Source organism: Nicotiana tomentosiformis, chromosome 2, assembly GCF_000390325.3.
Source record: "Nicotiana tomentosiformis chromosome 2, ASM39032v3, whole genome shotgun sequence".
Classification (NCBI taxonomy): Eukaryota; Viridiplantae; Streptophyta; class Magnoliopsida; order Solanales; family Solanaceae; genus Nicotiana; species Nicotiana tomentosiformis.
Window position 1 is genome coordinate 69,981,702 of NC_090813.1, and position 72,089 is coordinate 70,053,790.

The following is a 72,089-nucleotide window of genomic DNA, read 5'->3' on the forward strand; positions in this document are numbered from 1 at the left end:
ACGAGGCTTTGTATGGGCGTAAGTGCAGATCTCCTATAGGGTGGTTTGATGTTGGAGAATCTGGGTTATATGGGCCATACCTAGTTCAGCAGGCCGTAGAGAAAGTAAAGCTCATCCGGGAGCGACTGTTGACAGCTCAGAGTCGCCAGAAGTCATATTCTGACATGCGGCGACGAGACTTAGAGTTCAGGATTAATGACTGGGTATTCTTAAAGGTATCACCTATGAAGGGCGTGATGAGGTTTGGCAAGAAAGGCAAGCTTAGCCCACGGTATATTGGGCCTTATAGGATCATTCGGAGAGTGGGCCAAGTAGCTTATGAGTTAGAGTTGCCCTCAGAATTGGAGTCTGTCCATCCGGTTTTTCACGTATCTATGCTACGGAAGTGCATTGGCGATCCTACCCGAGTGGTGCCCACGGATGATGTACAGATTACAGAGGACTTGTCATACGAGGAAATTCCAGTTGCCATCCTAGACCGACAAATCCGCAATCTACGAAATAAGGAGGTAGCTTCCGTAAAGGTTTTATGGAGGAGCAAGAATGTAGAAGAGATGACGTGGGAATCGGAGGAAGAAATGAAGTCTAAATACCCCCACCTATTTCAAACTGAAGATATGGCTCAAGATGGGATGCTACAACACAGCTCTATTCAGGCTAGCAGGTCATCAGGTAAGCTTTTATTTTTCACTTTCAATATTTATGATTTACGGTCGGTGAGGCAAATTGCTGCTATTTATAAAGATTGGCCATGTGTGGCATGCATAGTATATTTTCTGGCTGCGTTCAGGTTGGTTTTAACCTAGTGTACGAAGGATACTCTGGCAAAATTTTCCAAAGTCTCTAAGAGTAAACATTCGAGGACGAATGTTCCCAAGGGGGGAGTGATGTTACACCCTATATTTTCGTACGTAAAAATGCGTCGTAAGAAAACTAATGTAGGACCAAAAATGAGATAATATTTAAAAGTATATAAAGTAAGTTAATCATGTTACCTCTGAGGTTACAAATATTGAAGATCATGAACAAAAAGTACAAAGAGGGTTGGACAGTTCATAAGCTAAAGCAATTAAATAAAACAATGTTTCGTCGAAAGTCGACAAGTTGGGAATGTTATAACATGTACCTTTGGGGTGAGACTAGGGTGATTAACATGATAAGGAGATTATGTTATGATTTATATTATTCGTATGACATCCGTGTGTTATGTTTTGAAGTCAAGCGAGTTGTGGAACAAAAGTCGATGAAAGTCATCACAAGTTACATTCATAAGTTTTACTGAAACTTTGGGTCAAATGTAACTGCGATTTTCTCCCAATATACTTAGAGTTATGGGGTGTTCCACCTATAAAATTAAAGATCTATGAGTCTATTTTCCAACTCATTAAACCGTTTGTCAATACGACATTGGAGTAGAAAGATATGGGCATTTGTGCGATACTGCGCAAGCTGCTAGGTGACAAGTAGGTGTGTCACCTACTTGCTTAAATGAGAGCCCAAAAAATGGGCCATTTCGGGTCGTTCAAAGAGGCCTTTTAAAGGCCTATTTTCTTCATATATTAGACTTAAAATAGAGCATAATAACCAGACATAAGCTCTGCAAAGAATCCTCCCAAATATTTTCCACAAACCCTAATTGATTTTCTCTCCCTTTCAAGTTCTAATTGGAGGTAAAACCTAGAGTTTGAAGAACCAAGATAGGAGCTGAGTTATCCAACAAATAAGGAGAGTTTACTGCTCTCTTTCATCCAGTTTTTCTTCTATAAATTCATGGTAAGTCGTTCTATACTTGTGAGAACTCACGGGACGGTGATCGAAAGCCGTGAGTTCGAGTTATTCACTTGTAGCGGACTGTTTTGTGGACTGTTTTGTGTTGCTGTTGGGCTGCGTGTTTTACTACTGTTTTGTGGAGTTTTAGAGGAGGAAGGGGGTGTAGAAACACCATATAAATGTAGGGTGGTTGGCTGGTCGTTCGTCATAACATTTCCGGGTCGTCACTACTACAGTGATCGTTTTGTATATGAAGAGATTGGGGTGTGTTGGGCTGTTTTGTAGTATTTGATGGCGTATATAGGGCTGAAAAATGATGTATATATGTTGTTATTGTTCTGTTCTTGTATTGTTGGTGTTATCTTGAATTTGGAGGAAGTAAGGATTATAGGGTAGATGCTGCCCGTTTTAATACAAAATAAGTTTGTCGTTCGTTGTGCGATAGTTGTACCTTTCGTAACTTAACGATAGTATTATTATCATTCTTGTAGATTAAGGTGCGAAGAGGTGAGTTCAACTTGGTGATTAGAAAGATTGTGATAAGGTATGTTAAGGCTAAGCCTTCCTTCATTTTGGCATGATCTCGTAGCTATATGTGTTAGTAATGAGACAAAAAGAGAAGTTCATATTCATGAATTTATTCACACTATTCTAGTCTCATAAGTTACAATATTATTCCTTATCGAGAATTCATATTCAGTTTAGTTTTGTCTTTATTCAGTCAAGAGAGCAGAGGGTCTATATATATATATATATATATATATATACAGTATTACACTATTTTCACCACCATCGAGCTATAATCGGTAGGCAGGCCCCTATTGGGCAATCTCTGATCAGATGGTAAGTTATATACCAAGCCTACTGTGGCCGAGCGCCTATGAGCGAGCCCACAATGGCCAAGATACACAGCCTAGTATGGCCGAGCGCCTATAAGCGAGCATATTACGGTAGAGCAGTTACACGTTCTATGCCCTATAGGGCCGAACATTTATTTTACTTAATATATTGAGAGAGTTGAGTCAGTATCAGCAGGTAAGTATATCTCCAGACCATCTTTGACTCCCAGTTAATTTCAGTTATCATATTATCAGTTCAGTTTCAGCTTTCAGTTATTTTATTGCCTTACATACTCGGTACATTATTTCATACTGACGTCCCTTTTCTGGGGGCACTGCATTTCATGCGTGCAGGTTCAGACAGACAGACGGGTAGACCTCCTCAGTAGGTGTTTCCCGAGTTCAGCCTGATCGATAAGCTCCACGTCTTTCGGAGTTGCCAGGTCTAGAGTTTTGTGTACATCTTATGTATATCTGTATATATGTTATGGGTAGGTCGGGGCCCTGTTCCGATCATAGTACATCTATCAGTAGAGGCTTGTAGACATATCCTGTTGGTTAGTGCAGTATGTTGGATTTGTAAGCCTGGTATGTATAATTTGGTGGTTTGTCAGCTGTAGTAGCTATGACGGCATTGTCGGCCTAGCTTTATATTGATGTTTAGTTAGCGCTAGTTTCCATTCAGTTTTATATTTTTCTTCGCAAATTGTCTTGCAAAGTGGCCCCATGGCCAAAGTATGACATTATATGTTCAAAGTCCCTTAGTCGCAATTTGGTACGCTAAGTTAGGTGAGGCACCGGGTGCTGGTCTCGCTCCTAGGTTCGGGGCGTGACATTCGTTATACTTACACTACTAGAAATTCGACAACAACCGACCATGGTCGCCCGACCAATTATGGTCAGTCAAAAAACCGGCCAAAAAACCGACCAAAGTTGGTCGGTTTTTCAAACTTTTTTATTTTTTAATTATTTTTACGAAATCGACCAACTTTGGTCGGTTTTTTTTGGCGCAAAAATGAGGGAAATTATTTTTGAGTCCCGCAAAATTTATTTTTCAAGAAACCGACCAACTTTGGTCAGTTTTGCATTGAAAATAAATTAAAATTAATATTAAAAAAACCTACCAAAATCGGTCGGTTAATTCGGCCGGTCATTTTAAAAAAACCGACCGAATTCGGTCGGTAATTTTATTTTTTAATTAAATCGAACAACTTTGGTTGGTTATTTTCGTGCGAAAATATAATTAAAGAGTAGAAATGAAATAAAAGACAATGGTCTAGTGGTAGAATAGTATCCTGCCACAGTACAGACCCCGGTTCGATTCCTAAATGTTACATTTTTTAATTACATAATTAAAATACCGACTAACTTTGGTCGGTATTTTCGGCAATATTTTTTTTTTGAATTTAATTGACCGACCAAAGTTGGTCGGTAATTTCCGACCAAGATAACGCATGTGTTAAAAGATAACATAGGTGTCCTAAGATGAGCTCAACGAGAACAGAAATCTCGTGTGGAACAGAAGGGTAAAAGCTCGTTTGATTCTGATTTCCAGTACGAATACGAACCGTGAAAGCGTGGCCTAACGATCCTTTAGACCTTCGAAATTCGAAGCTAGAGGTGTCAGAAAAGTTACCACAGGGATAACTGGCTTGTGGCAGCCAAGCGTTCATAGCGATGTTACTTTTTGATCCTTCGATGTCGGCTATTCCTATCATTATGAAGTAGAATTCACCAAGTGTTGGATTGTTCACCCACCAATAGGGAACGTGAGCTGGGTTTAGACCGTCGTGAGACGGGTTAGTTTTACCCTACTGATCACAGTGTTGCAATAGTAATTCAACCTAGTACGAGAGGAACCGTTGATTCGCACAATTGGTCATCACGCTTGGTTGAAAAGCCAGTGGCGCGAAGCTACCTTGTGCTGGATTATGACTAAACGCCTCTAAGTCAGAATCCGGGATAGAAGCAACACATGCGCTCGTCATCCGCTTGCCGACCTGCAGTAAGGGCCTTTGGCCCCCAAGGGCACGTGTCGTTGGCTAAGTCATCGCGGTGGCCGCCTTGAAGTACAATTTCCATCGAGCGGCTGATAGAATCCTTTGCAGACAACTTAAATACATGAAGGGTATTGTAAGTGGCAGAGTGGCCTTGCTGCCACGATCCACTGAGATTTAACCCTTTGTCGCTCCGATTCGTCCCTCCCCCTCCAATTCAATCAATTTCTAACTTTTTCGAAAAGAGGTTTATTCCTTCCTTGATGCTATATTATATGCCAAGTGTTGGAAAATCGAACAAGTCCTCAATACAACGGAACGTATTCTATTTGTGTATTAAGTGGCCAATGTGACTTGTCACTTAGTCGTGTTATGGGAAAGGCTTGCCTATGATGCTAAACCTAATTTCACTTCTAGAGGTTTTTCGGGGTGTCACGTGCAATGCCAAGGTACAAGCCAAGAGTGATGTGCAAATGCAATTTCATAGGTAGGACACGGACATGGCACGACGCAGGACATGGAACGGCGTCGGACGTGGCAGAACATGACCATTGCACAGCGCAGGACATGTCAGGGCGTGGCCATGGCACGAAGGCGGATATGGCCATGGCACGACGGCGGATATGGCCATGGCACGACGCAGGACATGGCAGGACATGGTAGGGCGTGTCCATGGCCCGATGTCGGACGTGGCAGGACATGGCCATGACACGACGTAGGACATGGCAGGGTGTGGCCATGGCACGTCATCGGACGTGGTAGGACATGGCCATAGCACGACGCAGGACATGGCAAGACATGGCAGGGTGTGGCCATGGCACGACGTCGGTCGTGGAAGGACATGGCAGGGCGTGGCCATGGCACGACGTTGGCCATGGCACGACGCAGGGCATGGCAGGACATAGCCATGGCATGGCGTGGCCATGACACAGCGTCGGACGTGGCAAGACATGGCCATGGCACGAAGTAGGACATGGCAGGACATGGCCATGGCACGACGCAGGACATGGCATGACATGGCAAAGTTGGTCACTAATTTCAGACCAACTTTGGTCGGTATACCCTTCCGACCTTCAAAATACCATCCACATATAAATGGTCGCGTTTTGGATGGTTATTGGCCATTACCGACCCACTTTGGTTGGTATTTTTGGACGGTTTTGCCCGGAGTTTTAGTAGTGTTAGGTATTACAACATACGGAATTTCTTGGGGATTGGGTTTGGAGTCGCACTCGGAGGAAAAGGTTTTTGCACGAACTTCCTGGAATCCAGTCTTTTTCCCTAATTCTATCCACTTTGTTAGCTCCTCGAGCATCTTTATAATCTCGGGGTTAGTACCCAATTCTTGTTCATTTGACCTTACTACGGCCGGTTCATTTCAGTGGGTGACTTCACGGGGCAGATCGAGTTCAACCCTGCTCGGCGTCTGGCTTTGGCTCTGCAACTGAGCTATCGCCACATGTTGAGCTTGCAGTATTTCGAAGATCATATGTAGGCTGATCCCGTTATCTTCATTGTTTTGTGTATTTCGAGTTGCCGATCGAGCCCCACTACGAATGCTATTTTCGGGGTCGGTAGACAAGTTTACGTCGATAGCCACATGTGAATTAACATCAATAGGATTTGCGATTGAAATCCCAACGAGATCAGCGGGTGGCCCTACATTACCGGGCGCCATGTTATTATTCTCACCCTGATGACCGGACTCGTTGTCGATATGTAGAGGTGCTAATTGAGAATTTGATATTTTTAGCCTGGAATCAAAGACACTTCAAAGAGCAAATGTAAAGTAGTGTGTATTATGGAGATTTGTATCAAATAACCACTATTATCCTTAGCCCCACGGTGGGCGCCAAACCGTTTACCCTCAAAATCGAATAACAATTGAATTTGTTAGTGGTTATAAGGACATGTGAATTTACTTGATACAAAGCGATAAATTATATTATAATTAAAATAAATAGCGATATAATAACTGCAAACCACGGGAATTGGATGATTTCAGCTTAAGAATACAGGCCACCCTTGAGTTGAATACACTTTTATTGACAGAAAAATATCAAAGAGTAAGAGCTTGAAGAATGTATTGCTTATCAGTATATGTTACCATGTTCCCCATGAATTGTCAAGTCCCCTTTATATATTAGGGGAAATCTACCTTTTAAGGTTTTATTTTATTATTCTATAAAAGGCAAAAGTCCTTGATTTGTTGACCGTTAGTTCCCTTTTTGATTTGTTCCGTGATTTCTGCCATAATGACTGGTTAATGGCGAGAATTGCGGACCCCTATCGGATGAGTTAGCAAAGCCTTCTTCGAGGCCGTTGGAAACAGGACCGGTTACGCCTTTGGTAAACTCGAGGAAAAATTTGATGGCTTCGATTGCTAACTTTGACAATGCTTTGGGTTAGATCATAATCACCATGTTTCGATCTTGGCCGATGGTGTTAGACGTCACATCGATCTTCGAGCTCGACTTCACCCGATCACAAATATTTCGACCCTGGCCTAATTAGGGAGTTTGGAAACTCGATCGAATATCGAGCTCGGTATTATCCGTATACAGAATGGTTAATTTAATAATCGCCCAAACAAAAACAATCCCTTCTCTCTATTATACTAAAACATCCCAACTTACTAGGCAAAAACATGTCCTGCCCTAGTAATTTGACATAATGACATTCTAGCAGTCATTCGTTTTAACTTGGAAAGACTAAAAATGGATGACTAAAATCGATTGATTAATGTCAAAGGGAAAGGAACACATGCATAGCTAGTGTAGTCAAGTTGTTTTATCCTGATTCCTGCCCATCCAAACAATAGCCAGGAATTCTGACTGTAGATTTGTTGAATAACAGCGGAGTTTCCCTGAGAGTTTTCATTTTGTTACCTTTTTCTTTATTCTTGTTTTACTGAGGATGTACACTACTAGAAATTCGGCAAAAACCGACCAAGGTCGATCGATCAACTTTGGTCGATCAAAAAACCAACCAAAAAATCAATCAAAGTTGGTCGGTTTTTCAAAATATTTTTTTTTTAATTTTTTTTTACGAAACCGACCAACTTTGGTCGGTTTTCTTTGGCGCAAAAATACGGGAAACTATTTTTGAGTCCCGCGAAATTTATGTTTCAAGAAACCGACCAACTTTGGTCGGTTTTTTAATTAAAATAAATAAAAATTGATATTAAAAAAACTCGGCCGGTCATTTAAAAAAACCGACCAACTTTGGTCGGTAATTTTACTTTTTAATAAAACCGACCAACTTTGGTCGGTTATTTTCGTGCGAAAATACAATTAAAGAGTATAAATCAAATAAAAGATAGTCTTAAAACAAAATGTACCAATGATCTAGTGGTAGAATAATATCCTGCCACAGTACAGACCCCGGTTCGATTCCCAGATGGTGAATCTTTTTATTACGCAATTAAAATACCGACCAACTTTGGTCGGAAAAAACCGACCAACTTTGGTCGGTTTTTTTTGCAATATTTTTTTTTTTGAATTTAATTGACCGACCAAAGTTGGTCGGTAATTTCCGACCAACTTTGGTAGGTATGCCTTTCCGACCACAAAAATACCGTCCATACGTAAATGGTCGCGTTTTGGTCGGTTTTTGGCTATTACCGACCAGCGTTGGTCGGATTTTTTAGTCGGTTTTTACTAAATTTCTAGTAGTGGTAGGTTGCAAAATATCCATTGCGAGAAGTGGTTCTTCCAATTAAAGATGCAGGGATAGACGTTTTAGGAACTTTTTCTGTTCGAATAGTTAGGAATAATTGTAATTGTCCTTTGGAACGATCTGGTACTGCTAATAATACCTCTTTTGTAATGATGCATAGATAAATATATTATTTCATCTTTCTATTTTAAAAGGGGTTTTAGTTTAGAACTTTAGATAGCTACTTCGTGTCCTGCTCTGTTACTTAAATGTATGGACGCTTTAATTAATTTGGCCAATAGAATTAAGGTCCTTATACATAATTTGTAAATTGCATATATTTGAGTACTTGAAAGAGTTAAGCATTTTGCCGAGAATAATTTCCACAGTGAGATAATTATAAGAAATTTTAAATTAATTAAAGTACGGCACTGAAAGTGGGAAAGCTCTTAAAATATGTATAATTATTCTTTCAAATATCTTAATATATAATAAAGTTTGACTTCTAACTAAAATGTACGGCACAATCACTTTAATTAGAAAAGAAAAAAACTTTAGACAGCTTTGTATATTAACCTCTATTGATGATTTTTGTACCTTCATTGGAACATGTTACTTTTACAAAGATTCTAATTCACTTGGAATATATGTTAACACCTGATTACTATGGCTAACGAACAAACTTTCGGCAAATATATTAATCGTTCCTCAATTCTTATATTGTTAATTAAGCACTTTCACATACATTCTTGATATTCCTAAAATTTAGGACCTTCAACTCCTACCTGCCACCCCGCCCCAACCACAAAAAAAGGAAAAACAAACCCAACCCACAAGAGGTACTTAAAATTCAAGTTTCCCAATACCATGACAGCGTTGGAATTGGACTTGATAGTTTAAAGATTACTTTAGTTCTAAAAAGGGATTTAGATTATACTATCTCCGTCAAAGTTTACTTGTGCACTATAGTAAAAATAGATGTCCAGTTTTATTTGTCCAGTTTGGAAAATCGATGTGCAATTTATGATTTTATACCTATTTTACCCTTCTTATTAAGTACTACTTATTTTCAATTTATTTTCTAGTATATTATAAATAGAGGTGATATAGTAAAATTACTATATTATTTATTGTTTCTTAAGAAGTATGTCAAGTCAATAACGGACATTTACTACTAGAAATTCGGCAAAAACCGACCAAGGTAGACCGACCAACTTTGGTCGGTCAAAAAACCGATCAAAGTTGGTCGGTTTTTCAAAATATTTTATTTTTAAATTTTTTTTTACGAAACCGACCAACTTTGGTCGGTTTTCTTTGGCGCAAAAATTCGAAAAATAATTTTTGAGTCCCGCGAAATATATTTTTCAAGAAACCGACCAACTTTGGTCGGTTTTTCAATTAAAATAAATAAAATTAATATTAAAAAAATCGACCAAAATTGGTCGGTTAATTCGACCGGTCATTTAAAAAAAACGACCAATTTTGGTCGGTAATTTTACTTTTTAATAAAACCGACCAACTTTGGTCGGTTATTTTCTTGCGAAAATACAATTAAAGAGTATAAATCAAATAAAAGATAGTTTTAAAATAAAATGCTCCAATGGTCTAGTGGTAGAATAGTATCCTGCCACAGTACAGACTCCGGTTCGATTCTCATATAGTAAATCTTTTGATTATATAATTAAAATACTGATCAACTTTGGTCGGAAAAAACCGACCAACTTTGGTCGATTTTTTCTTGCAATATTTCTTTTTTGAATTTAATTGACAGACCAAAGTTGGTCGGTAATTTCCGACCAACTTTGGTCGGTATTCCTTTCCGACCCCTAAAATACTGTCCACACATAAATGGTCGCGTTTTGATCAGTTATAGGCCATTACCGACCAACTTTGGTAGATTTTTACCGAATTTCTAGTAGTGATTAAGTAAACTTGGACGGAGGGAGTATAAATTATTAAGAAGATTTTTTCAAACTATCAATGTATCTCATTATGTATAGCAACCTATACATTAATTTTTAAGTAACTTACATTATTTTTCAAGTTACTAATCCACTACGTATAGTTATCTCTTAAGTAATTTGATAGTGTATAAAAAAAATTTACATTGTTAATTTATAAAAAAAAATTAAGTGGCCAATTACTAGGTGAAGTAAAAGTATACCTGTTAATCGGGCCGGGCTTATCCGTTTACAGTCCGGTTCAGCCCGGTTCAGCCCGATACTGTAGCGTGGGGGGCGGGCTGGGACGGGTTGGGCAGGGAGCGGGTTTCAATCGAACATTTTTTTAATACCGGTGCACCGAAACCCGCTAAGCCCGTTAACGGGTTGTTAACGGGCTACAACCCGGTTCAGCCCATTAACCCGTTAACGGGTTGTTAACGGGCTACAGCCCGTTTATTAACGTTTTTTTTAAAATTCTTTTTTAATGGACCAACTGAAACTCCTGATATTGACACTTGTATTTCTTATCTACACAAATATTTAGAAACATTATATAATTATTATTCTAACATTGTTGATGCTTCTTCTCCTGTAGATGCAAATATTCCTTCAAGTTCAGTTTCAACATATGGGACCAGTACTTTGGATGATAATGATGGTGTTGAAGATTATTTGATTTGGTCTACAATAGGGGAGTATCAACAAACCAGTAGCAGGAATATCAATGAACTTCAATTCTACTTGCAAAAGTCAGCAGAGCCCCGCACAAAGGAATTTCTACCATTGGGTTGGTGGAGGAGCAACTCAAATCAATTTTCTGTTCTTTCTGCCATGGCTCGAGACGTGCTAAATGTGTCGATTTCAACAGTCGCATCAGAGAGCGCATTTAGCCAAGCAAGGCAGCAACTAGGAGATACCCGTCATTCATTGGGTAGCAACGCTTTGGAAATTCTAGTGTGCTTCAGAGATTGGATAAGATCAGGACGACGAAATCAAGGGCGTGACGAGGTAGATGAAGCGGAGGACTAAGAAATTGGAGATATAATGGTTTATGGTTCTGATTCAACCAATGCCGGAAACCAAGAACCTCATGTTGACATGGATGAACTTACAAAAATGATGCAAAGCATGTGATGTACTATTTGTTTTTTTATAATTGTTGTAAACTTTTAATTTGCAAGTTCAAAAATAACAAAATCAAAAAAGAACTTGCAACTTAATTTGAAGTATTATATATTATTCAATAAAAATATCAAATGAAAGTCTTCGGAGCTTGATCCTTACATATAGGTCTTATTAAATAATTTTTTGCAGCCACTTACTTTTAAATTTTAATTTCAATATTATAAAATTCAATTCAAATTTAAAATTTTAAACTTCAAAGTTTAATTCCAAGCCTTAAAAGTTTACAAACACTTAAGTATCAATAACATTGAATAAGAAAAATAAAATTTACTTAAAAAAAATCCACGACCCGCTAACAACCCGCTAAGCCCGAACCCGGACGGACAAAAAAAAAAATCGAAAAAGTACAGCCCGCTAACAGCCCGCAACGTTAAACGGACGGGTTAATTTTATTTTTATCCAGCCCGTCCCAACCCGCCCGTTAAACGCCCTTAAGTAAAAGCTGTAACAGCATTTAAGTGAAATTCAGGTGGTAGTTTTCTAGAGTATAAATAAAGTTGAGGTCCTCAATTTCCAAGAGGTCAGGTTGACAAATTAGAAAAACAAAATATGGAGGCGTGCTTCACGGATCATTAGACACGATCAGATGATGTTGTGTTCAATGAAACAAATCAGATTTGCTATTTTGTTAAATTCACTAACTTTTTAGCTTCTCTAGGATCTGTAAACGGAAACCAAAGCGAGAAAATTGTAAACAAAGAAAAAAAGTAAAGAACAGTCTGCACTTATTCAATAAAAACAAAAATTACTCTGCAAAAACTACCATCTAAAAGTTGTCTCTATCTTCATCTTCGTAAATGAATATAAATGTAAGACTAATTATGACTCAATAGTTTTCGTATTTCTCCCCTATTTTCATACATCACTACTTTCAATAGCTCGATTGGAAAAAAACAGATACCCACCAATTGCTAGTGCGTACACTATATATATATATATTAGCCTTTGTTCTCCCTCGCCCAGGCTTCCCAAATTTTATTTTCCGCGGCCGAAATCTTGAAGGGAATTGTATATAGTTCTTTGCATGTGCAGCAAAATAATGAAAGTGGCATTTAATCGAACATGTTGTGGGTGTATTTACTGCATGCACGTTTGCGTGGATTAAATGCTGTTGGCGCTTTTTGCGCAAGACACTAATACCCATTTCCTTATTCTACTAATATTATAAGGGAACATTCAGGGTAATCATGTGACAAGTTCTATGCCTATGTGACATAACTTTTTTATAGGGGTCTTAAGATGGTTTCCTAGAGTTTGTCTTATTTCTTCCAAACTTTATTTTTCTCGCTGGTAAAAAGAATGTATCCACTAATTAGTAGAATGATTACCTTGAGATACTTTTGTCCAAATAAGTTTATATTAAAGGGTGTTTGGGCTAGCTTATAAGTTAATTAACCTAATTTATCAATATTTTTTTATTATTAATTTACGTGTTTTGATAGATATCAAAATTACTTATTAAAATCAATCGAAAGTTATAAATTGGTCATCCATACCTTAGAATTTTCTAAGCTTAAGAAAATAAACTTGTTCAACCAAAATTCCCTCATCCCTAATATTTCTTTGTGATCTTCAAAATAGCCTTCCCCAAAAGAAATTCTTAATTTATGATGAACGTTCTGCTATTGCTACGCCTGTCTTTTAAATAAACGTTCTGATGACATTGTGCTTGTGCCATAGTGTCCTTTTCTAGTGGCAAACACGACGATTTCATAATTCTCTGCTTTTAATCCTATTAAATTTTCTTCCTTCTATCTCTTACTCCCTCAATTTGTTTTACTTGTTAAGTAGACATTTTTTACTCTCTCATAAAATATTAATTAAATATTTATTTTACTAAATTATTCTTATATAATTAATCGCAATGAGTACTATCACTTTTAGATGGCAATTCTACCAACATAATTAATGATAGTTACTTAATATAAGGAACAAGGAAATAAAGTTTTTGCAATAATTGCACATTCGATCCGGAGATTAATTTTGAATTTGAGTTTGATCCTTATGATATTTCATGGAGCATACTTGACCTTTAATTAATTCAAATGTAATTGTATGATTTTGATCCATTTACATAAGAATGATTATATTTATATTATTATTATTATTATAGAACGATATTACTCTGAAATTAAATGGAGTCTAGAGTGATATACAAATATAACATAAAATATGAAAAATTAGAAGATGATTTGACAAATAATAATTCCTAACATTAGTGAAGATATTCACAAGCAAAAGAATCGAAAGTGCACATTTTCAATTAATTGAAAGTTAAATGTACATAAGCAGATGTCCCAAAGACCAAAATCAGAATCTGTTCAATATTTCAGGATTAAAAGTGCAAAATTTCTCAAAGTATATTATGAAGCAAAAGAAAAAGGAAATGGAATTAAATAGAGTACTGTAGGGACCAACAAGTACTTAAAATAAAACCAAAAGTCTAGTAGAGAATTTAAACCTTTAGACAAATTTGCTCCAGACAAAACGGTTGAACTGAAAAGGTAAAGCCAAAGAGATGAGGTAAAACTCAAAAGTTGACAATAAATTTTTGGGAAAAAGATTCAATCTAGTGCTACCACTAAATTAGCTATGAAGTGTATTTACTCTCTTACGTACCATGCATCAGAAAAGATCCGGCTTAGCTTATTCCCCAGCCCTACGTTTACTGTTAATTGAACTAACAGTGGGAAGCACACGTTTGGTCAGCAACAAAAGAAAAGTTGTGATAAGACTTTAAAAAAAATAATAAAAAATAAAGTGTAGTCTGTAAATGCAGTGGTACTAACAACTACCATATCTAGTATTGGTCATGGGTCTTCTCAGTTCTGATGGGATTGTGCTTTCTTTCTCTTTTTTCTCTACGACGTGTTAATTTAACTGAACTCATGAGATTGACTCCATCATATCATGTATCCTTTGAAATTTGTAATGTTAGTCTTAAATCTGACTCGTAACTTACCTAAGCGGTAGAGTTAGTGTTTGTAACTGAATCAGGTTTGGTCATTGGTCAAAATCAAGTTTTCAAGTTTACATGTGTAAACAGTGGATTTACTTTTGGATTTCAGTGCAAATATAAGAGAACAGACTTTTTTTGTTTGGAGATCTAATCAACAAGATTGTTTAAGAGTCAATTCGAGAAGACCTTAATTAAATTTCATACACTCAAGTAACTGTTCATTATTAATGGAGCGAGAGACCTGAAAACTAAGTTAATGTTTGACCATAGATTTTTAAATTTGTTTCAAAAAATCTAATTTGGGTGAAGTTTGGTTTGAAGATGAAAATGTGTTTGGACATCAGTTTTCAAAACATATTTCTCAAATTTATTTTGGAAAATATGAAACATGACTTATACCCACAAGTTTTAAAAACTATCACAAATATCCAACAGTACCATTATCAATAACATTCATTATATTATCGTAAACCATAATCCTGAACATAAATAAATTTGATACAAAATTATCATTTTTATAATGAACTACATGATACACTATCAGATGACCGAGAAGACGAAACAACATTGTTACAAAATAATAAATTGTGGGCTCTTTTATAAAATATAAAAGTTTGGGGTAATTTATAAAAAATGTAATAGTGATATTTTGGCCCAAAACCAGCTATTGAGCTTGTTTTGGGATTTGAGATTTTGCCAAAATGCAGGAAAAATTTATGGTCAAACATGTGTTTGCCAAATAATATCCAAATTTATTTTGGCAAAATCTATGACCAAACGGGTCATAACATAAACAATTTTGTACCATAACATATGTCAAATTATACTATGATTTTACATAATGTGTGTGTATGTATGTGTATGTGCCAGATTTTTGCTGGATCATATATTAATGTGCTAGGTCAAAATATGAGTACTCCAAAAAGAATATTCTGTGGTAACGTTTTTATAATCTCGTGAATTTTGAATTTTGTCATTTTGATGGCCCCATTAGGTCTATCCGACCGGAAAAGCTGGATTGAAACTTTTCTCGGTTCTAAATTCGAATCTTTTGTGCTTCAATTTAACTTATCTAATTATTTTATGCTAAAATAAAAGAGTTTCCGAAAATATCGAAATGCCCTTCAAAAAGGTAAGGTTTGTGTTTAAAGAGGTGTAAATTACAAAAAATAATACGAAAGGAGGAATTGAAGGCAATATATGGAGATTGAGGAATCGGAACACGGAAGAGTTGGAGTTAGAGCTTCATATGTCGGGATAAGAGGGACATCACATGGACCAAAGTCCATATCCCTCATTACTATCCCTTTACTATCTTTTGCTTTGATATTTGGGTGACAACTACAATTACTTACATCACTCACACACTAACTTAATCCCCCTTCTCATAAAATAATATTCCACCAGATCCCAAATATTCATGGTTTTGATTAGGAGTGTTCATAAAAATCAAAAGAATTAAATCAAATCCACCAAAAAATTAATACTTTTTTTAGTTTGTTTTTGTTTTGATTTTGAATTTTAAAAATCGAATAAATTAATTTGGTTTTGATTTTAATAAAAAAATAACCAAAAAATCGAACCAAACCGACTATATATATATATATATATATATATATATATATATATATATATATATATATATATATATATATATATATATAGAGGTGTACATAGGTCAGGTTGGTTCAGATTTTTCAATTATCAAACCCAACCAATGGTGTCTGATTTTTTAATTTATAAACCAAACCAAACCAACAAAGCCGGATTTTTCAATCTCGGTTTTTCTCGGATTTTTCGAATTTTCAGATATTTTTTCCGGTAAAGTCTTCATAGCATAAAATATGTAACTTGTGCTCCAAATATTTTTTAAGTCCTAGTAAAATACAATTATATAATGTGTTTTCCAAAAAACTAACACAATAATATGAGATAAGTCATAGCATTATACTAAAATATTCAATAATAAAGATAAGATAATAAAATTACATAAAATAAATATTGCTAATTAATAAGATAATAAAAATTAACATAATCTAAAAATACTATATATGTCATGCTAAAATAAGTATAGCTAATAAGTACTAATATTAATTACATAAATAAGCACTAAAGAAAAAGATAAGTTAAGTTATGCATTTTTATTATAAACCAATGTAAAACTAAAATAATTATCCAACACTTTCGTCACTCCTAGTATTGAATTGAATTTCTTTTGTTATCATTAGTATTGATTTGAACTTTGTTTGAGTTACTATATTTATTGGTATAATATGGCCAAATTTTCATGACATTTGTCATGACATAATATCCATTATAACAAAATTTGTGAATCATGACATTTGCCATGACATAATATCCACTATTAGGCCAAAGATTTCTTGCTATAAATAGAGGAGCTTCTCCTCATTTGAAAACACACCAATTCACGAGCTTTTCACTCTTGTCTTTCTTTCTCCTCCTTTATTTCATTATAGAGTATTTTGTAAGAAAGTAAGTGTTGGGAAACACTTGTGTAAACCCTTTCTTTGGAGTGATCTTGTGAGGTTATTCTCTTGGAGTATTTGGGACTAATTAGAGTATTTACTCTAATTTTGTACTCTTGTTGGTATAAAGAAATTGCTTCTCTCCGCTTGTGGATGTAGGTCACCTTAACCGAACCACGTTAAATTTGTGTCTTCTTTATCTTCTTTAATTGCCGTTATTATCAACTTGCATTGTCTTTGTTATTATCATTATAACGTTGTTTGGCTAAATTTTGAACTACCCGATTTTCCGATCCTAACAAATTGGTATCGGAGCCAGATCTAACCGGATTAGTTTAAATAGCCAAAAATGACTCTAACAAAGTCTTATGTTGAGAAATTTGACCGAAGTGCAAACTTCGAAATGTGGCAATTAAAGATGGAAGCTATCCTAATTCAGGATGGCTTAGATTTGGCACTGCAAGAAAAAGAGAAGATGCCGGATAAAATGACAGACGAGGAGTTTACCGTCATACATAAAAAGGCAAAAGCAGGTATTATTTTAAATCTTTCAAATGAGTTTTTGTGTGAAGTTGCAGCAGAAAGCTCAGCCAAAGGCATATGGGAAAAGCTTGAAACCCTATATGAAAAGAACAGTAGAAAACATGCTTTACCTAAAGCAAAAACTCTACATTTTTCGTATGGCTGAAGGTACCTCTATACTTACACATCTTGATATTTTTTATTCTCTTCTTATGAATTTAAGTAACATAGATGCTGAAATCAAAGATGAGGATCAAGCTGTGTTATTACTTATTTCCTTACCCCAGTCGTTTAAACATATAAAAGATACTATGCTTTATAGAAAGGATAATATCTCTTATAAAGATATCAAATCTATTTTGAAATCAAAAGAACAAATAGATAGAGATATTACTGGGGGAATTAGTGGGAACCAAGGGGAAGGCTTATTCATAAGAGATAGATCCAATAAGAAAGATTCAAGTAGTGAGAAACCTAAATCAAGGTCAAAATTCAGATACAAAAATGTCATGTGCAAATATTGTCATAAGAAAGGTCACATTATTTCTGAATGCTTTAAATTGAAAAACAAAAAAAAAAGGATACAAAAAAGAAAAATAAGCACAAAAATTCTGACATTGCCGAAGCAAGTGTATCTGCTGATGAGAGTGAGGAAACTATTTTTTTAGCAACTAATAATAGTTTCAAATCTAACAATGAGTGAATTTTAGATTCGGGTTGTTCTTATCATATGTGTCCCAGTCGGAATTTATTTACCACATATGAATCTATTGGAGGTGGAGTTGTCTTGATGGGCAACAATGTTGCCTGCAAAGTTATTGGAAAAGGTACAGTCCGAATCAAAATGCACGATGGTGTGGTGAGAAGTCTCACCGATGTTAGACATGTTTCTGACTTGAAGAAAAATCTCATCTCTTTGGGCACTCTAGAATCTCTTGGGTGCAAGTATACAGGTGAAGGTGGAGTTCTAAAAATTTCTCATGGTGATCTTGTGATCATGAAAGCACGTAGATCTGGTACGTTATATACTCTTTTGGGATCTACTGTTACAGGTGCTGCTGCAGTTTCAATATCAGATAAATCAGATTCTGACATCACCAAATTATGCCATATGTGATTGGGGCATATGAGTGAAAAAGGTTTTTCCATCCTCAGCAAAAGAGGTCTCTTATGTAGCCAAAGTACCGAAAATATGGAGTTTTGTGAACACTGTGTGTTCGGAAAGCAGAAAAGAGTCAGCTTCAAATCTCCAGCGATTCATAGAACAAAAGGTACTTTGGATTACATTCATTCAGATTTTTGGGATCCTTCACGTACCCCATCAAAAGGTGGTGCCAGGTATATGTTGACTTTTATTGATGATTATTCAAGGAAAGTTTGGGTTTATTTCCTGAAAAATAAAAGTGATGTTTTGTTAAATTTCAAACAATGGAAAGTTTTGATTGAGAAGCAAACAGGAAAACATGTTAAGCGGCTTAGAACAGATAATGGCTTGGAATTTTGTAATGATGAATTCAACGAATTTTACAAGAATGAAGGAATTACTCGACATCATACTGTGAGAATGACACCTCAGCAAAATGGTGTGGCAGAAATGATGAATAGTACTCTTTTGGAAAGGGCTCGTTGCATGATTTCAAATGTTGGGTTGACAAACGCCTTTTGGGCAGAAGCTATCTCTATAGCTTGTTATATTGTCAACCGAGCTCCTTCTGCACCTTTGAACTTTAAGACTTTAGAGGAAATGTGGTCAGGTACTCCTGCTAAGTATTCTGATTTAAAGATATTTGGTTGCCCTGCATACATGCATGTAAATGATGGAAAATTAGAGCCAAGGGCTAAAAAGTGCATTTTCCTTGGGTATGCATCTGGGGTGAAAGGATACCGACTATGGTATCCCGATCCCACGACACCAAAATTTATAATTAGCAGAGATGTAACCTTTGATGAATCCTCTATATTACATTCTAGAAAAGAGTCTTCTAGTTCTTGTAATACAGATAAAGGAAAGAGTACACAGAACGAGGTGGAGATTGAGATTGGCATTCCTTCTGAGCCAAGCTCATCAACTTTGGAGCAAACTACAGTTGAAACTCCTGAAGTTGAGACAGAAGCTGAAATTCCTGAAGTTGAGACTCCTGAAGTTGAACCAGAAGAAGAGGAGTATTCTATAGCCAAACATAAACCAAGAAGAGAAGGTAAACAACCATTAAGGTTTGGAGATTATGTTGCATTTGCTTTTTCAGTTACACAGGAAACCAAAAAAATTAGAGAACCATCAAAATATTCAAAATCCGTTTATGGTGCTAACTCAGCCAAGTGGTTGATTGCAATGAATGAAGAAATTGAGTCTCTCCACAAGAATGGTACTTGGTCTCTTGTGAATCCACCGTCAGGAAAATGAATTGTTGGTTGCAAATGGGTCTTCAAGAAAAAGGATGGCATTCCAGGATTTGAAGATGCAAGGTATAAGGCATGATTTGTTGTAAAGGGCTATAGTCAGGTACAAGGAGTTGATTTTAATGATATTTTCTCACCTGTTGTTAAACATAACTCTATTCGTATCTTGCTTGCCTTCGTTGCCATGTATGATTTGGAATTAGAACAACTTGATGTTAAGACAATTTTCTTACATGGCAAACTTGAGGAACAAACATACATGCATCAACCCGAAGGATTTGAAGTTGAAGGAAAAGAAGATCATGTTTGCTTGTTGAAAAAATCCTTGTACGGATTAAAGCAGTCTCCAAGACAGTAGTACAAAAGGTTTGATTCCTTTATGTTGGATCATGGTTATTCGAGGAGCATGTATGATAGTTGCGTTTACTTCCGGAAGTTAAATGATGGTGCATTTGTGTACTTATTACTTTTATGTTGATGACATGCTCATTGCTGCTAAGGATTTAACAGAAATTCACAATTTAAAAAGTCAGTTGAAAAGTGAATTTGAGATGAAAGATTTGGGAGCAGCTAAGAAAATCCTTGGCATGAAGATCAAAAGAGATCGAAAAGCCAACAGGCTATTCCTGACCCAGAAGAAGTACTTGGAGAAAGTCTTGGAGGGATTTGGCATGAAAGATGCTAAACAGTTAGTACCCCTCTTGCTGCTCATTTTAAGTTATCAGTTGCTCAGTCCCCTGCAGTCAGAGGAAGAAGAGAGGTACATGGCACATGTTCCTTATTCCAGTGCAGTCGATAGTATTATGTATGCAATGGTTTGTACACGGCTAGACATTTCACAAGCAGCGAGCGTGGTAAGCCGATATATGGCTTGCCTTGGTAAAGTACATTGGCAGGCTGTGAAATGGATTCTCAGATACTTGCGAGGTACTTCAAACACATGTTTAGAGTTTGGGAGAAAGACTAACACTTTGGTTGGTTTTGTAGACTCAGATTATGCAGGTGATCTTGACAAAAGAAGATCATTAACAGGCTATGTATTTTACATTGGTGGTTGCGCTATTAGTTGGAAAGCTACATTACAACATGTAGTAGCTTTATCTACTACCGAAGCAGAATATATGACAGTGACCGAGGCAATCAAAGAAGCCTTATGGTTGAAGGGTCTATTTGCGGAACTCAGTTTACACCAAAGTGGTATTACCATTTTCTGTGATAGTCAAAGTGCCATTCACTTGACTAAAGATCAAATGTATCATGAGAGGACGAAGCACATTGATATAAAGTATCATTTCATCCGAGAAACCATTGCTGAAGGAAAAGTCTCTGTTCAGAAGATCAACACTAGAGATAATCCTGCTGACATGTTCATAAAACCTCTTCCAGTGTCCAAGTTCAAGCTTTGCCTGAACTTGATTGGCATTTATGAAGAATGATTTTGCCCATTGGGGTTTTTACGGAGAAGGTAGAGTAAATTTACTATATATAAATCGAAATTGGGCCAAGGTGGAGATTTGTAATATGACTAAATTTTTATGACATTTGCCATGACATAATATCTATTATAACAAAATTTATGTATCATGACATTTGTCATGACATAATATCCACTATTAGGCTAAGGATTTCTTGCTATAAATAGAGGAGCTTCTCCTCATTTGAAAATACATCAATTCAAGAGCTTTTCACTTTTGTCTTTCTTTCTCCTCCTTTATTTTATTATAGAGTATTTTGTAAGAGAGTGAGTGTTGGAAAACACTTGTGTGAACTCTTTCTTTGGAGTGATCTTGTGAGGTTATTCTCTTGGGGTATTTGGGACTAATTTGAGTATTTACTCTAATTTTGTACTCTTGTTGGTATAAAGAAATTGCTTCTCTCCGCTTGTGGATGTAGGTCACCTTAACCGAACTACGTTAAATTTGTGTCTTCTTTATCTTCTTTAATTGCCGTTATTATCAACTTGCATTGTCTTTCTTATTATCATTATAACGTTGTTTGGCTAAATTTCGCACTACCCGATTTTTCCATCCTAACAATTGGCCATAAAATTTATTTACCATTCAAGAATGTTAAGTCTAAACTTGAAATAATACGTTAAGAATGTTAAGTCTAAACTTGAAATAATACGTTAAAAGATAAAATTGTAGAAAAGTTTAAGAAATATTTATAAATTGTACATTACAATAAATATTTATATGTATAAAATATTTTTTAAAATTATATTAATGTACTATCGGGTTGGTTTGGTATCGATTTGACTTTTTTTTATTTAAAACCAAACCAAATATGGCCGGGTTTTATTTTCCAATACCAAACCAAACCACATCGGGGGGGTTTTCAGTTTGACTCGGATTATCGGTTTGGTGCGATTTATCGGATTTTTTTGTACACCCCTATATATATATATATATATATATATATATATATAAAGTTTTTAAAATTTTATGGTACATATTAATCATTCGCACTTTTAGTCTAGTTCTTTGCTATTACAATAATGTAGTTCTTTGCATTTACATTCTAGTTGAAGTTTTCTTTTGCTATATATGTACGAGAATCTATATCATGTTAAAAATAATCTATTTTTAATTGAGTCCTTAAATTATCCATCATTATTTGATTCAACTATCATTATTATATCTTGGTAAATGATATATTTCTCAAAGAGAAATTGGTTTGCTAATGTTACGTTGAAAATGTAGTCGCCGGAATATGTGTTTGACAGTGTATATCTCATTTTTAAGGAAAATCGAAAGAAAATCGAAAAACCGACAAAAAGCGACATAAACCGAATCAATAAAAGACCGACTTAATTGGTTTGGTTTGGTTCTAATATTTAAAAGTTGACTTACTTGGTTTGGTTTCTTTTTAGGAAAAAGCCGATCCAAACGTAATCATGAACACCCCTAGTTTTAATAAACTGAATTAATTTCAAAATATCTAACGTATTAGAAAAATAAGAAATATTCTTATTAAGGCATATTTAATTACATTAAACGTTTAAAAATAAATATGAGTATTTTGGATAAATACTCTTGTGATTAAGGTTATTAACGTCGTTTGTATTTTTTAAGATTAAAATATATGAATTTAAATACACATATAATTATTAAGATATTGTATCTAAATGACACTGAATAATAACAGATTTTTTTATTTTCTCAACATCTGAGTATGTATAATCTTTTTAATTGTAAACTACTAAATAGATATACAATTCAATTAAAATAATAATAAATATGTCTGCATAATATTAGAGTAAATAATATTTACAGGTTGTATAAGTTGTTTCCTTGATAAAGCACATTCTAAACCTAGCGACGCTAGCAGTTAGCGGTGGTGGTTGATGATGGTTATAGGTAATATAGCTGGTGGTAATCAGTAGTACGTCTAACATTGGTTGATAGTGATAGTTATAGGTAAAATAACTCGCGGTGGTCGGTGGTGATGATTGTCAACTCTATCACCCCTTTTAAACATGTTTAGAGCTCGATTTAGTCAAATTTCTTAAAATTGCTTATTTTAAAATGTGTTTTCTATCATAAAGTACTTTTCGAAAAAGTATTCATGAGAATTATATATTATGTTTAGCTAATTTATTTTAGAAGTATTTTTTGTAATATTTGATAAGTAAATTGTGTTTGGCCAATCTTTTCAAAAAGTATTTTTGAATGTCAAGTTACAAAAAAAACAGTAAATGTTCAATTTAGAGTTAGTATTATTTAAAAGAAAAAAGTAAATTTAAATATTTATTATAAAAAACTTAATTATTATTATTTTTTTTATTAAACTAGAATAGATTAGATCAAGTAAAAATATTTTATTAATATTTTGATCAATATAAATATAGTTATCCAAAGTAATATTACTGGGTATCCGATATTATTTATTGCTTACATGATAATTCAAATATATTAATATACTATCATTCAATATAAATTAAAGATTCGCTTCATAAATCCTATACAAAAGAAGAGATTTGTATAAGTTAGGGAGACTGTTTCCAAGAGGAATAGGAGAAGGAGAATAAAAATATGATGAAAATAAAATAAAGAAAAAAAGGGATGGTGAAACAAAAAATATAAAAAGTTAAATTAACGAAGGATAATTTAGAAAATATATAAAAATTTATAGTAAGGATACTTTTGTTTTAAAAAAATTAGTTTTTTGTTTTTCCTTCTTTGAAAAAGCTAGAATTTATACATTCTTTCTAAAAGTAGAAAAACTAAATCTAATGTTGCTCAAAAGCATTTCTCTATCTTGTCCAAACACATTAAATTTCTAAAAGAGTACTTTTTCTCACAAAAAGTACTTTTCGTCTCTTAGAAGCTTGGCCAAACAGGCTCTTAGGTACTAACTTCCCTTCCCTTATTGTGGTTCTCATTTTATAGCAGAAATTTAGCTAGCGTTTTGACATAGATTTGATTGAAACTTAAAAAAAGAATTTTTGAAGTTGTGTTAAAAAATAATTTTCGAAGTTGAAATTGGTTTAGACATGCATTTTATTCGAAGATAAGTTAAAATTTTGTGAGTGTTCAAATTTTATTCGAAAACTGATCATATTCTACGAACAAAAAAATATTAGCCAAAATCTATGGTCAAACAGGAGCTAAGTTTACTCTCCCAATTTTTGCATACCAACATGCAATAGCTTTCAAATAGCTCCTGGTTAATAAGAGTATAATTGATTATAGTTGTAACAAGATTCATGAAGTTTTTCTTTTCACTGAAATACTAACAAGACTACAAGAGGGTTGGGAACATTGTGAAGTAGCGCTTCTTTTTGAGAGTGGAGAAAATTGCTCCCGCTCTGATTTGCAGTCAAAAACTTAAGATGAAAGTTTAAAAGAGCATAGGGGACAAATTGTATTAGTGTGAATACATAGTTAAAAAATTTCCAGGCAAAATGTGAAAGGGCTCCCATTTAAACAATGAAACATTACGAACCAATTAGAACAAGTGTTTTCACTTAAGTTAGTGTGCAGCTAGAGAAAAAAGTAAAATGAAGCTTTGACTTATAGTCTCTGACTAACGTACTCCCTCCGTTTCAATTTAGATGATGTACTTTGATTCGGTACAGAATTTAAGAAATAAAAAAATAACTTTTAAAGTAGAAGAGTTTAAAGTTGAATTATTTCCAACTTTAGAAATGTGTCATTTATTTTAGAGCAGACAAAAAAGGAAAGTAACTCATCTAATTTGAAACGGAGGGAGTAGTAATTAACTACACAGCTAATAAATAATCGGAGAATTGAAATGGTGAAATTAAAATTTTGAATTTGTTCTTGCTTCAGAGCAGGAGGTTTTTAAAACTTTGATTCAAATTACATGCTTTTCTTTTTCTAACCAAGAAAAGAAGAATTTATATTATCTTCTACTTTTCAAAAATGAAAGAAAAAGGAAAAAGAAAATGAATGAAATTATTTCCTTCATTTAATCAAAAATCTTGAAATGTGTTTGTAGTAATAAAATGACCCTCGAGTCAATCCAAAGCTTGGCCAAAACATTCAAATCTACAAAGAGCAATTACTTCTGTTCCACCGTTTACTAAAAAAAAAAAACTACAATTACATTATCTTGACTTTGAAACCCCCCTACCCCAATCCACCCCACCCCACCCCCACCCCCATTGCTTTCTCCCCTATTTATAACTGCAACAACTCTTCCCATTAGAATAATCAAACCCTTATGTCCACACCTTTCAACCTCTCTCCATTAATACTCCCTTCTCCATACAAACCCCAAAGTTAGAAAGAAAAGAGAACCCCTTACCCATACAAAACATCAAAATTCAAAATATGTAAAACAAAGAGACAATCTCATCAGACTTCATAAGCAACCCCACAATTTTAATTTTTCTCTCCACAATTTTATTTTTTGTTTTCAATTTTCTTGCATTAAATAAGAGCTTTCACTGTCTTCACTCTGATGAAGATTCTAATATAAGACCCAGCATGTGCTACTTTCAATGTTCTCTTTGCTTCTCTTCCAGGGTTGAACTAATTGGGCTTTGAGTAGTGAACAAGTATTTCAGTCTGAATAGTTATAAAGAATTGCAAACAAGTTAGCTAAGGGGGTATGGGCCTGTACTTTCTCTACCTTCACTTTACATTTAATTTGATTTCTATTTTTGTTTATCATTTAACAGGCGATTCCTGTTGTGGGTTTTGTCTTTTTTATTTCTATAATTTGCTTTTCCTTTAATACTCTACATTTTTATTTTTTTATTTTAACTGAAAAATTTAATTAATAACAGGAGCAAGTTTGGAGGCTATAAGAAGAGGTGTTAGGGTTGCATAGACTACAACAGCAAAGCTAGCAAGCAAGAAGTATTTTTTTTGTTTGTTTTCTTTGTTCATCATCTTCTCCTATCAGAGTCTTTTTCTCAATCATGGCTTCATCAAATAGACACTGGCCTAGTATGTTTAAGTCCAAACCCTGCAACCAATGGCAGCATGACATCAACTCTTCTCTCATTCAAAGAACCCCATGCAATCCAGGTACTTGACTTACATTTTCCCTATATATAATTCTGTCAATTTTCTAGTTTCTTTTCTAATGGGATATATGGTTCTTGTTTGTTGGTTTAAGTAGGAGGAGGAGGAGGAGGATGTGAAGAGAGAAGTCCAGAGCCAAAGCCAAGATGGAATCCAAGACCAGAGCAAATACGGATACTTGAAGCAATTTTCAATTCAGGAATGGTTAATCCTCCAAGGGACGAGATAAGGAAGATCCGAGCCAAACTTCAAGAATATGGTCAAGTTGGTGATGCCAATGTTTTCTACTGGTTCCAAAACAGAAAATCAAGAAGCAAACACAAGCAGCGCCACCTTCAAAACAAAGCTCAACAAACTCATAATAATACTAATATCACTCATTCCCATGTAGCCATTACTGCTCCATCTTCTTCTTCTTCATCCTCTGATAAATCCTCCCCGAATTCTACTGGTCATCATAAGTCTTCTTTAACATTTTCAATTGGTTCTGCAAATGTGATGGACTTGCTGAACTCCCCTACTGCTTCAGTTAACCAACAACAACAAAACTATAATTTCCAGAGTGCTAACAATGAGTTCTTGAGTACTGAATCCTTCTTTTTCACAGTGCAACCACCAACACCAACTCAATCTCCTACTGCTATCACACAAGGATTTTGCATCCCTGACTCAACTGGTTTTTCTCATGTGTCAAATTCTTCTGGTCATCTTTTTCTGAGTGAATGGATGGGGATAGGTCAAGCACCTTCAAAAAAAGCTGAAGATGAGAAGATTAATTTGCAGTCACAGCTGAATTACGCTGTTACTTCAGCTCCTACTACTAACACTCATAGTACTGTTTTTCCTCTTACTTCTACCACTATTCCAACCATCAGTCACATTCAAGGTAAACCTTTTACTCCATCTCTTTCTTTTTATATCTCACTACGAAAATTATGACACTCTTCTATACTAGAAATGTCTAACTCTAGTAGTCAGAAAAATGTTATGACCATTAAAAACCACAAGTTTTAAGATATTTTGATATATATGTGGCAAAAATTCAAACACGGTCATATGGGAAGAAAGTACCATTTTATTTTGTTTTGTATGTCTAGGTTACGGGTAGGGAATAGAGTAGAGGAGGGACATTTAAGCTATTGAAGTGTTATATTCTTTACTATTCATACTTGTTTTTATCGGATGTTGAGTAGGTGGTGGGCTACTCGGTCCAAATTATGCTATATCTAGTATGAATGTGCACTTTAAGATCTTTTTCCATTCAACTTCATGACAAAAGAGGAGATATAAAGTCACTAGCTCATTTTCCCCATAGTCCAGAACTGAGAATGAGAATAAATGTTTGTCCCCATTCTTACGAAAATTTAAGCATTTATGCAAAGTAAAATCAGCTAGCTTAGCTTCTACTGGCATTTCATGGAAGTGATTGATGCGTGTTCACTTTTACAGTGCCAAAAAGTACTTTTTACACCTTCTCATACGTTATGTTTATGGCTATGTTTGTCATTATTACTGAATAAGACAAGGATAGATTTGTCCTTTGGCCCCCATTTTCTGATCTCCTGTCTAATATTTGTGGCCAAACGCTTCGCACGGATGGGGGAGATCATATTGACTACTGCATTGGTTCCATTAATAAGCATACAACTTTGAACTACTCAGAGTGATCTATCTCATGATTGCGTACGTGTGGTTGTAGGGGTGGTGGAGCCAACTGATGCGGGTCCCACAAGATCAACGGTGTTTATCAACGATGTTGCTTTTGAGGTTGGGTTGGGACCGTTCAATGTGAGGGAAGTATTTGGTGATGATGCAGTTCTCATTCATTCCTCCGGTGAACCACTTATCACTAATGAATGGGGTCTCACCCTTCAGCCACTCCAACATGGTGCATTCTACTACTTGCTTCGCACGTCAACTCCATCAAACACTATTGATTTGGTACCTAATTCAAAGATATTTTTAAACATTTGAGCATTATTGTTTTTAGAGTAAAGACTTCTAAGATATATATCAAATTATTTGTTTTTGTTTTCATGTTTGAATGCAGATTTAGAAGATCAGTCGTTCATTATGTTGAAGAGTGATGGGTGTAGCTGTCAGTTCCTGTTGTGTTTTGTTTCATCGTCTTTTGAAGAAAAAAGAAAAGAAGTAATAGGGGTTTTAGTTACTGTTTGGATCGAGTACGTAGTTAGTTTGTTCCTTGAAAGGACGTTAATTATTACAAAAATCTAAGGGCTAGTCTTTGTGTACTATGTTCCATTTCATCATGAAATGAAACTAACATATTACTACTATTATAATATAAATGAGTTTTTTCAGTTTAATTTCTTTTATTGATGATATAGATTGATAAGTAAAATGGATGAATCCAATACATGCACGAATACATGAAGTGTGATGAGATGTGTCAAGAAAAATCCAATAACTCTGATATCATCACCTTCATATTTCCTGCCAGCTTTCATGTTTGCTTGCTTGCTTTTTCTGCGAGCAAAGCATGGTGATTGTAAGCGCCTCGATTTTCGGTTTATATATGCTTTTAAAAAAAATTGTATGCTGCGAGTTGAAATAATTTTTACTCTCATGTCAATTGAAAGACAACTACGGATACATTGGCCATGGAAATTAAAATAAAGTATGTGCCTGAAAAATAATTTTCTAAAACATTTAAATTGTACTCCTATATGATAATAATTACTGCTACTATTACTTTATGGGATTTCCCTTTTCTTAGCCTTTGACGTAAAACTAAGTTCTCCTTGAGCACAGCTCAAGCAAGACATGATGGCTTGAAAGGTCGTTTCATGGTTTTAGACAGTAATCTCTAGTTTCGACGAAAAGGATTTATCTGAATGGCCTTTCTTCTTAATTTACTTTTGAATTTTCCCTTTATAAATTTGACTCTGTATATTTTCTGTTTCAACTAGTGGAAGGGATGAGTGTAAAACGTAACCATCAATATCGTTCACCAAAACAGGAGGAGTGATGTTTTGCTATATATTTTGCTACATATAGCATTTATTTTTCTTAGTACTTATTAAGAATTCGTTGGTCCTTTATCTTGCCTTCAATGCTAGCTTAATATTATTTTCTGAATTATCGTATAATCTTATTTTTCAACATTTTTTATCGGCTAGGAAAAATGCAAAAGAACTGATCAAAACAAACAATTTTGCCTTCTTAATTTCTTTGACTTTAACTGAGGAAAAATGATCCTATATATGTAAAGAAAAATCAAGTCTAAGACACGTGTATAATGTATTTAAGAAACGATAATATTTATAAAAAGAAGAAGATAAATCCGCCTAAAGCATGTCAATTTTATGGCAAAGTCGAAGCAATTTTTGTTCTCCACTAACTAAATTAACGGACGCATTTTCTTGTCTATATCATGCAGAATTAAACTTTCCAATTTTTAAGGAGAATTACGAGCTTTCAACTTCTTAAGATGATACAATCTGCTGCCGACAAGGAAGAAAACGAATGAAGATTGAAGCCACGGAGGAATCAAACAGAAAGGGAAAAAAAGAAAACAACAATTAGGGGCCTCTAACAAAAACTATAGAAACTTAAGAGTACAGTATTTTCTACTAAGAAATTTTCTATTACCGGAAATCGAATTCGAGTCTTCTAATTATGGGTAGAGAATCCTCATACACCCTACAGAGATAATTATGATTAATACTTATGATAAATTGATAATAAATTATTGTATGATGAGGAAATAAAATTGGAAACTCAAGAATATTTTGTTTTGCGAGGGAAGGCGGAATGATACAGGAAGGAAGCGTAAAGTGCTAGTAAAAATGGAAGCTTTAGAAAAACAAGGTTTTGTCTTTTCTATTTTAGGGTGTAGCTAAGGTAACACTGTGCTTAGCAGGCAGTGTATTGTCATTCTAAAGAAGAATCCAAGTGTGGAATTTTCTTGTGAGATAAGAGTGTGTTTCTGAATTGCCATAACCCAATCTTGTTTACTGCATTATCTTTTTCACCCCCCTCATTTTGGTTATGGAAAGGATGAATATTCTGTCCCTGTACTTCACAAGTTCAATCTTTTAGCAATATAACACGAGTAATACTGTTCTTTTCATTTGGCTGCTACAAAATTACATAAAATCAGGACCTCCACCCCCTTACACGTACTAAAATAGAAATTACTCCTCAATCCGAAAGGAGTTACTATAAGAGTCTAAAGGATAAAATTATTTTTATGTATAAATAGTGGATCTTGAACTCTATAGGCTTCTTTGTGCTTACGCCTTTATACTTTAAATTCCTTTGGTCTTTATCTTGGTTCCGTTCGTTAAATCAATGCTATTAAAATGGAGTTATCTACAATTATTTTTCAAGTGAGTACATATATATAGCTAAAACTCATTTAAGTCCTAACTTAAATCCTTCCATCTAAACGTTAAGTTAATTTGTTTTCTTTTTCCTCTCTGTTCCAATTTAACTTTCTTTTCCCTCTCTGTTCCAAGTTAATTTAAATCCTTCCATCTGAACGTTGTCAAGACCTTATAGCACTTAATGGTCATGGAGATGGAGTTTGACCAAAAAGGGAAAGAAGTTGATGTTTCACGAATTTCAGCATTTTTTTTTTGGAAGTTTAGAGATCACTTTACCCTCTTTCCTCATCTACTCTACTCCATTGTCGAAAGATAATTTTTTCTTTTTCCTTTATTTTTTAGGTTCCTTTTCAGCTTGATAACGTGGAATGGACTGTGAACAGTATAAAGATATGAACAGTATATAGTTCTGCAATGAAATGGGTTACCTTTTTGTTTTATTTGATAATACCTATATGCATGATTGATTGAAAAGACAAGAAATGGATTCGAATATATATATGATTCTGCAGAAATTATCCTTCCTCTCTACGTCATCATGCTTAACATTAATTAGCAGTTCTTTTGCATGAAACTTTAGAAATCATCGTTACCACTTACCACCAAAGACTTTCAAGAAAAATAGGAATGGAGTTATGGTGCATATTGAAATGAAATTTAGATGAGACAAGTGATTGATTTCCCATTTTAGGAGAGTACAAAGGAATTTAGGAATTGTTAGTTGCAAAAATGTAGTCTTTCTGAATGTTTGATCAGACCTGCATTTTTGCCTTTTCCCCTTATCTCTCGAGATACTAGGACAACCAGATCGTGTGTGGTGGCACATACTGATTGACAATATTTAGGTTTTTGAACTAAAACTTCTATCAATTAATGTCATTAGCCCATAATGCTAGTACACATCCGAGGTTTCACGTCTTGTGGATTCTGTGGTAGCAAATTCTTATGAAAACCATGCTTCCAAGTCAAAGAATAAGTCAAAAGACTTCTCTAGCTACTCAACTATTGACATACTATATTTTCAGAATTCACACATAATGTGTCTTTCTTTTCATTCATTTATATTCTAAATTCTATTTTCGAAGTCTGAAAAGAGCATACCTAGTAGTCATTCAACCTAGAAAATCAACCGATCGAGGTAGTTGCTGTGATTGATTTACATATTTGTGATGCTTCAACCTCAGTTTAAAATGGTTCAAATTCTGTGAACTTTACTTACAGGAACAACTATATATATATATATATATATATATATATATATATATATATATATATATATATATATATATATATATATATATATATATATATATACTGATAATATTGAGAAGTTTTACATTATCAGTGTATTATTATATGTTGTAACAGTGTGCCTATTTTAATTTTTCAAATCACTATTCCATTTTTGACAGACAACCACTTTTTGTTTTTTAAGTGATATATATTTAATAGAGTAAAAATTTATCTATACTGCCAATATATAGAGGTTAAACTCTTTTTTAAATTCATAGCATTCATCCCCTAGAGTTTGTTCACCGTAAAGTCAATGTCGTCGATATCCAACTCCATTTGGTAACCTTTATAACTAGGCAAGTTTTGGAAAAAAATATTACAAAAGTTTAGCAATAGTTCCACTATATCACCTGCTGGCAAGTAAAAGCTTCGTAACTTGAATATATAACAATGAAAAGAAATTGAAATTATAAGGGCTTTTGGCATGGTATGACAAAGTGACCACATAATTAGCAGAAAAAAGCCCTAGTTATAGATATTGACAACAAATAGCCAATAAATGTATATCACAACAATTTATTAAAATTTATTATTATGTTTATATCAATGTATATCACAATAAAAATAATCGTATTATTTGTATATCACATTGTATAACACATCAAATAACGCGTATATCAAAATGTATACCACAACTTTATTTTCTTTCTTTGTGTAAGTTAAAATGAATATCAAAAACTTATTTTCCTTCCAGTGTATAACACATAATTTCTTATAAACATACACAAATGTATATACTAGAAATACATTTATATACAATATGAGAAATCCCTAAAATAAAATAAAATCTCAAAAGAAGAGGGGGCAGGGAAGGGGGGGGGGGGGCAAACTCATTTTATCTTTATTTTTTTATGGAAAAAAAGCCTCCCAAGAAACGGCTATAGTTGACGGAATCTGTCGTTCGCAGCCTTAGGTTTCCATCTTTTACTAACTTATCCGAACTTTTAGTATTTTAAACAAGATGGCAGGAGAGGGAGGAGGGGGGAGCAAACAAGAGGGACGGAGGGAGAGGACAGCGAACGGGTGAGAGAAAATAAATAAGAAATTAGTTTTTTTTAAGATTTGGCTATATAATACCGCCAATTATTTTGTCAATTCCTAATATAAGGCTATAAATTTGCCAATTCCTCTCTATGTGTGCTACTTCTCCTTATTTAGCTTGGGCCTGTAGTTCAGGTCCATAAAAGGCTAGGTCCTGCATCCACGAATTTCATTGGATTGGGCTTCAAAAGTTCTTTGGTCTATGATCCTTCAACGATCACTGAATATGAATGAATACATGTTTTACTCTCACCATCGTTACTTATTTGAAATAGCATGACTTCGTTCCTTTAATTTATCTCGTCAAATTTAAAAATGTATTTATGCTCAAATTGCTGCTATCCAAAAGAGTCCTCCCATTCTTAATTTCTTTTATCATCTTTGTTAAAAGCTTCAACGGCTTGAAATCGTTTGATAGCATATCTGTAAATCAGGGCCGGCGGTAGGCAGAGGCGGACCCAGTATTTGAGTATGACGGGGCACTATTATCATTAGGGTGAATTACCCAAAATTTTATTAGCCAGTAAAAGAATACATATAAACTCTGGGATAGACCAGTAAATAAGTAGCATAATCCACTATATAATATAAACTTTCTAAGCAAAAAACTACAATAAAGTAAAAAGAGCTTACGCTTTGATTTCATCAAACTCCCCAATTGATCCGCGAACACAAGCTCCAACTTTTGGGTTTAGTCTTTAGGGAATTGACATTTGGGGCTTTTGATTGGGGTATTGACTATTATTTATAACTATTAAAAATTTAAAATATAAATGAATTGAGAAAAGGTGAAATAAAAAATTATAAATTAGTGAACTGTTGACTAGTGACTAATAAATAGTACTATTGTACTAGTATATAATTCCAGTTATAAGAAGTAAAAGAAACTTAAAAAAAAAAAGTAAAAGGCGGGTTTCGAACCGGCGTCGTATGACAAGAAGCAGAGCTTATGCTCAGAGGCGGACCATTGCTCCGGGCGTAATTTCGTTAATGAGGGGCCAATAAAAATATTTAAGGGGTCCCCAAAGTATATACAGCTATACATAGAATATATATACAGGATTTTTGGCGAAGTTAACGGGTTCATGTGACCCCTCAAGGACTGGTGTAGGTCCGCCTCTTGCTGGAGGGTAAGGCTGCTCAAGCCATTGCCTTGGGCCGCAAATTCTAGAGGGCCCCAAAAATATTATACTATATTATTATGTATTATACTCTTAAGAGTCCAAATTTTAATATTTGTTTATTTGGTTAAGAATGCACATATGAGTGAGTAAAGAGCGATAAATCTCTGTCTTGTTAGTAGTATATTTATTTTCCTTTTCCGTTCTAATTTTTCCTCCTTTCTTTCACATGACTTTGAGATTTTTCTTCTAAGTTCAACCTCTGTTTCTTTGATTTAGCTACTTTCTCATGTTTAATTGACCCATTGATTAGAACATAAGATCTTTTGTGTCTCACTGTTACATGAATTTTGTGAAATAAACCTCTTAATATAATTTGGCTTTAGGCCACCAACTTTGTTGAGCCGCCCTTGCCGTAAATATTAGTTGTCATCTAGCTAGTTTTAGGGAGATGTTGAAAATTGAGATTCTAAACTTAGAAAATATTGGAATATTAGTTTTTTTCTTTGTCTCCCATTAATCGAGAGGGAAAATTTGCTTAAACGTGGACACACATTATGATAAATAAGATATATATAATCAGTGAAACGTTGCAGTTACTTTAGCATTCCAAATTAAATGCTAAGAACACCAACTTTTATTAAGAATTAAAAATACATATGAAAAAATAAAAAAGGAAAAGAAAAAAGTCGGCTTCTTGTCGTCGGATTTGTTATTCCCCTTACCTTTCTTTTCCCTTTATTTCTTTTTCTATTCAATTCCTACCTCAATTCTTCTTCTTACTTCCCTCACCGGCCTCTTACCTTCTCACCTTCAGTAACAGGTAACAGTGGAAGAACATCTCATCTTCAGTACAAAAATACGATTCTTTCTCCATATAATTCTTGTTGCCTTTGGACACTATCCCGTATGAGAAATTACACCTTTCCGTAAATCCTTTTACGTTGAAGAGAAATATATGCCACTTGACCCTTCTCATTGACAACAACCTCAAAAGAATCATGAGATAATTTCTGTTTGTCTTATGTTAAAAAAAAATTCATTTGAGAAGAATTAAAATGCTACAGGCCTTTTGTTATATACGGTAAAATAAACCGTTTTGGAAAATGAAAAGTCTGTCGTTTCATCTTCTTTTTACTTTAATGTGTTTCATCCTTAATTTTTAACGGATGTAACCCGACGGGAGCGTGTTTCCTCATTAATTAGGTAGCATTAGATTTTTGAAAATAAGATAAATAAGAAAACAAATATGAAAAGCCAAAAAAGGAGAAAAAAGATAAATGGCTATTCTAGTATATAAGAGGTGTCACATCACATTGTCAATTCCCAAATTTATATATATATATATATATATATATATGGGGTTCGCTCATTTCTACTAAAAAAACTCACCTAGATACAAAGCTCACACTTGGACATAAATTTGATTAAAACTTAAAAGAAAAAAAGCTTTTGAGGATGAGATACTTAAAAGAAAAAAAGCTTTTGAGGATGAGATAAATGATTTTTGGACCTGAAAAAGATGTTTGAAATTTTGTAAGTAGAAAGTTTCAAAAGCTTGAAAAAAAAGCCTAAACCACCTTTTAAAACTTAGAGAAATTCATCTTCAAGAACTTGTCACTTGTATAACCAAACAATATTTTTAATTTATTTTTAAAAAATAAAGTAAAAAAAACTAATGGCCAAACGGAAGCTAAGTTTCTTCGGTGCAACTACTTTTACATGTAAGTGAAGGAAATTGGAGCTGAAAAATTGGAAGAGGAAATTTTTCGACTAAAAGACTGTCAGCTTACAGCCAACATAATATTACAAAACAAAGCTGTATGTATGCCTACTGTACAACAAACCTCTTCACATTCCAAGACTTTTGAAAAAGAACCTCAGGGATCCAAAGATCGTGCGTCCACACACCAAGCAAACACCGATAAATAAGTTTTTAAAAAACAACTTCCCTTAGAAACATTTCCATGGAAAATATTTCTCTTCATAGCAAACACACTGTTAGCTAACACTGTAAGATAGTTATTTAATTAGTCGCAATATTCTTATTTCAACCCGAAAAGAAAAGACTGGTAAATCCTCCCATGATATTGGCCAAACAAATCTATTTTGTATACAGAATCAGAGCTTAAAGTATAATTTCATGATTTCATCTATAGCATGAACTCTTCTCCATTTAAACTAGACAATGACATAAATGAAAGGTGGAAGTGTAAACTCCATCATTAGCCAATAATGGTAGGGATATATCTTGTTCTTGGGAGAATTGAAAACAACATTTCAAGGTACTATTCGTTACTTGCGAGCTTCCACCTTCTTCTGTTCTTTGGCTGCACAGAAACAAATGCAAGCATTAACCCCTAGCAGAGAAGAAAGAGAATCTTAGATTACCTACGTAAGAATTTAAGAAAGTACCAGCTTTCTCCTCCTCTCGCTTTTTTGCAGCTTCTGCTCTTTGTTGCCGTATGAGAGCCAAGCGGTCTGCAAATTACGGAATTAAATTAGGAGTAGAACTTTATGAACAACAGTTGAAGGAGCACCAGTTCAAATAGGTGTTTCAGTCCATGGAACGTCATTTCAAAGTTCATCACCCCAAATTCTACAATGAAACAGCATAAAAGGAACATATTTTACATTAATAAGCCCAACCAGATGACAAGTGATCCATTTCGATCTTCATCACTCAGATAGTCCCTCCCGTGACTATATTTACAAAATGTCATCACAGATTCAAATATGAAGTAACAAGACACTTGAATATCAGAATTATGCCAACATTTACTAGTGATGAGAAACACCTCAATCCATCGACCCAACACCTCAATCAAGCAGTGAGTAAAGAGAATTAACCACAAGACAGGACAATTTTAAGCAAAACAAATGAAGTACACTGCTAGAGTGTAGCTCAGTGGTATTACCTAAATCTTTCCTAGCTTGCTCTGTTTTTCCTTGTTCTTGCAGCCTCATGTACCTCTCATGAGCTTGCTGTTTCTCTATCTCTTCCCTGTGAACAAGAACCATGTAAATTAACAATGTCATAGAAGTTAAAAGGATCAGAAGCTAACTGGACCATATGTCACCAGATATACTACTGCTTTGCATGAATCTTTAACAGAACTAATACACAAGACGTAAGATATTTCTTCCTTCTTTTAGCTTGACTCTGAACATAAAGAACACAAAAAATACAAGCAATATAATTATCAAAATATTACAATAATAGAAAGCTAAAATTGTTCCTGCTGTATGCATAATTCAAGTTCATCGGCATCCACTGGGCCCAACAGTCACACAAGTAGCTGGAATATGGGACAGAACAAGAGTGTTTCCCCACACAAAGAAATAGCTGAATACATGCAACAATGGCCTAGGAATATGGTCTTGGCCTAGGAATTTGGTCTTGTCACAGAGAATAATAACTTATCTCAGTTTACGTTCAGTCCCTTAAGGTATCAAGGAGATTTGGAAGTATGATCTTCGTAAATGCGGACAGAATTTCCAGCCAAATGAGTAACTTTGGAAGAGATATTCTTCCCTGGACAATCTCTCTGATGAAGGTTGACCGTATATAAGAGGACCAATCCCTTTCATCTTTGAATAAGCTACCAGCATCGTACCACCCTATCTCCTAATCCCTTCCCACCCCTACTCCACTCTTTTCACATTAAAGAGGGAGCAGGACAGTTAAAAAAATTGTTGATGACCAAGAAATCCCTGAGGGCCAGTGGCGCATGGTTTTATGACTCGGGTGGATGCAGGTCAGTAACAGGAAATGGGAAAATATAGAGTGGTCACTGAAACACAAGAACATAAAAGGGAGGGGAGGATTCATGCCAAGCATATAGCAGGCACACAGTATGGCTTCCCTATCCATGACTTCATAGGGATCATATTGTAAAGAAACACAAACAAAAGCTGCAATATACCTTTCACGTCGGGAAAGCTCAGTTGTTTTCTCAATCTGCAAAAGAAAAGGCCCTCATTAAAATTAACATCCAAAAAGCGATATATATTGAACAAAGGAAAGTGCACCCTGCCAATCTTACATCAACATTTTTAGCTTTCACGTTCTTTGGCTTGACCAAATTGGGGTTCTCAATCTCAATGATGCCCTGAGTACCTTTCTTCTTCTGTTTACAACAACAAAAAGAACAAAAGCCAATCAAAACATTTCAAAGCCACAGAAATCACAAAGGATTCGTCTTTGATAGTGAGAATACAAATAGCCGACCTCAACTAACTTGGAATTGAGATATAGTAGCTGTTGTAAATCACTTTACTCTTCTATTTTTTTTTGTAATTAAGCAATGAATCATAGATAACTGACCTCTCCATCAGAATCTTCTTCAGATTCCTCTTCAGACTCCTTAGATCTCTCTTCTTCCTCAATTTCAGCCTCTTCCTGAAGAGCTCAAATAAATTACATAAAACACATGGATTAGAAGTTAAGCACGAAGACAACAATAATCATAAAAGCCACTAGATGTCATCAGAAACCAGATAATACTATTGATTCAATCCATCAATCTAGTTACAAGCACAAAACAATATTTTGATTTACTGAGAAAAAGTAACATCTTAGAACACACGGGCGTCAAAAAGGTAAGCATCAAAAACAAAACGGGCTTAGAAGGGGTTTACCCACAGACCAAAAAGGTGGCCGACCGATATCATTTCTATTGCATCAGGAGAACAGGTTCATAAACCACAAATTGTATTCTCTAATTATAGCAAGATTCTTCTCTTTGCACAATAAAAAGGTCATAGAAATAGGTATCATTTCACAATTCAGAAATTAGTTAAGCTTTGAAATTTCATGCAGCTATGATCGCCAAAGCAATTTATAAATATAAAAAAAATAGAATATGCTGTGGCTGACCCAACAGTGCTAGCCCTCCAAATTGAACAAGTATGCATATGCTAACGTATAAGAAACAGAAGATATATGTATTAGGAGCTTATAAAAACTAAAGGTTAAGACATTCACCTGCCTAAACGTGCGAGGACGTCGAGCGGAAGTACCAGCAACTGCAAAATCAAAGCAAATATAAGACCAACCTTAGCCAACCATGTCCAGTTCGTTCAGACTTGAGGTACTCAAAACATCAACGATTTGAACTAATAAAAGTGGCACCAACAGGTGGATCTATTTATAACCAGTCCTTTAAAAACAGAAGGGAGATTGAGCAGCAGAAGCAACAAATATTAGACAGGTTCAAGATAAAACAGGCTGATCCCACAACTTTGCCATACAGTAAACGCATGGAAGAGCTCTCCTTGAGCAATACAGTTATGGAGAAGCGAAGAGATTGCTTCAGCAAGGGAGGGGAAAATACAAAGAAGCACCACGACTAACAGGCAGCAGAAAAAGGAGGAAAAGGGTAGCAAAAATTAGAGTGAGTTCATCATGCATGAATGAATTCTCCCAGGCTCTTGTTTTTTATATCAACTGCTATGATAGTACGAAAAAGAGAAGTAGTGATGTGTTGCAATTCTAAACTACTCTAATTTTTGTTATATGTAATGTGTAACGCCGAAAGAGAATCCTTACTCCATCACTTGAGTGTATAAACACTTCAATCTGATATTTCAAGATACTATAGCTATATTGCACCAGGCATGAAGTGAAAACCGAGTTTCCACTTATTAAAATGTTTTATACAGCAGAAAAAGTAAGCTATTTTGAGTTTTTCCACTTATTAAAATATTTTATACAGGAGAAAAAGTAAGCTATTTTGAGTTTTTCTCATGAACTAGTTTTCTCCTTCCATCTTTTCACTCTTCATATAGAAATCAGAGAACATCACAACAATACAGAGTAAACCACTGATAACATACTCATAGAATGTGCACTGAATTCACCTAAATAAGAATATACAACTAGTTTGGAATTGAAGCATAGTTAAATCGGCTAATGTTCTAACCAGCTAACCAGCGAGAATAAGCAATCCTTCTCATAAGTAAATTTTCCTATCTAACTCAAGCGTTTCAACATCTTTTATTGAAAAGAAAAAAATATTAGATATTCCAATTACTAATTGTAAAAGAAGCATAAAAATCTAGCTAGCTTTACTTAAGATATTTCAGTTCTCCTAACAAATCTAACATAAAAAAATAATAGAAACAATAATCACAACAGGTAAACCTCCTCTCTAATTGACTTTCTTAACGGAATCAAAACGGTTCCAATTCCACATATACACACACAAAGACAGATAAAAATTATAGATCTCAAAAGTTATGTATAAGAAAGGTAAAGGGTGCATACTCATCTCCTCGGGAGTGGAGAACTGGCGACGACCAGTAGGCTTTCCTTTGAACTTTCCTCTTCCCATTGCTTTCGCCTGTAAGTTTAATCACTGAAGAAGAAGAAGAAGAAGGAAGCCGAATTGAAGATGGAAAATCGAAGGGTTTGCTACTCTTCGGACTTCCTTCTTTCTCTACGCAAAAATGTTTTTTAAAAAGAAAAGAAATAAGTGGAGAAAAAACCCTAATTTGTGTGTGGGTGGGGAACCTTACGGTGCGACTACTCGGACATTATAAAGTTACTGTGAGTGGGAATCGAACATTAATAGCGTTTCTTTGCGATTTATGGGTACCACAAAATTAGAAATACTTTTTGCAAAGACTTAAAGCAATTTTGGACCCGGAATAATTCACGCACTTAGGCCCGGTTGGAAAGCCACCGGATAATTAGAATTGATATAATTATTATGGTAGTAACAGTCTAATAATTATATTGTATTATAATTACGATGACATATTTGTTTGTCATAAAGTAATTACAGTGTAATTACAAGTGTATTGTTTGGTAACACAAGTGTAATTATATAGTTAGATTAAATTATAGTAAGTATAAAGTTAATTATTAATAGTGTTAAGATTTAACAAATATATGCCTTTATAAATCTATATCTATCTATCTATATATATACTATATTAAAAGCACGAAGGCCCTTAGCGAAATGTCGTTCGTCTTTTTTTACCCTTTTAAAATAGAGTTTACAATGGATAAAATAGTCATTTAATTAATTTCTAATATTTAGGATTTTAAAATCAACTAAAAATTTACTTGCCAGGTCTTTCCTTATTTGAGATATGTAGAAAGTTAGAATTTTAAAATCAATTAAGATTTACCTTATAAAATTCACTTTTCTCTTCTCTTCTATAATTAATTAATGTATTATTGCTATAGAAAAAAAAGAGTTTGAGGCAACGGTAGACTAAATTCACTCTGAAGCCCTAATCTTAAGGGCAGTATATATATTATTCCCTTTTGTAATGTATTCCACATACATTTGCATTGTGTTAATTGTGAAAAGATTATTCTTTTGTTATATAAATTAGGTAACACAATTATTATTTTTTATTTTTCGTATTGCCATACAATTCATTTTTTTGGAATAAAATATTATACCACTTAAGACTTTAGGTTAAAAAATGATTCATCAATTTTGAATTATATTTAAGCATCATTATTTATTACTCTATATAAATAAGCTCCCCTCCAGGCTCCAACCACATATATCAAGCAACTTTTCGAGGTGTGATTCCTACTTTTCTTTTGTGATTTAACTTTTTTAAGGTATGTTATATATTATTTCTTTATCATCTGACCAACAAATATATATATAGAGAGAGAGGGGGGGGTTGTATTGCATGATATGTTAAATTCAATACAAAATCTCATGCTGATGCACTTTTTCTATTTATTTTTTGTTTGATTTTTATTTTTCTGAAAAGTTCAAATTTGAATATATTGTTTATATGTAGTCTCATTGTAGGCATAATTAGTGTCAAACATTGTAAAATTTTATCCAAAAAAGTGATCTTTTTATTTTATTTATTATTATTGTATATCTACTTCTTGCATGATTATTTGAGTAAAAAATTCACAATTTATTTAAAGTTAGAACATGTTGTGAATTTTGATGGCTTGTAAATAGTCTAATACTTGAACTGTATAAATAAAGTGCCATGTATTATGTGGTATGAATTACATATGAAGGTTATCCATAATTCAAAAATAGTCAAATTGAAAATATAATTCTGATTAATGAAGCACAACCATTATTATTCCTAATTAAACTCACAAATAGATATTATCCCTATCAATGTACTTGCGATATAGGATTCTTCGAGCTTTTAGTTTCTATGTTTTATTTTGTTTTGATGTTTGCAATAGTATTGTCATTATATTGCATTTAAAAGTTTTGATAGATATAAAATTTGGCCATTTAGGCGTCAGCTTGGTGGGAGCCAAACAATTATGCATAAATTTTGAGTGAGTGCGACTATTAGGTATAAATTTTGAGATTCTTATGAGATGGCTAGAAGTATAATTTATCATTAGCTTGAATGACTAACATAGCAAAAGGATCACAAAGATCATAATCATGTGTTTCCACAAAATTGTTTGTCGAACAAGTCTTATTTCACAAAAGATCTAATAATATTTTTAGAATGTACTATTGGTTAAAATTATTATTTATTATTTTTCCAATATTTTAGATCTTGAAATTAATCAAAATTGTAGCTATTAATCTCTCTCACCATTTGAATTATGCAAAATTATTTAATATTTAAATATTTAAAATTGAGTAAGATTTTACTTATTTAAATATTTTGCTTGTCGTCATAATTTTGAATATTATTTCTATAATGCCTACGAGTACAAATAGAACTTATACAACATACATAATTATTAATTTAACAGATATCTCCATAATAAAGTTTGTAGAATTTAAAAATGTATTATTGGTAGTGATGAGTGCATGAACTTGGTAAGTAAAAAGGAAGTATGATACTTTAATTGGTGAAATTGAAGTGATGAAATTATAAAATTTAAAAAAGTTAAGTTGGATAATAACTGATGCTTGAGAAGTTCTATTTTGCCCTTCCTTTTTTTTTTTTTTTTGTGAGTTAGTTGTTGGATTAATACTCACCATCTTCAGAATTTTTATTTTTGTTTTATAGTTTAAACAAAGCTTTTAATATAATATTTATGTATTTTTTTATAAGTATGCTTATTGAGAAAAGATACGCGCGCAACGCGCGTACTCTAAGACTAGTTATTATAAAAGCACGAATAATTTATACTAAATGTTGAACGATTAAAATATCCCTCAAATATTGATCAACTTTTATACCCTTAAATATTTGTATAATTTAAGGATCTAATAGTAAATTACCTAATAATGAAATTCTTTTTCGATTTAAACTACACATATTTCCGACCCTACAACGACAATCCTACTTGAATAAGTGAAGCACGTCCATAATTTTCTATCAAAAAAGAGTTGTTGTTCCTAATTACAATTCTTTATGACAAACAAGGCACGTACTTTAAGAAAAATTTAGTATTATTCTCTCAAAACATCTATAACATTTTAAACAAATTAAAAAATTCTTACTTTCCTTTAAAGTTAATTCTTATTAGTTCATATAAAGCTAAAACTAAATTAAATGATATATTATGGGTTCCTAAGTATGAGGAGTTATTACATAATAAATTGGGTTAATTCTTAAAATATTAAATAATAAAAATATAATTAAATTATAATCTTTTAAACTATAACATTTACTTTTAAATGATAAAAAAATACAGGGGCAAGTTTATATGAATATTTTATTTTACATTATAATAAGGTGGTTCTAATAATATAAATGAGATTGTTCTCTTTAATTTATTTATTTTTACTTCAGTATGAGTAATTGATTCTTTTACAAATTTCTCAAAGAAAATCGATGTATATATGTTACATTGTTTCCTAAAACAAATTCATTCAATTCTTCTATATATCGAAGTTTAACATATATATATATATATATGTTACATTATTTCCTAGAAAAAATTCGTTTAGGTCTTCTATATATCGAAGTTTAACAAAAAATTTCTTTGATTGATTTATTTTCATTAGATTCCCAAGTGCCATAAATTGTTTTCAATTCAATGTTACATCAATTTATATAAAAATAAAAAGCAAAATATTTAGAATATTATTATTAAAGTATTATGCGTGATGATTGGTTAAAAACAGTTTAAAGTAAGTGAAACACAATGATTTGATCGTCTCTGTTATAAAAGCAAAAATATATTACGATGTTCATATAGAATGTGAAAATCAGTTGGAACTTTCCAAACAAATAGGAAGCTTGTATATTATAAGGTATTGATTTTATCTTTGTGTATTATTCTGAGGATACTTGTCACGACCAAATTTCACCTATAGGTCGTGATGGCGCACAACTCTATCGCTAGGCAAGCCAACTAATAAATTAAATATATATCAATAAAATTTAATTCCAAGGAAAAATATAAGAGACCAAATTCTATCAATGTGTATGCCAAGACCTGGCGTCACAAGTATATGAGCATCTAGCACATTATACAAAACTCCAAATACTGTCTGAAATGAAAATAGACAGAATTAAAAATACAAGAAGAAGCACCAGTAGCTGCAGGACGGCAGCTCACCACTACGCTCCTGGATAACGAGGATGTGCAATGATAGGTCTTCCACTAGTATATGTCTTAGATCCTGCACAAAAAGTGCAGCAAGTGTAGTATGAGTACGTAAACAACGTGTACCCAGTAAGTATCGAGCCTAATCTCGAAGTGGTAGAGACGAGATGGCCGACTTTAACACTCACTAAGGGTCAACAATAATAAATGGAATAAATTATAATTATTCAAATCAGCATGATTCACAGAGTTAACAATAATTTTATTCAATTAGCAGAAATAATAAAAATCCTTCAATTGCAACAATTTCCAATCTATTAATTAAATCCTTCAATTTCAATAAAATTTTTAATTTATCAAATAGATATACAAGCTGCAATTCAATTTCAATAAATTTCTAATTTATCAAATAGCTTTACAAGCTGCAATAAACTGTCCAAGTATCGTGTAATTATTATTATCAAGCACGATTTCTGCCGAAGTCGAACGGCCCGATCCAGAGTTTCGTGTACACTGCCGAGGGATGTGCGACACGATCCATAAATGCATCAATCCTGCCGAGGCATTCGGCCCGCTCCACAAGAAAGGAGGACATTTTTTTATGTACCTCCGGAATGAGAGTATATTTATTATAAGATAAATTCAGGAGGAAGAACAATTTCTCTTAACAATTAATTAATTTAAACAGAAAATTTAAGCATATGAGATTTTCATCCTTTAATATCTTCCCTAACAATTCACAATATATATATATATATATATATATATATATATATATATATATATTAAATAATTTAATTAAGTAAAGACTACAATTTACACAAGTAATTCATCCTTTTGAGTCCTTAACTACCCGGACTTTAGTATTTAATAGTAGCTACGCACGGACTCTCGTCACCCCATGCGTACGTAGCCCCCACAATTAGCAATAATTATTTAATTTAATCACCTATGGGGTAATTTCCCCCTCACAAGATTAGACAAGAGACTTACCTCGTCTTGCTCCAATTTAATCCACTAGTAGGCCTTTTCCTCGATTATCCAACTTTGATTGGCTCGAATCTAACCAAAAATAATTCGATACAATCATTAAAATTTATAGGAATCAATTCTATAAGAAAATACTACATTTTTCAATAAATATTCTGAAATTAATTAAAAATTCGTATGTGGGGCCCACGTCTCGGAATATCGGGCTAGGAACCTCAGAATTTGATTCCAGGCATACGCCCCAGTTCCAAATCACTATACGGACCTACCAGAACTGTCAAAATACCAATCCGAGTCCGTTTGCTCAAAAGGTTGACCAAAGTCAACTCAATTGAGTTTTAAACCTCTAATTCACATTTTAATCCATTTTTCACATAAAAACTTTCCAGAAAATTTTACGGATTGCGCACGCAAGTCGAGAAATGATAAATAGTGCTTTTCGAGGTCTTAGAACATATAATTATTTATTAAATGTAAAGATGACATTTTGGGTCATCACATTCTCCATCTCTAAAACAAACGTTCGTCCTCGAACGGGTTTAGAATTGTACCTAAAGTGCTGAATAAGTGTGGATATCTGCTCCGCATGTTTTTCTCGGCCTCCCAAGTCACTTCCTCGACTGGTTGGCCCCTCCATTGGACTTTTACTACAGAAATCCTCTTGGACCTCAATTGTCGAACCTGTTTATCAACAATGGCAACTGGCGCCTCTTCATAACCCAAGCTCTTATCTAGCTAAACTGTGTTGAAGTCTAACACATGTGATAGATCGGCATGATACTTCCGGAGTATAGATACATGGAAAATCGGATGAACTCCCGATAGACGGGGTGGCAATGCAAGCTCATAAGCAACCTCCCCAACTCGTCCCAACACCTCAAATGGGCCTATAAACCTTGGGCTCAATTTCCCCCTTTTCCCAAATCTCATGATTCCCTTCATCGATGAAACTTTCAAGAGAACTTTTTCACCTACCATAAATGATAAATCACGCACTTTCTGATCCGCGTAACTCTTCTGTCTGGACTGTGCTATACGAAGTCGCTCCTGAATCAACTTTAACTTTTCGAAGGCATCATTCACCAAATCAGTACCATATAACTTAGCCTCACCGGGCTCAAACCACCCGATGGGTGAACGACATCGCCGACCATATAAAGCCTCAAATGGAGCCATCTCGATGCTGGATTGGTAACTGTTATTATAAGCAAACTCGGCCAAAGGCAAGAAACGATCCCACTGACCTCCAAAGTCAATCACACATGCCTTGAGCATATCCTCCAAAATCTGAATTGTCCGCTCTGATTGCCCGTCGGTCTGCAGATGAAAGGCTGTGCTGAGCTCTACACGGGTCCCCAATTCACCCTGTACTGCTCTCCAAAAATGTGAAGTAAACTGAGGGCCTCTATCTGATATGATAGAAATCGGCACCCCATGCAACCGAACTATTTCCTGAATATAAATTTGGGCCAACCTCTCTGAAGTATACGTAGTCACAACATGAATAAAATGTGCCGACTTGGTCAGCCTGTCAACAATGACCCAAAATGCATCAAACTTCCGCAAGGTCCGCGGAAACCCAACTACAAAGTCCATAGTGATGCGTTCCCATTTCCACTATGGTATAGTCATCTGCTGAAGTAGGCCACCTGACCTCTGGTACTCATATTTAACTTGCTGGCAATTTAGACACCTAGCTACATACTCAACTATGTCCTTTTTCATTTGCCTCCACCAATAATGTTGCCTCAAATCACGATACATCTTCGTAGCACCTGGATGAATAGAATACCGAGAACTGTGTGCCTCCTCTAGGATCTTTTTCCACAGTCCATCCACATTAGGAACACATAGACGATCCTGGAGTCGCAAAACACCATCCGCTCCAATAGTAACTTCCTTGGCACCACCCCGTAGTACCGTTTCTCGAAGAACTATTAAGTGTGGATCATCATATTGGCGAGCCTTGATATGCTCAAATAGTGAAGACTGAGCTACAATATATGCAAGAACTCGGCTGGGGTCTGAAATGTCCAATCTCACAAGTTGGTTAGCCAAGGATTAAATATCCAAAGCTAATGGCCTCTCCTCTGTTGTAATGAAAGCCAAACTACCCATACTCCCCGCCTTTCTACTCAAGGCGTCTGCAACCACATTTGCTTTACTCGGATGGTATAGGATAGTAATATCATAATCTTTCAGTAATTCCAGCCATCTGCGCTGCCTCAAATTTAGGTTCCTCTACTTGAACAAATGCTGCAAATTGCGATGATCAGTGTAAACTTCACAAGACACCCCATAAAGATAATGCCTCCAAATCTTAAGAGCGTGAACAATCACAGCTAACTCCAAATCATGTACTGGATAATTCTTCTCGTGGGACTTCAGCTGACGTGAAGCATATGCAATAACTCGCCCTTCCTGCATCAATACACAACCCAAGCCAACGCGTGAAGCATCGCAATACACTGTATACATTCCTGAATCGGAAGGCAGCACTAACACTGGTGCTGTAATCAATGTTATCTTGAGCTTCTGAAAGCTCATATCACAATCATCGGACCATCTGAACGGAGCACCCTTCTAGGTTAATTTGGTCAAAGGTGCTGCAATAGATGAAAAACCTTCCACGAACCGACAATAATAACCTGCTAAACCCAGAAAACTCCTGATCTCAGTCGCCAAAGTGGGACGATGCCAATTTTGAACTGCCTCAATCTTTTTGGGATCAACTTTAATGCCCTCGCCCGATACAATATGCCCCAAGAATGCTATAGACTTAAGCCGAAACTCACATTTAGAGAACTTAGCATATAACTTTTGTTTCCGCAATGTCTGAAGCACTACTCTCATATGCTGCTCTTGCTCCTCCTTACTGCGCAAGTAGATCAAAATGTCATCAGTGAAGACAATGACAAACGAATCAATATATGGCCTGAATACACTATTCATCAAATCCATAAACGCTGCTGGGGCGTTAGTTAAACCGAAGGACATCACCAAAAACTCATAATGACCATATCTAGTCCGGAAAGCAGTCTTCGGAACATCTAAATCCCGAATCTTCAACTGATGGTACCCTAACCTCAAGTCGATCTTAGAGAACACTCTAGCACCCTGCAACTGGTCAAATAGATCATCAATACGTGGCAACATGTACTTGTTCTTAATAGTGACTTTGTTCAGTTGGCGATAATCAATACACATCCGCATTGTTCCATCCTTCCTTTTCACAAATAATATCGGTGCACCCCAAGGCGATACACTCGGTTTGAGGAACCCTTTGGCTAGTAACTCTTCAAGCTGTTCTTTCAATTCTTTCGGAGCCATGCGATACGGTGGGATAGATATAGACTGGGTATCTGGAGCCAAGTCAATACATAAATCAATATCACGATCAGGAGGCATACCTGGAAGATCTGAAGGAAATACATCGGAGAACTCCCGAACTACAAACACTGAATCAATAGCCAGAGTCTCTGCAGTAGTATCCCGAACATAGGCTAGATAAGCGAAACAACCCTTCTCAACCATGTGTTGAGCCTTTATAAAAGAAATAACTCGATTAAATGAACTAACAAATGAACCCTTCCACTCCAACTTAGGCAATGTTGGAATGGACAAGGTAACAGTCTTGGCATGACAATCTAGAATAGCATGATATGGAGATAACCGGTCCATGCCCAGAATAATTTCAAAATCGGTCATCTCAAGCAATAGGAGATCTGCTCTAGTTTTATAACCACAGAATGTAATAATACCGGACTGGTAGATCCGGTTCACAACAACAGAATCTCCCATAGGAGTGGACACATAAACAGGAGTACTCAAGGACTCACGAGAAACACCCAAGAATGGAGCAAATAGGGATGACACATATGAATACATAGATCCTGAATCAAATAATACTGAGGCATCTTTGACACAAACAAAAATAATACCTGTAATCATGGCATCTGAGGCCTCTGCATCTGGTCTGGCCGGAAAAGCATAGAACTGAGCTGGAGCGCCAACTGGCTGGCCTCCGCCTGGCTGACCTCCACCTCTAGGATGGCCCCTACCCACCTGTCCTCCACCTCTTGGTGGTCGAACTACTGGTGGAGCAACTGGTACGGTAATCATAGGCTGCTGACTCTACTGCACTGGTTTACTCCACAGTCTGGGGCAGAATCTCTGCATGTGACTGTGGTCCCCGCACTCATAATAACTCTTCGGTGCAATGGGCTGCTGACTAAGTGTTTGGCCCTGGGGACCTGAATACCCACTGGAAGGACCCTGAATAGCTGGCGGGCGATAAGAACTCTCTGGTATAACACTGAGATAAGGTCGTACTGGAGCACCTCAAGGAGGCGGTTGTGCTGGATATGGGGGCCTACTGGACTGCCCTCTCACGAACTGACCTCTGCCCCCAGACGGAGCACCTCTAAACTCTTCAGAATACCTAAACCGCTTATCTCTCGTAACCTGCTCTCAGCTCCGCTGACGTACACCCTCAATCCTGCGGGCTATCTCCACGACTAGCTCATAAGAAGTACCCATCTCAACCTCTCGAGCCATAGTAGCCTGAATGCCAGTATGTAAACCCGCAACAAACCTCCACACTCTCTCCGCCTTAGTAGGGAGTATCATAAGTGCATGGCGAGATAACTCAGAAAACCTCGCCTCATAATCGGTCACTGACATCTGACCCTGCTGGAGCTGCTCAATCTGAAACCTCAACTCTTCCCTCTAGAAGGGTGGAATATACCTGTCTAGGAAGATACGGGTAAACCTGTCCCAAGTTATGAGAGAAGAATCTGTTGGTCTGCCAAGAACATAAGACTGCCACCATTTACGGGCTCTGCCCTATAGCTGAAAAGTAGCAAAGTATACCCCATGATACTCTAATATCCTCATGTTGTACAATCTATCCTTGCATTGATCAATGAAATCTTGGGGATCCTCATGTCGCTCACCCCGAAAGACAGGAGGATGTAGTCTAGTCCATCTATCCAATAGTTTCTGAGGATCAGCAGCTACAGTGGCCTGGGCTCAGGTGTAGCTGCTGCCACTGGCTGGGCTCCACCCATGGATAGTGCACCCTAGGTTTGATATACAGCAGCTGGGTCTGCTGGAAATAAACCGGCCTGAGTCATATTGTCCATGAACCGCAACATACGACCCATGACATCCTGAAATTCCGGTGCAGATGTGAAATCCACCGGAGCTAGCTATGCCATAGGCATCTCACCATGCTCCTCAATAATGGGATTCTCTGCTGGACCCACTGGCGGCATAACTGGAACAGCCCTAGGACGTCCTCGCCCTCTACCACGGGCTGGAGCCTTCCCTCGGCCTCTGCCTCGGCCTCTAGCAACTGGGGGAGTAGCTCTTCCCTGGTCTGGAACCTCATTAGAGCGCGTTCTCACCATCTGTGAGAGAATAAAAGAAGGATATTTAGAACTACATCAATTGCACGATGGAATATGAAGAAAGGTAATTTCTTAACACCCTATAGCCTCTCGAAGATAAGTACAGACATCTCTATACCAATCCACAAGACTCTATTAGGTCTGCTCATAACTTGTGAGACCTACGTGAACCTAGTGCTCTAATACCATGTTGTCACGACCCAATTTCACCTATAGGTCGTGATGGCGACCAACCCTTGTGATGACCTAAAATGTCATCTTTAAATTTAATAATTAATTCTGTGTTCTAAGACCTCAAAAAGTACTCTTTATCATTACTCGACTTGCGTGAGCAGTCCGTAAAATTTTTTGAAAAGTTTTTATGAGAAAAATGAATTAAAATGTGAATTAGAGCTTTAAAACTCAACTGAGTTGACTTTGGTCAATAGTTTTAGTAAACGGACTCGGATCAGTATTTTTATAGTTTTGGTAGGTTCGTATCGTGATTTGGGACTTGGACGTATGCCCGGAATCAAATTCCGAGGTCCCTAGCCCGAGATATGGAATTTTGAAGAAAAATTAAAAGTTTAAATTCAAATAGTGACCGGATGTCGAATTATGTGCAAATGACCCTGGAATAAAATTTTGATGATTCCAACAGCTCCGTATGGTAATTTCGGACTTAGGAGCGTGATCGGAATTTTATTTGGAAGTCCGTAGTGAAATTAGGTTTGAAATGGCTAAAATAGGAATGTAAGTTTGGAAGTTTGACCGGGAAGTTGACTTTTTGATATCGGGGTCGGAATCTAGTTCTGAAAATTATAACATCTCTGTTATGTCATTTATGACTTGTGTACAAAATTTGAGGTCAATCGGACTTGATTTGATAGGTTTCGACATCGAATGTAGAAATTGGAAATTCTTAAGATTTATTAGGCTTGAATCTATGTGTGATTCGTGTTTTTAGTGTTGTTGGATGTGATTTGAAGACTCGACTAAGTTCATATGATGATTTAGGACTTGTTGGTATTTTCGTACGGGGTCCCGAGTACCCCGAGTGCGATCCGAATCAAAATCGGATCAATTTTTGGACTTAGGTAAATTCTGAAATTTGCAGCTTCTGGTGTCATCGCACCTGCGGAGGGACTGACCGCAGGTGTGGACTCGCACAAGCGAGCTATGGCTCACAGAAGTGGATGAAGGGATGCCCAGTTAGAGCCGCAGATGTGGCTCATGTTGCGTAGAAGTGCTTGCGCAGAAGCGAGAGGAAGGGCGCAGGTGCGGGCAGGTCCGCATGTGCGATGGAATTTTCTGCACCTGCGAAGGCGCATATGTGGTCCAAAGCTCACAGAAGCAAAGGCAGCTGTGCTGAGCAATTTTCGCAGATGCGGTATTTCACTGCAGATGCGGGACCGCAGGTGCCAGTATTTTGTCCGCAGGTGCGAAAGCACTGACCAGATTACAAAAACAGAGGGGTTCTGATATTTTTGTCATTTGGACATTTTCAACACGGTTTTGGGCGATTTTTCAGAGAGAATTTACGGGAAAACTTGAGTAAGTCACATGTGATCATTGTTAGTCAATTATATTGGATTATCATTGAATATTTCGAATAGATTACATGTTTCTGAGGTGAAATTAGAGGATTTGGGCTTATGGATTTCAAAATGAGAATTTGAGATTTGGAGGTCAAGTTGATGTCGGATTTTCATAAAAATGGTATGGTTGGACTCGTAGTTGAATGGGCGTTCATATTTCGTAACTTTTGCCGGATTCCGAGTCTTGCTATTTTTGAGTTAATTTCGGATTTTATTGAAAAAATATAGTATTTTCTTATGGAATTGATTCTATAATTTTTGTTGACTGTATCGAATTAATTATGACTAGATTCGAGTCGATCGGAATCGGAAAATCGAGGAAAAAGCATACTACTTGGTTAAATTGGAGCAAGTCGAGGTAAGTGACTTGTCTAACCTTGTGTGGGAAAAATTTTCCATAGAATTGATATTAATGTGATTATTGAAATATGTTGAAAGTCGTGTACACGAGGTGACGAGTGTGTATACAGGCTAAATGTGAAAGATTATATTTTTAAATTGTGTAGATCATTATTGCGCATTTATTAAATTATTTTATCTTGTTATATTCTTCATCATTGATCTGAGATATATACCTTAAATTAGTTTGACCTTTTCCTGCTAATTGTTATACCTGTTTAGTTGAAACTTGGTTTATTTTATTCTGTGTATTATTTGAAGGGTGATTTTCTTTAAATTAAACATTATGAATATGAAGTATTTGACATTTTAAATTTGATATTGAAGCAACGTATTAAAGATTTTGAAATATTATTTTCCTGAATTATTTATTCTTGAATATTTTGTAAGATTTTTGTACTCATTGTGATGGAGCCGTGAGTTCTTTATTATGGAAAAATATTGTTATTGAATTATTTTGGCAAGTTACATTATTTGAGCACTTGAGGTGCAAATTGTGATATACTGTGATATTGATACGCATGTGGTGGTATAAGGTCTGGGTATTGAAACGCATGCGGTGAGATACGGGTGGTTTGATACACGTGGCTAGTAGGGTGACCTACTATAAGTCATGCGATGTGATTAGGATGGCTAAAACGTGGGATGCTATTTCGGAAAAAATATTTTCTTTCAAATAAATTGTGAAGGCTCCCGCGGTGATATAAGAAAATGAGATATTGTGAATTTGTTTATGATTTGGGACTACGAGGCGGTACCTCGAGAGTGCCCTTGTTGATATTGATTCATGGCCGCAGTTGCCTTGATTATTTGTTGTGATTTTCTTAAAGTTGAAAGGAAATTCGGTTTTGTTTCCACGAGATATTATTTGAAATTCTGTTTTGTTTCCACGAGATATTATTTGCCATTATTTTGCTTAATTAAATGGTGACACACTACTTGATTCATTTCCAATGTCATTTTATTTTACTATATTGTTAAATATTTTACCATGCCATTATTATATTCCAGTAGGGCCTCACCTGACCTCGTCACTACTCTACCAAGGTTAGGCTTGACACTTACTGGGTACCGCTGTGGTGTACTCATACTACGCTTCTGCACATCTTTTTGTGCAGATCCAGGTACATTTTACCAGTCTAGACGTCAGTGAGTTACCTGCGCACGGAGACTTCGAGGTATATCTGCCAGCGTCCGCAGACTTCGGAATCCCCTTCTATCATTTTTATGTTGCTTCCTTATTTTTCTTTAGACCTTGATACATAGAGACATTGAGAATAAATTTTTAGAAGCTTGTGACTTATTTCTACATGGTTTTGGGAGTTGTAATTATTTGAATTGTAGTTTATTTATTTCAGATATTTATGATTATTCCGCATTGATAGGCTTACCTAGTCTTAGAGACTAGGTGCCATCACGACCTCCTACGGAGTGAATTTGGGGTCGTGACAAGTTGGTATCAGAGCACTAGGTTCATAGGTGTTATGAATCACAAGCAGGTTTAGTATAGTCTTGCAGATCGGTACGGAAACGTCTGTACTTATCTTCGAGAGGCTATGGAACTGTTAGGAAATATTCACTTCTTTGATTCCTTATCATGCGCCTTTGTTGATTTCAAAGTTCTAAACAATTGTCTTTCTATTCTCTCATAGATGGTGAGGACACGCACAACTGGATCTGACGATCAGACACCCGCACCCCCTATTGCAGCTGCAAGAGGCCGGGGACGGGGCAGAGGCCGAGTCAGAGGCCGAGGAAGACCACGTGGTGCAGCCAGAGCACCTGCACTAGAGCCACCAGTAGCTCCAGTTGGAGAGCAGGCACCTGAGACGCCTGTTACTACTCCTGTACTTCAGGAGACTCTTGCCCAGTTTTTGAGCATGTTTGGCACTTTAGCTCAGGCAGGATTAATTCCACTTGCTCCTGCCACAACTCAGGCTGGGGGAGGAGCGCAGACTCCCGCCGCCCGTACTCCAGAGCCACGGGTCCAAGTTGACCATGCCCCAGAGGTTATACCAGTGCAACCAGTTGTCCCAGTTCGGCCTGAGATTAGGATAGCAGTTTTAGAGGGGGAGCAGCTCATGCTCGAGAGGTATAAAAAGTACCACCCTCCCTCTTTCAGCGGTTTAGCTTCAGAGGATGCTCGGGGTTTTCTGGAGGAATGTCATCGTATCCTTCATACTATGGGTATTATGGATTCCAGTGGGGTTTCTTTCACGGCATTCCAATTTAGAGGAGTAGCCTTGTCATGCCCCAACCTCGGGGAGCGCGACCGGCGCTCAACCGAGTGAACCCGGTCGAGCAAGCCTATTAAACCTTTCCTACCCGACTCATTCATAATCCAAAAAGGGATCGCATAACCATTTGTAAAACATGGGAGAGATCAGTTATATAAATATATAAACGTTGCTAGTTCATTTTTCCTTATATACATTATGCCATAGTTGAGTTCCCAAAATACAACTCGATCCAACGACCACCCCAACATACATACATGACCCACATGAACGTCTACGGAGCCTCTAAGAGTACAAAAGAGCAACATGAAAATGCCGGCAACAAGGCCCCGGCTATACCTCAAAATATGAAGACTTATACAAAAGAAGGATTACATGACCCCTGGGAGAAATGAGGCTTACCAAGACTACTGTGAGGAGAGAAAGAGAGCACCACTATCTGCGATCGGCACTATCTGCGATGAAACCACCTACATCCATTCAAAGATGCAGCGCCCCCGACAAAAGGAACGTTAGTACTGTCGAATAGTACTAGTATGTAAGGCAAACACCAATCTTAGTAGAATGAACAGTGAAACAAAGAGAAGGCAGTCATAATAATCAATAAGTACTTCACAGGAATACAAAGAAATACCAAGTAAGGATCACATAGTTTCCAATTCAATCTTTCCATCTTTTTAGGTTAATGATCTTTAGTGCCAAAGCCACAACTCACAATGCCACCGTGTTTTTACACGGAGTCCGGTCTCGGCCCGACCGGCTAAGCCATCCCAAGTGAGACATATCCATATCCACAATGTAAATCAATAATTCCAACACAAGTGCCACCATGTGTATAGCATGGCGTCCGATCTCGGCTAAGCCATCTCACTTGAGACATAACCTCTTTCAATTGTTCACTCTATTCACGTTTCTTTCCCATCTTCCGTTACATGGCACAAACAGCCTCATTTATTAAGTAGTTCTTGGCACTTGGGAACATTTTACAATTCGAGTCTTTCCCTTTTTATCCGTTCAAAATTCATGTCGACAAGTATCATCACATAAGGCATTACACATATAAGGGAAGGAACTTGGAAAATCATAATAACGTTCTCACGTAGCATGATGACATGGTAAACATCTAAAACAATTAGGGAACATGAATCTTCCAACCCAACACACTAAGGCAAACAATTCTAGTATGATCTAGTCGGAACTTACACCAATTATTCGGACACCAGGAGTTCGATTCTAGGAAGAAGAGAGTTAGCCAAACATACCTCAATTGCGCTTCTTTAGACTCTACCATTATCTGGAACCCTTAGCAACCTCAATCTATTTTAGCAATACACAAATTGAACCCAGAATTAGGAAAAGATTCATGGTTCTAGCTCACTTTTTCCCACACTCTTTATCATACATGCATGCAAGATAAACCACCCTTATACCCATGAAGTATCACACTAGTACCCCATTATAGCTATGTTTGAAATTAAGAGCTGGGGTAATGAAGTCTTACCTTTTTGGATGAAGAATTTGGTGCTCTACTTGAATATTTCCAAGCTTTGAGTGATGGTTGAAGATTAATTGATGAAAATTAGGCCCTCCCTCTAGAACCCTCTCTCTCTCACTCTAGAAATATCAGAAATGAGCTTCAAAATAGACTAAAGAGGTGTTTTAACGGAATGAGGGTCGGGTTTTAAATTAAGAAAATGAGTTCCCCGACACAGGTCTGCGGTTGCATATGCGGCCGCATAACGGTTATGCGGTCCGCAAAGTGACCACAGAAATGGCCCTCACGGGCCTGAACTTTCGGCTCAGGTATGCGACCAGTATGTGGTCCGCATACTTGTTCTGCGGTCGCATAATGCATAGCAGAACTCCCTCCGCAAAACCCAAGAGGAATTACGCGACCGATATGCGGTCCGCATATCTATTATGCGGTCTGCATATCGATTATGAGGTCGTATAATCGACCGCAAAACTAACCTCAAATTGGCCAAACTTACTGCTTCACTCTGTAGCCATTATGCGGTCCGTAGAGTAATTATGCGGCCACATAATAGGCCGCAGAAACTCTTTCTTCTGCGAAACATTTTTCTCTAAGTCTGTAGGGTACTGTTCAGTCCAAAAAGAAGAATTTCAGGAATCTATCTTGGCACTACGAAACCTCGAGTATTTTGGTTAAAATTTGTACGAGGCTTTGCATCCTCCCCCACTTAAGATCATTCGTCCTCGAATGAGGATCAAAGTTCACTTAACATAGCTTCAGTTATACCACATACCATCAGCCCCAAATTTGCCTAACTTCCTGAAAATTTTGCCAGAGTTTCCTTTGTATTTAGGTCTATCCACCTGTCAGAGCCCCCCCGAAACACACCTTAGCAACATATATAGAATTAAATGACACAACAAAATGCAAAATAACACCAACCGAAGCCTCATGGGGGACATATAACCAGAACGGAGTGTCTTTATATAAGCCGAACAAGTAATACAAAAATTTAGGGGGGACAACTTTATAGAGCTATTATATGGCTATTCAAACAAATAAGAGTACTTCTTTTTCATTTCATTCTCGGCTTCCCAAGTAGCTTCTTCGACTTGCTGGTTTAGCCATAATACCTTTACGGATGCAATTTCTTTGTTCCTCAACTTCCGGACCTGTCTATCAAGGATAGCAACCGGAATCTCTTCATATGACAGTTCTTCACTTATCTCGATGGTCTCAACCGGCATGATAGCGGATGGATATCCAACTACCTTCTTCAACATGGACACATGGAATATCGGGTGCACTAATGACATCTCAAGTGGTAGCTCAATCTTGTACGCCACCTGACCTATCCTTTGAATGATTCTATATGGCCCGACATACCTCGGACTTAATTTCCCTTTCTTTCCAAACCGCATGATCCCTTTCATGGAAGATACCTTCAAGAAAACCCAATCATCGTCCTTGAACTCTAAGTCTCTACGACGAATGTCCGAATAGGATTTTTGACAATTCTGAGCAGTTCTCAATCGCTCTTTATGTATCTACTCCTGTGGGAGATTCTCTTGTTGTAGACCGCGTGTATCGGTCGTGTTTGATTGCTCTTAGTGGTTTTGAGACTAGAGCCGATTTATTATTACTCAGCATGGTAGACTTTGATATTATTTTGGGTATGGACTGGTTGTCGCCCCATTATGCTATTCTTGATTGTCACGCTAAAATCGTGACGCTGGCTATGCCAGATTTACCGCGATTAGAGTGGCGAGGTACCTTAGAGTATACTCCCAGCAGAGTTATTTTTTTCTTAAAGCTCAACGAATGGTTGAGAAGGGGTATGATGCGTATCTAGCTTATGTGAGAGATGTCAGTATTGATACCCCTATAGTTGAGTCAGTTCCAGTAGTGAGGGACTTTCTAGATGTGTTTCCAGCTGATCTTCCGGGCATGCCGCTCGACAGAGATATTGATTTTGGCATTGGTTTGTTGCTGGGCACTCAGCCCATCTCTATTCCTCCATATCGTATGGCTCCTCCTAAATTGAAGGAGTTGAAAGAGCAGTTACAAGAATTGCTTGATAAAGGCTTCATTCGGCCCAGTGTGTCACCTTGGGGTGCTTCTGTCTTATTTGTGAAGAAGAAGGACGGTTCTATGCCGATGTGTATTGATTACCGCTAGTTGAACAAAGTAACAATGAAGAACAAGTATCCATTGCCTCGTATTGATGACTTATTTGATCAGTTATAGGGTGTCAGAGTGTTTTCTAAGATTGACTTACGTTCAGGTTATCATCAGTTGAAGATTCTGGAGCTGGATATCTCGAAGACTATTTTCAGGACCAGATATGGTCACTATGAGTTTCTTGTTATGTCTTTTGGGTTGACCAATGCCCCATCAGCTTTTATGGACTTGATACACAGTGTGTTCCAACCTTATCTTGACTCGTTCATCATTGTGTTTATTGACATCATTCTGATATACTCCCGGAGTCGGGAGGATCATGAGCAGCACCTGAGGACTACACTTTAGACCTTGAGAGAAAAGAAGTTATATGCAAAATTTTCAAAGTGTGAGTTTTTGCTAGACTCAGTGGCATTCTTGGGTCATATAGTATCGAGTGAGGGGATCCAGGTAGATCCGAAGAAGATTGAAGCAGTGCAGAGTTCGCCTAGGCCATCCTCACCTACAAAGATCCAGAGTTTTCTTGGTTTGGCGGGGTATTACCGTCGCTTTGTAGAGGGATTCTCATCTATTGCAACACCTATGACCAGGCTGACCCAAAAGGGTGCTCCGTTCAGGTGGACAGAGGAATGTGAGGAGAGCTTTCAGAAGCTCAAGACAGCTTTGACTATAGCCCCAGTATTGGTATTACCTACAGGTTCGGGGTCTTATATTGTATATTGTGATGCATCGCGGATTGGTCTCGGCGCGGTGTTGATGTAGGACGGTAGGGTGATTGCCTACATGCCCAGACAGCTGAAGGTGCACGAAAAGAACTATCATGTCCATGACTTTGAGTTAGCAGCTATTGTTCATACCTTGAAGATATTGCGGCATTATTTGTACGGTGTTCCTTGTGAGATTTACACCGATCATCAGAGTTTGCAACATCTGTTTAAGCATAAAGATCTTAACTTACGTCAGCAGTGGTGGTTGGAGCTACTTAAGGATTATAATATCACTATTTTGTACCACCCTGGGAAGGCCAATGTGGTGGACGATGCTTTGAGTCATCGGGCAGAGAGTTTGGGGAGTTTAGCATATCTACCAGCAGCAGAGAGGCCATTGACATTGGATGTTCAGGCCTTAGCAAGCCAGTTTGTGAGATTGGATATTTTTGAGCCGAGTCGATTATTGGCTTGTGTGATCTCTCGGTCTTCTCTTTATGATCGTATCAGGGAGCGTCAGTATGATGACCCCCATCTGTTTGTCCTTAAGGACACGGTCCAGCACGGTGATGCTACGGAGGTCACTATTGGAGATGATGGTGCATTGAGGATGCAGGGAAGGCTATGTGTGCCCAATATAGATGGTTTGTGTGAGTTGATTATCCAGGAGGCTCACAGTTCGCGGTACTCTATTCATCCGGGTACCGCAAAGATGTATCAGGACTTGAAACAATATTACTGGTGGAGGAGAATAAAGAAGAACATAGTAAAGTATGTGGCTCGATGTCTGAATTGCCAGCAGGTAAAATATGAGCATCAGCGACCAGGTGGATTGCTTCAGAAGTTAGAGATTCCGGAGTGGAAATGGGAGCGGATCACTATGGATTTTGTTGTTGGACTTCCACAAACTTAGCGGAGGTTTGATGCAGTTTGGGTGATTGTGGATAGGCTGACCAAGTCGGCTCATTTCATTCCTGTGATGACTACCTATTCTTCCGAGCAGCTAGCTCGAATCTACATCCGTGAGATTGTGAGGCTTCATGGTGTACCGGTATCTATTATCTCTGACCGGGGTACACAGTTTACATCACGGTTCTGGAGAGTTGTACAACATTAGTTGGGTACTAGGGTTGAGTTGAGCACAACATTTCACCCTCAGACGGACGGGCAGTCCGAGCGCACTATTCAGATATTAGAGGATATGCTCCGTGCGTGTGTGATAGATTTTGGGGGTGCTTGGGACCAGCTCTTGCCACTTGCAGAGTTTGCTTATAACAACAGTTATCAGTCCAGCATTCAGATGGCACCGTATGAGGCTCTGTACGGTAGGCGGTGTTGGTCCCCAGTGGGTTGGTTTGAGCCCGGCGAAGCCAGATTATTGGGTAAGGACTTGGTTCAGGATGCCTTATCAAAGGTGAAGGTGATTTAGGATAGACTTCGCATAGCCCAGTCCAGACAGAAGAGTTATGCGGATCGGAAGGTTTGCGAGGTGGCATTCATGATTGGAGAGCGAGTCTTGCTCCGGGTTTCACCTATGAAGGGCGTTATGAGGTTCGGGAGGAAGGGCAAGTTGAGCCCTCAGTATATTGGGCCTTTTGAGATACTTAAGAAAATTGGAGATGTGGCTTATGAACTTGCTTTGCTACCTAGTCTATCAAGTATTCCATGTATCCATGCTCCGAAAGTATGTCGGAGATCCGTCTCATATTCTGGATTTCAGTACAGTGCAGCTAGATGGTAATTTGACTTATGATGTGGAGCCGGTGGCTATTTTAGACCGGCAGGTTTGAAAGTTGAGGTCCAAGGACATAGCATCAGTGAAGGTGCAGTGGAGAGGCCAGCCAGTCGGAGAAGCTACTTGGGAGATTGAACATCTATTTGAGACTCCAGGTATGATTCTAAACCCATTCGAGGACAAACATTTGTTTAAGAGGGGGAGAATGTAACGACCCGGTCTGCCGTTTTGACTATTGCAATCCGTTCCCCCATTTACTGCTCAAATTGTGAATTTCTGTTGATATTTGGCTTGCCGGGGAAATTGGTTTGGGTTCGGTGAGGTTTTGAAATGATTTGGAGCACTTATTTCCAAGGTTTAGAATTTAAGTTGAAAAGGTTGACCGGATGTTAACTTATGTGTAACGACCTCAGAGAAATTTTGCTAAGAAAATTAAGGTTTGGTGGTGCCGAGGTAGATCAATTAGTACAGAGATTGGCTCAGACTTTTTGGGTTGAACAATGCACCGAAGTGTAAAGGAAAATTTTGTTGGAAAATGGTCATTTCTGCGACCACTATGCGGTCGCAGAAACACTCTGCGGACCGCATAATGGTCGGAAAGTGGAGCAGGAAGAGGGCAAGATTTGAGAAAAATCTGTGGTGCACTATGCGACCGCAGACCTGTTTTGCGGTCCATTATGCGACCGCAGAATAAGTATGCGGACCGCATAATGACCGCAGAACAGGTCAGTAACGCCCAGCTTTGGAGGCCAAATTATGCGGTTGGTATGCGGATCGCATACCTGTTATGTGATCGCATATGCGACCGCATAACTGCGTCGGAGCTTCCATTCTTTCTAATTTTTGACCCGACCCAACTTCGATTTATAGCCCTTGAAGCTCATTTTTGAGCCAAAATCTGATATTTTAGAGAGAGGTGAGAGCATTTTAGAGAGAGAAAGTGAAGACTTAGTGATTTATCCATCAATTCTTGTTCAAGGTTTGAAGATTTCACAAGGATCTTGCTAGGGCTTCATAGAGGTAAGAATTTCTTTCCTCAATTCTTCAATTTCGGGTTGGAGTAAAGATGGGTGATTAATAGTATGATTCTAGGGTGTAATAGTATTATGTATACATACCAATAAGGTTGTGGAAAGATTTTTAAGTTCAAATGGGTAAAGATTGGGTTGACAATGGTAGAAATCTTCATAGACTTTAATTGAAGATTTGAGGTTCAAGTTGATGTCGGATTTTGGTGAAATTTGTATGGTTGGACTCGTGGTTGGATGAGCATTCATATTCTATAACTTTTGTCGGATTCCGAGATGTGGGCCCCACGGGCGATTTTGAGTTAATTTCAAAATTTTTGTTAAAATGTTGATTTCGTTAATTAGATGAGTCTACTATTGTCGCATTTATGTTATGTAATTGCTTTTGGCTAGATTTGGGCCATTCGGAGCCGAATATTCGTGGGAAAGGCATTGTGACCGATTGATTGAGCTTGGTTCAAGGTAAGTGGCTTGCCTAACTTTGCGTGGGGGGAAATCCTCTTAAGATTTGGAACTATTATGCTATGTGAGCACCGTGTACGTGAGGTGACGAGTACGTACACGGGCTAGTTGTGGAAAAAAACCCGATTTTCTTGCCGATAAGAAACATGTTTTCCTGTTATTTTGAGTTATACCATTTTAATGAATACTAATCTATTTTCATTCTTAATTGAGTTATTCCAATATGTGTAGCTATCATGTTTAGTCTAATATAGCATGTCTACGTATCTTAATTGTTTATGTGAATTATGTGCAGCATGCTCAGTGAATTTCCTGCTTTTCCCCTGACTGGTACTTAGTCTAAATTGTAAGAATTTCGTGATGTAGTTGTCTTTCTATCACTCGCGCTGCATATTTACTTTGGGACTACGGAACGGTATTCCGGGAGATTCCCCTGCATATTTACTTTGGGACTACGGAACGGTATTCCGGGAGATTCCCATGCACATTTACTTTGGGATTACGGAACGGTATTCCGGGAGATTTCCCCTGCACATTTACTTTAGGACTACGGAACGGTATTCCGGGAGATTCCCCTGCACATTTACTTTGGGACTACCGAACGGTATTCCGGGAGATTTCCTTGCACATTTACTTTGGGACTACAGAACGGTATTCTGGGAGATTCCCCTACACATTTACGTTTGGGACTACGAGACGGTATCTCGGGAGATCCCCTATTGTGTTTCTGTGTACTGAGCTGTTACCTTCTATGATTCCATTATTGTTAAATTTTAGCCTTTATTTTATTGTGATATTACACTCTATATTGTTTTATTATATAATTACCAGTAGAGCCCTGACCTGACCGTGTCACTACTTGACCGAGGTTAGGCTTGGCACTTACTGGGTACCGATTGTGGTATACTCAGGCTACTCTCTGCACATGTTTTTTGTGTGCAGATCCAGGTGCACCTTATCAGCCGCACTATCAGTGAGCCGGGACAGCTTTGGAGACTTTAAGGTATATCTGCCGCGTCCACAGACCTCAGAGTCCCCTTCTACTCTTTCTCATATCCATTATCTTCTGTATTTTCCTTGTTAGAATTCTGATGTATAGAGACACTAAATTTTTCCTTCTGTAGGTTGTGATTCATGATGTTCCGGGTTTTGGGATTTGCTGTGTATTTTGAACAGTTAGGTGTTAAAAATTTTATTTTATTTTATTATTCTGCGAATATTAGGCTTACCTAGTCGTAGAGACTAGGTGCCGTAACGGCATTATACGGAGGGGAAATTTAGGTCGTGACAGATTTACCTTCGTACCCAAACCTTGCTGAAATTTCTTCCAGAAATTAACTGTGAATTGGGCCCCTCGATCGGAAATGATGGAAACTGGAATGCCATGAAGCCTGACTATTTCCTTAATATACAATTGAGCATATTGTTCTGTAGTGTCGGTGGATTTAACTGGTAAGAAGTGAGCTGATTTCGTGAGTCGATCCACGATCACCCAAATTGAGTCAAACTTACGCGGAGTGCGCGAAAACCCTACCACAAATCCATATTGATCATTTCCCATTTCCACATTGGAATTTCTATACTCTGTGCTAACCCACCGGGCCTTTGATGCTCAGCCTTCACTTGTTGAAAGTTTGAACATTTTGCCACAAAGTCCGCCACACCCCACTTCATGCCATTCCACCAGAAAACTTCCTTGAGATCATGATACATCTTGTAGAGCCTGGGTGCACGAAATATCTAGAAGTATGAGCTTTTACCATGATTCTTTCCCGAAGACCATCTACATTTGGAACATATAGTCGTCCTTGGTACCGTAATGTACCGTCATCCATGCCAAGAGAAAAAGCCTTAGTCTTATGTTTATGAATCCCTTCCTTCAGCTGCACCAACACTGGATCACTGTATTGCTTCTCCTTGACCTCCGTCACAAGCGATGATTCCGCCCTATTTCGCACAATTACCCCCTTTCATTAGAGTCCGCAAGACGAACTCCCAAACTGGCCAACTGGTGAACCTCCTGGGCCAAGGGCCTTTGACATGCCTCCAAGTGAGCCAAACTACCCATAGATTTCCGACTAAGAGCAACCGCCACCACATTAGCCTTCCCCGGATGATACAAAATGTCGATGTCATAATCTTTGAGCAACTCAAGCCACCTTCTCTGCCTTACGTTCAATTCCTTCTGTTTGAAAATGTATTGAAGACTTTTGTGGTCCGTGAATACATCTACATGGACTCCATACAAATAATGGCGCCAAAGTTTTAATGCAAAAACCACCGCCGCAAGCTCTAAGTCATAAGTTGGATAGTTCTTTTCATGATTCTTAAGTTGCCTTGGAGCATATGCTATAACCTTACCATGTTGCATTAATACACACCCAATACCGATCCTTGAAGTATTGCAATACACCAAAAACCCCTCGGTACCCTCTGGCAGGGTCAATACCGGCGCCGAGGTCAATCTTGATTTCAATTCCTGGAAGCTCTTTTCACAGGTATCAGACCACTAGAACTTAACCGCCTTCTGTGTCAATTTAGTCAATGGAGAGGCAAGAGTGGAGAACCCCTCCACGAACCTCCTATAATACCCGGCCAAACCCAAGAAACTACGAATCTCTGTTGGGGTAGTATGTCTAGGCCAATCCTTCACCGCCGCAATCTTTTGAGGATTAACCTTAATTCCTTCTCCGGAGATGACATGACCCAGGAATGTAATTGATTCAAGCCAAAATTCACATTTCGAGAACTTTGCATACAAGTGGTGGTGATGAAGAGTCTGTAGAACTGCCCTGAGGTGGTCGACGTGATCCTCTCGACTTCATGAATATACAAGGATGTCGTCAATAAATACTATCACAAAGGAGCCAAGAAACGGCCTGAAGACTCGATTCATAAGATCCATGAAAGCTGCCGGGGCATTTGTTAGCTCGAAAGACATTACCAAAAATTCAAAGTGCCCATACCGGGTTCTGAAAGCTGTTTTTGGAATATCCTGCTCCCTTACCTTCAATTGATGGTACCCGGATCACAAATCAATTTTGGAGAAGAACTTAGCACCTTGTAAATGATCAAACAAATCATCTGTTCAGTCAAAAAATTTCAAACAGTGGCTCGCAAGCTCGCCGCGAAGAATTTCTACTATAATAATGCAGGAATCTATCTTGGCACCACGAAACCCCAAGTATTTTGGTTAAAATTTGTACGGGGCCTTACAAGCCTACCAGTGGTGGCGAGCATATGAGTTGGATAGTCCAGTTGAGGCAGCTTCACTTACTTGGACTCAATTTTTAGATATGTTTTTAAGGGAGTATGTTCCTCAGAGTCTTAGAGATGCATGGCGCGCAGAGTTTGAGCAGCTGCGCCAGGGTTCCATGACCGTGTCAGAATATGCGGTCCGATTCAGTGATTTGGCTAGGCGTGCACCAGCCTTAGTTGCCACTATTCGAGAGTGGGTTCATAGATTTATTGAGGGTCTTCACCCTAGTATCAGATACAGCATGGCCCAAGAGCTAGAGATGGACAACACATACCAACAGGTGGTGTCAATTGCTAGGAGATTGGAAGGTATGCGGACTCGGGAGAGGGAAGAGAGGGAAGCTAAGAGACCCCGAGATTCTGGCACATATAATAATTCTCGTGCCCCAGTTGCAGCCCGTCATGGTAGAGGTTATGTGAGCTGTCCTATTCATTCAGCACTTTCAGCTTCCAGTGGTATTCTGACTACTCCCAGACCTCAGGTTCCATATTATGCACCAACAGTGTCTTTTGTACCTCCTGTACGGGGTGCTTTCAGCGAGCAGTCTAGTCGATCAGGCCCGAGCCAGTCCCAGCAGCCACATCTTCTGAGGGCTTATTTTGATTGTGGTGACACTCGCCATATTATGAGAGATTGCCCCAGATTTAGGAGGGGTGCACCTCCACAGATTTCTCAGGCCCTACCTATTCCACAAGGTACTCAGGCTACTCAGGTCATGATTACTGCACCAGTTGCCACTCCACCTGTAGAGCCATCTAGAGGTGGAGGTCGGGCAGGTAGAGGTCGCCCTAGAGGGGGAGGCCAGGCTAGATATTATGCCCTTCCTACTAGGACAGATGCCGTTGCATCCGATTCTGTTATCACAGGTATTATTCCGGTCTGTCATAGAGATGCATCAGTCTTATTTGATCCAGGCTCCACTTACTCTTATGTGTCATCTTATTTTGCCCCGTATTTGGGCGTATCACGTGATTCCTTGAGTTCTTCTATTTATGTATCTACACCCATGGGTGAATCTATTATTGTGGACCGTGTGTATCAGTCGTGCTTAATTGTTATCAGTGGTTTTGAGACCAGAGCTGATTTATTATTGCTCAGTATGGTGGATTTCGATATTATTTTGGACATAGACTGGTTGTTGCCCTATCACCCTATTCTTGATTGTTACGCCAAGACGGTGACGTTGGCTATGCCAGGTCTACCGCAGCTAGAGTGGAGAGGTACCCCGGATCATGTTCCTAGCAGGGTTGTTTCATTTCTTAAAGCTCAACGAATGGTTGAGAAGGGGTGTGATGCGTATCTGGCCTATGTAAAAGATGTTAGTATTGATACTCCTACCGTGGAGTCAGTTCCTATAGTAAGGGATTTTCCCGATGTATTTCCAGCGGATCTTCCGGGTATGCCACCCGATAGGGATATTGATTTTCGCATTGATTTATTATCGGGCATTCAAACCATTTCTATTCCACCATATCGTATGGCCCCAGTAAAGTTGAAAGAATTAAAAGAACAGTTATAGGAATTGCTTGATAAGGGTTTCATTCGGCCTAATGAATCGCCTTGGGGTGCTCCTGTCTTATTTGTGAAGAAGAAGGATGGTTCTATGAAGATGTGTATTGATTACCGCCAGCTAAACAAGGTTACCGTGAAGAACATGTATCCATTGCCACGTATTGATGACCTATTTGATCAGATTCAGGGTGCCATAGTATTCTCTAAGATCGACTTACGTTCAGGCTATCATCAATTGAAGATTCGGGAGCCAGATATCTCGAAGACTGCTTTCAGGACTCGGTATGGTCATTACGAGTTCCTTGTGATGTCTTTTGGGCTGACCAATGCCCCAACAACATTTATGCACTTAATGAATACTGTATTTTAGCCCTATATTGATTCTTTCATCATTGTGTTTATTGATGACATTCTGGTGTATTCCCGGAGTCGGGAAGATCATGTACAACACCTGAGGATTGTGCTTCAGATTTTGAGAGAAAAGAAATTATATGCAAAATTCTCAAAGTGTGAATTCTGGCTTGATTCGGTGGGAGTTTTGGGTCATATAGTTTCATGCGGGGGGATCAAGGTAGATCCAAAGAAGATTGAAGTAGTGCAGAATTGGTCCAGACTGTCCTTAGTTACAGAAATCCGGAGTTTTCTTGGTTTGGCAGGGTATTATCGCCGATTTGTAAAGGGTTTCTCTTCTATTGCTGCATCTATGACCAAATTAACCCAGAAGGGTGCTCCGTTCAGGTGGACCGAGGAATGTGAGGAGAGCTTTCAAAAGCTCAAGACAGCTTTAACTACAGCTCCAATATTGGTATTACCTATAGGTACATGGTCTTATACTATGTATTATGACGCGTCGCGTATTGGTCTCGACACAGTGTTGATGCTAGATGGTAGGGTGATTGCCTACGCATCCAGACAGTTAAAGGTGCATGAGAAGAATTATCCTGTACATGACCTGGAGTTAGCAACTATTGTTCATGCCTTAAAAATTTGGCGTCATTATTTGTATGGTGTCCATTGTGAGGTCTACACCGATCACTGGAGTCTACAACATCTGTTTAAACAGAAGGATCTTAATTTGCGGCAGCGGAGACGGTTGGAGTTGCTTAAGGATTATGATATCACCATTCTCTATCATCCTGTGAAGGCCAATGTAGTGGCCGATGCCTTGAGTCGTAAGGCAGAGAGTTTGGGCAGCTTAGCATATTTACCGGTAGCAGAGAGGCCTTTAGCCTTGGATGTTCAGGCCTTAGCCAACCAGTTTGTCAGGTTGGATGTTTCCGAGCCGAGCCAAGTTTTGGCTTGTGTGGTTTCTCAGTCTTCTATTTATGATCATATCAGGGAGCGTCAGTATGATGACCCTCATTTGCTTGTCCTTAAGGATATAGTTCAGCACGGTGATGCCAAGGAAGTCACTATTGGAGATAACGGTGTACTATGGATGCAGGGCAGGCTATGTGTACCCAATGTAGATGGCTTGCATGAGTTGATTCTCTAGGAGGCTCACAGTTCGCGGTACTCCATTTATCCGGGTGCTGCAAAGATGTATCAGGACTTAAGACAACACTATTGATGGAGGCGGATAAAGAAAGACATAGTGGGGTATGTATCTCGGTGTCTAAATTGTCAACAGGTGAAATATGAGCATCAGCGACCAGGTGGATTACTTCAGAAGTTAGAGATTCCAGAATGGAAATGGGAGTGGATCACTATGGATTTCGTTGTTGGGCTACCATGGACTCAGCGGAAGTTTGATGCAGTTTGGGTGATTGTGGATAGGCTGACCAAATCAACTCATTTCATTCCTGTGATTACTACTTACTCTTCAGAGCAGCTGGCTCAAGTATATATTCGCAAGATTGTCAGACTTCACGGTGTACCGGTATCTATCATCTCTGACCAGGGTACACAGTTTACCTCACGGGTTTGGAGGGTAGTACAGCGTGAGTTGGTACTCGGGTAGAGTTGAGTACAACATTTCACCCTCAGACAGACGGGCAGTCCTAACGCACTATTCAGATACTGGAGGATATGCTTCGTGCATGTGTGATAGATTTTGGGGGTGCTTGGGATCAGTTATTACCACTTGCGGAGTTTTCTTACAACAACAGTTACCAATCAAGCATTCAGATGGCTCCATATGAGGCTTTGTATGGTAGGTGGTGCCGGTCTCTAGTGGGTTGGTTCGAACCGGGAGAGGCTAGACTATTGGGTATAGACTTGGTTCAGGATGCCTTGGAAAAGGTTAAGTTGATTCAGGATCGACTTTGTACAGCCCAATCTAGACAGAAGAGTTATGCAGATCGGAAGGTTCGTGTTGTTGCATTCATGGTTGGTGAGCGGGTATTGCTCCGGGTTTCGCCTATGAAGGGTGTGATGAAGTTCGGGAAGAAGGGCAAGTTAAGCCCTAGGTATATTGGGCCTTTTGAGATTCTTGAGAGAGTTAGAGAGGTGGCTAACAAACTTGCACTACCACCTAGTCTCTCTGCGGTTCATCCGTTATTCCATGTTTTCATGCTTCAGAAATATCACGACGATCCGTCTCATGTGTTAGACTTCAGTTCGGTTCAGTTGGACAAGGATCTATCTTATGTTGAGGAACCAGTGGCTATTTTGGATAGGCAGGTTCGAAAGCTGAGGTCAAAGAATATTGCTTCCGTGAAGGTTCAGTGGAGGGGTCATCCGGTCGAAGAGGCGACTTGGGAGACCGAGCATGATATGCGCAGCTGTTATCCACACTTATTCACCAGCTCAGGTATTTCTTCTAACTCCGTTCGAGGACGAACGTTTGTTTTAGAGGTGGAGAATGTGATGACCCAAAATGTCATCTTTAAATTTAATAATTAATTCTGTGTTCTAAGACCTCAAAAGGCACTATTTATCATTACTCGACTTGCGTGTGCAGTCCGTAAAATTTTTCGGAAAGTTTTTATGCGAAAAATGAATTAAAATGTGAATTAGAGCTTTAAAACTCAACTGAGTTGACCTTGGTCAACATTTTTAGCAAACAGACTCTGATCAGTGTTTTGACAATTTTGGTAGGTCCGTATCGTGATTTGGGACTTAGACGTATACCTGGAATCAAATTCCAAGGTCGTAGCCCGAGATATGGAATTTTGAAGAAAAATTAAAAGTTTAAATTTAAATAGTGACCAGATGTCGAATTATGCGCAAACGACCCCAGAATAGAATTTTGATGATTCCAACAGCCCTGTATGGTGATTTCGGACTTAGGAGCGTGATCGAAATTTTATTTGGAAGTCTGTGGTAAAATTAGGTTTGAAATGGCTAAAATAGGAATGTAAGTTTGGAAGTTTGATCGGGGAGTTGACTTTTTGATATCAGGGTTGGAATTTAGTTATGAAAATTTTAATAGCTTCGTTATGTCATTTATGACTTGTGTACAAAATTTGAGGTCAATCAGACTTGATTTGATAGGTTTCGACATCGAATGTAGAAGTTGGAAATTCTTAAGATTTATTAGGCTTGAATCTATGTGTGATTCGTATTTTTAGAGTTGTTGGATGTGATTTGAAGACTCGACTAAGTTTGTATGATGATTTAGGGCTTGTTGGTATTTTCGGACGGGGTCCTGAGTACCCCGAGTGCGATCCGAATCGAAATCGGATTAATTTTTGGACTTAGGAAAATTCTGAAATTTGCAGCTTCTGGTGTCATCGCACTTGTGGAGGGACTGACCGCAGGTGCGGACTCGCACAAGCGAGCTATGGCTCGCAAAAGCGGATGAAGGGCTGCCCAGTTGGAGCCGCAGATGCGGCTCATGTTGCGCAGAAGCGAGAGGAAGGGCGCAGGTGCGGGTAGGTCCGCAGGTGCGATGGAATTTTCCGCACCTGTGAAGGCACATATGCGGTCCAAAGCTCGCAGAAGCGAAGGCAGCTGGGCTGAGCAATTTTTGCAAATGCGGTATTTCACCGCAGATGCGGGACCGCAGGTGCGAGTATTTTGTCCGCATGTGCGAAAGCACTGACCAGATTACAAAAACAGAGGGGTTCCGATATTTTTGTCATTTGGACATTTTCAACACGGGTTTGGGCGATTTTTCAGAGATAATTCACTGGGAAACTTGAGGTAAGTCACATGTGATATTTGTTAGTCAATTATATTGGATTATCATTAAATATTTAGAATAGATTACATGTTTCTGAGGTGAAATTAGAGGATTTGGGCCTAGGGATTTCAAAATGAGAATTTGAGATTTGGAGGTCAAGTTGATGTCGGATTTTTGTAAAACTGGTATGGTTGGACTCGTAGTTGAATGAGTGTTCATATTTCATAACTTTTGCTGGATTCCGAGACGTGGGCTCCACTGGCCATTTTTGAGTTAATTTCGAATTTTATTGAAAAATATAGTATTTTCTTATGGAATTGATTCTATAATTTTTGTTGACTGTATCGAATTAATTATGACTAGATTCGAGTCGATTAGAATCGGAAAATCGAGGAAAAAACATACTACTTGGTTAAATTGGAGCAAGTCGAGGTAAGTGACTTGTCTAACCTTGTGTGGGAGAAATTTCCCCTAGAATTGATATTAATGTGATTATTGAAATATGTTGATAGTCGTGTACATGAGGT

General features: G+C 37.2%; 2 protein-coding genes across 4 annotated transcripts; one reads left to right on the forward strand and one right to left on the reverse strand.

Moving 5' to 3' along the window:
* The first annotated feature begins 25,440 nt into the window (after window positions 1-25,440).
* LOC104113705 (WUSCHEL-related homeobox 9) lies at window positions 25,441-28,582 on the forward strand. Of its 3 annotated transcripts, none has more exons than XM_009623956.4 (5): window positions 25,441-25,834; window positions 26,015-26,258; window positions 26,350-27,141; window positions 27,955-28,196; window positions 28,306-28,582. In XM_009623956.4, exons 2-5 carry the CDS (start codon window positions 26,150-26,152, stop codon window positions 28,309-28,311), a joined length of 1,149 nt encoding a protein of 382 aa, XP_009622251.1. In that variant the 5' UTR covers window positions 25,441-25,834; window positions 26,015-26,149; the 3' UTR covers window positions 28,312-28,582. The 3 variants fall into 3 exon arrangements, with proteins under 3 accessions (XP_009622251.1, XP_009622252.1, XP_018632355.1); XM_009623957.4 differs by having other exon boundaries at window positions 26,353-27,141; XM_018776839.3 differs by having other exon boundaries at window positions 26,356-27,141.
* Window positions 28,583-36,126: 7,544 nt separating this feature from the next.
* On the reverse strand, window positions 36,127-40,643 carry LOC104114619 (uncharacterized). The gene is made up of 8 exons (XM_009625105.4): window positions 40,328-40,643; window positions 39,047-39,087; window positions 38,387-38,461; window positions 38,106-38,189; window positions 37,986-38,020; window positions 36,978-37,063; window positions 36,475-36,540; window positions 36,127-36,389 (listed from the first exon to the last, which is right to left on the reverse strand). Exons 1-8 carry the CDS (start codon window positions 40,392-40,394, stop codon window positions 36,355-36,357), a joined length of 489 nt encoding a protein of 162 aa, XP_009623400.1. The 5' UTR covers window positions 40,395-40,643; the 3' UTR covers window positions 36,127-36,354.
* Window positions 40,644-72,089: the final 31,446 nt, after the last annotated feature.

Coding starts and splice junctions, on each gene's coding strand:
- LOC104113705 (XM_009623956.4), top strand. CDS start 26,150: ATGGCTTCATCAAATAGACACTGGCCTAGTATGTTTAAGTCCAAACCC. Junction 26,259..26,349: donor AAGAACCCCATGCAATCCAG/GTACTTGACTTA, acceptor TGTTGGTTTAAG/TAGGAGGAGGAGGAGGAGGA. Junction 27,142..27,954: donor AACCATCAGTCACATTCAAG/GTAAACCTTTTA, acceptor GTGTGGTTGTAG/GGGTGGTGGAGCCAACTGAT.
- LOC104114619 (XM_009625105.4), bottom strand. CDS start 40,394: ATGGGAAGAGGAAAGTTCAAAGGAAAGCCTACTGGTCGTCGCCAGTTC. Junction 38,462..39,046: donor GTCCTCGCACGTTTAGGCAG/GTGAATGTCTTA, acceptor TGAGCTCTTCAG/GAAGAGGCTGAAATTGAGGA. Junction 36,541..36,977: donor GCAAGCTAGGAAAGATTTAG/GTAATACCACTG, acceptor CGTAATTTGCAG/ACCGCTTGGCTCTCATACGG.